General features: G+C 46.0%; 1 protein-coding gene across 1 annotated transcript; it reads right to left on the bottom strand.

The window, feature by feature from the left end:
- Window positions 1–25,169: 25,169 nt before the first annotated feature.
- On the bottom strand, window positions 25,170–71,072 carry PLPP3 (phospholipid phosphatase 3). Its single transcript, XM_062003482.1, has 6 exons — window positions 70,318–71,072; window positions 45,358–45,515; window positions 40,338–40,621; window positions 39,525–39,582; window positions 31,575–31,751; window positions 25,170–26,841 (listed from the first exon to the last, which is right to left on the bottom strand). Exons 1-6 carry the CDS (start codon window positions 70,454–70,456, stop codon window positions 26,716–26,718), a joined length of 942 nt encoding a protein of 313 aa, XP_061859466.1. The 5' UTR covers window positions 70,457–71,072; the 3' UTR covers window positions 25,170–26,715.
- Window positions 71,073–71,757: the final 685 nt, after the last annotated feature.

The following is a 71,757-nucleotide window of genomic DNA, read 5'->3' as shown; positions in this document are numbered from 1 at the left end:
GCTCCACTGATGCCTTCCAAAAATAAAGGCAGCTGCTCCCCAGCATGGCCCAAACGATGCAAGACCTGAAAGGCTCCAGTACCTCCTGCACAGCTGCTGGCTCTGTCGAACATGTCTCTGCTGCTGAGGAGAGACCAAAGGCAAGGGGAAAGGCACACACTCTCTGTATCCCAGGGACAGCCCAAGGACAGCCATTCTTAGTGTGCCCAGGAACACCTCATGCTTTGGGGCACCTCTGGCCAGATTTCCTCAGGCAATAGGGACTTGGGGTTGGCCACCCCCAAGCCGCCTTCCCTTTGCAGACCTTTCTGCACTGAGGAATAACATTGCAGGGTTTGTTTGTTGGAGGTAATGATTTGAATGGCTCAGATGCATTTTTTATATGTACAGGCACCATTGTGCCCCATTGCACTGGTGCACAGACTGCACCCATGAGGCAGGGTTTTGAGGCTACTGGGACTATTGTGGATTTCTGTTCATGATACCTTATAAACCCCTCCCCAAGGAGCCCTCCAGCCCCTCCAGCTCACCATTCTCACAGACTGCTTGAGTTCATTAGCCCTGCTAAAGCAAGGTCGGAGCTGATTGCAAAAGGGAAAAATGTGTAACGCAGGCAGGGAAACAGGCAACATGAGCACAGATCTGGTCAGGGGTGGTCACTTCCTCCATTTGTATGAGGATTCAGGAAGTCCATTACAAAGTGCTCCATCACTGTCACTTAATTCCAGATTGGTTACAAAAGATTAATAGTTCAACTCCTTCTACCTCCTACCAGAGTGTTTCAGAGGGTGCTGTTATCAGCCTCTCTGTGTGTGACAGGTAGAGTTTCCCAGGACTTTGAGGATCTTACTTTTACTCTCTAATACTTTAATAATATGAACCAAATCATCATGAGAGCCATTAGTGTTCTTCTAGGTGTGTTGATGGAGGAAACATATGGTAGAAACAGCAGATGACCAGCTTCATGTCTTTGGGGGCCAGGAATGAGTCTGTGATGCCTACAAGTGACCTGACTGTACTGCCTGGAGCAGGGAGCCTCTTTTTATTGGGTTGTTCCTCGGACTGGTGTTACTGTCCAGGCACACCCACACCAGATAACTCTGGGATGCAGCACCTGGGTGACAAACAAGGTCACTACATACTGCATTTCAAGTCTTTGGCCCCAACCCTGTGGTCCTGAGGAATTCAATCTTATCTTCACATAATTTACTGCATCTTTTTTTGCTTTTTTCTTAATCTTTTTGCAAGTAACCTGACTTTGATGTGAATTAGCTTGGAGTAGGGAAGTCATATGAATGACCACAAGCCTGAGTGTTCATGCTTCCACTACCTATGTAGATAGCCTCAAGCATCAGGTAGCCTGGTGTTATTAGCCAGGCATCTTGTTACTATTTAAAAGACATCTCAGCATTTCCTCCACTTTTCCCCAGGACCATCATGTACTGCATGTGGCTACCCACTATGTAAAATCTGGAGGGATTTGTGTGGGATGTTGGTTCATAGAGGGGAAGCAGTGCAGATTCAAATTGTTCAGCCTCATCTGAACTGTGTTTGGGGCAGTTATACCTCATAGAGGGGGGACTTTCTACCATAAATTTGTCCCTGAAAATGGGATATTGGGAAGAGAAGGACTGTGAATGAGTTCAAATCACATGAAAACAGGGAATTCTGGTCCTTGAAAACATCTTTACTTTTCTATCAGTGTTTCTTAAATGCAAAGATTGGCAATAGAAATGTTCCACTTTGCTCTCTTCTAAACGTTCACGTTTCAGACCTGGTTTGTTAATGCTTCAGGTTCAAAAATTAACTTTAATCAAAGGAAAAGGTTACCCAAAAAAGATTACATAGTCCCCAAATGAAGTAAAAAAAAATCTCACATTATGCCAAACTTTTCAGATTGATCTATTAATGAAAACTTCCAGCATTGTTTCTTCCATGTCAGTGCTAAAAGAAGTAAGCTGTGATCACTGGGCTAGACACAAAGTAGTATTCTCCCCCCACCAATGATCAGTGGACTGTAAGAAGGAGAAAAAGCATAAGCTGGGAAGAAATATTATCAGTACCATGCCTAATATTGCTGCTATAGTAACTGCTGGTCCTTTGTGGTAAAGGTGATAGTATTTCCTTGGCCTAGAGTTTAGTGGCATGGACTTACTTCTATCTTTCCCTTCAGGGCTCGTCTGACTGGGAATGTCATTATACCTGGTGGCTCTTTTTGCTTGGTGTTGTTGGCTCCTGCATAGGGCAGCAAACAGATAATGAAAATTAAAAAGGTCAGAGATCTGGGACAATGAAATGTCAGACCAAAGATCTTGGACACAAATGAGCAGGTTGTTCTGATCAACCCTCTTTGAGAGATTATCTGCCGAAAGACTTGGGTGCTTCTGTACCTTGTAGCTCACACATAATAATTTATGGAAGTTGTCCATCATTTTTCATTGTCAGAATCATATACAGGGTCTTAGTTCACTGGTGAATCTGGACTTTGTGGTCATTGCAAATGCAAGGATAAGCCTCACACTTTAACAGAAGAAAACCATAGTCCTAGAGCCCTTTTTTCCCCCCACGTGCTTCTTTAGTGCTGGCCCTTAGTTCACCGCCGGCCAAAAAAAAACCCCACAAAGCTTTTTTTCTTTCTTCTTCCAGAGATTCTTATTCCACTAAGGATGTATTATTATTATTTTAAACTTAATGGGAATTTAATCAGAAAGGAGTGACGCAGCGACTAGTCACCAGCTGAGCTCTGCAGAGCTCTGACGGATGGAGGCCAAGCCCCAGGCCAGGCTGCCAGAGCTCTCTTTTTGCTTTGGAAATCATTCCTGCTGCCTTTCATGGATAGGTCCATGATTGTGGCAGCTGATTACAGTAACAGGGGAATGAAACCCCTTCACCTGCTGTGGCTGTGGCTCAGCTTCCCTCCCCACTAAGTGCTATCTTTGCTGGTAACAGCCTGCAAAAGACTTAAAAAGGCAGCAGATGTTTTCTTTAATGGGGGTGGGGGGGAGGAGGAGGAAAGAGAATCGGTGACAGGCCATGAAGAAGAAAGCTGGGATGAAAAACTGAAACAGTCCCATCTGCTTTTATCCCCCATTAGCTGACTTGGTAAATAAGGGTGGTGCAGACTGGTTTATCTGGGAGGGATGCTATGCTGAGAACTAGCTGGAGGTGTCCACTGAGTACTTCTCACTGAGTCTGAGAACTTCCAAAACAACAAAAAAACAACCCAGATTAAAAAACAAAACCAAGAAAGAGCAAGGAAAGTCCCAAAATTTGACCCCAAACTAAACTCAGACCCATTTGGTGCCTCACTAATATCAGCCTAATTTTCTATCCTGTTCTCATGTCTCTGAGTTCAGGCTGAGATTTTGTTTTAAATGTCTCTGAAATTTGCAGTTGTTCAGGTCAAGGGTTTTACTTTGGCACTCACTTAACTATTCCTGGCTGTTCCTATGCCACGGGAGGTCTGAGACTATTTCCAGGTTTATCAGCAACATTTCTTCTGAGCACTGCTCCTCTAACCCTGCATTTTTGTGTGCATTGCTGATAACCCATGTCTGAAACAATGGTGTCACTGTGTGCTTGGCTGAGATCCACCTGGAGGTAAAACAAAAAAGTACATGCCAGAGTGGTCCATTTTGCCAGCTCTATTCCCACCAAGGAGGCTTCTGAGCTAATGAAGACATCCAGAAGTAACAAAGCAAATCCTCAGTGAAATCCCAGGGAGCTTCAGACCCAGAGCTCTGTAACAGCAATTATTTTGTTGAGCATTTCTCTTCTCCTCCTATCTTCTGCACTTCTTAGGGGGTCTCTTTTAAGCAGCAGTTGAACTCTATTTCTTCTCCCCCATCCCCATCAACATCTCTGAAGACTGTTTCCTTCTTTGAGTTTGACACTCTCAAGCCAGCGGCAACATCAAAGAAACCTGCAGAGCTTCCTGAGAGGGGAGGGGAGGGGAGGAGAGGTAGGATGCCAGAGTTGCTGTGGTATGGTACAAAAGTTGGAAAGTTTTGTCAATCCAGCTAGAAGAAACTGTAGACATGTACAGCTAGTAAAGGCACAAACCTCCACTTCCAACAAATCTGCAGCTTGTGGGACTCTGTTAGAAGACACACGGATCATGGCTTTTTTTAAAACAGAAAACAAGGATGTGGTCTATTTGTTCTTGTGCAGAAGAAGAAACTTGATGTGGAGAAAACCCACCTGGCTTTCCATTTTTAGGGCACTTTTCCATTCATAGGAAAGACTGTGGGCAATTGTGTAACTCCATAAAAGCCGTTTTATTTCCTCTTGATTAGAAAAAAGAAGTTATATGTGGGATTTGCAACTGTTCTGAGGACAAAGTGTGTGACAAGAATGAATGACTCCTTTTCATTAATATGTATAGCTTTTAGCTAAGCTTTTAGTGGAAAAACTGTTCTAAAGAAGCCTAAATGTGACTTGAAGTCTAGATGCTCTGCTAACTTGGCAAATACCTGAGGATGAAGTATGGAGAAGAGCTAAACTATAAAGTAGCCTGTATTTTAACAGCCTGTTTCTCCATTAAGCATTTTTAGACATCAATATAACAAATTGTCCTGTATTGTATGTTACATGTCTGTGTGCTGTAAAAACATTAAGGCTTTTGTCAGCTTGCTGCTTTAACCCTTAAAAGATGTTACTGATGGCTCCTGCTCAAGGAAAGTCCTTGTCCTCTGCCTTTTGTTAGAAAGCTGCTGTTGATTTTATGGCTCTGCAGCCACATCTCATTTGTTTTCACCCTCAAGAAGATCCAGATACTGATGGTGATTTTACTACAGTTGCTGTTGTTATTTGCTTGTGAGCTACTCTGTGGACCAGGATGCTCTCAGATAAAGAAATACAGAAATGCCAAGCAAAAAAGCACCAAAAAGTTTTGGAATTTCATCCTCAGCAGGGCAAGTTCTACAAGGCAGGAACACCCCTGAGAAACGGTGGCTAAAACAAATGTGTTCACCATTAGTTGTATGCCTGTCCTTGGGCTCCTCCACATGAAGCAGTGAAGTCAACTCTAACCATGGCAGCTGAAGGTGTAGAAGTATAGGTGTACATGGGATGAGTCTGTGTGCTGTTAAGAGGGAGAAGTAGAGTTTTAAGATTTGTGCAAGGGCAAAGTCCAGATAGGCCTCTCTCTGCTTGCAAGGGTTGGTTGCTCTGGCCAGACTCTGAACCTCCTCACCAGGATTTTTGGCCACCATCTTCACTTCTTCCTGCTTTGTTCTGGGGTTGGGTGACTCCCTGCATGTCCTGGCTGACCTGGGAAGCACCAATGGCCCCGCCAGCAGCTCCCACTCACACAGTATTCACGTTGTTCTGGTTACTTCCTGCACGTGTGACCTCAAGATAACCACCGTCCACTCTCTCTGTGGGTATGGCCTCTTGAGCAGGTTCCCACCAGGCAAGGACAGGCACTGAGCAGTGTTTAATGGTCCATGTCTTCACCTTAATCAACAATAATTGCAAGTCAGCTCTCTTCAGGTTCACACAAAATCTCCACATGTATGTTCTCAAGAGGACAAGCAAGAAGGAAAATGAAGTAGCATTTTGAGGAAACGATGCAACGAGTGCATCTCAGCTGCATTTTTAACTAGTCTTTTAAGAAAGAGAAATGTGATGCTCCGTTCATCAGGTGGACTCTGAGTCCTCCCCAAAAATGCTCCCTGGATGTTAGTTGAAAAAACTGTTGAGGCAAACTGAATTACTCCCAGACTGATGCCAGGCTTTTAACATGAGGGGCAGCAGCTGCAAGACTAACCTGGAAATAACTAAGATGTGCTTGACCAGCTTGTGGAAGGTGTTTGTGAGCAGCTGGTGACTGAGCCCTGTGACTTAGGTGGTCCCTTCCAGCCCTAAGATGCCTGGGAATGGCCTCGGCTCTCTCCCAAGCCCATCAGCACTAATGTATTTGCATTCCTTGCCATGGTATGTGAAGCAGCTTCTCTAGAGCCAGCAGGTTTTATACCTGGAAGTCCCAAAAGCGACTCCCACACAACTCTGAAGAATTCACCTAAGCGTGGAGATGTGATAGAGGTAGCAAGGTCTGCAAACTCTGCCACTTGGTTGCTCAGTGGGAGAAACTCAGTGCCACAGCACATCAACAGCTTACATCCCCCTCTCCCCTACCCTTTTTTTTCAGTGTTTTACTCCTGAACACATGGAAATCTCTCATCTGCTGGGGAACATTTAGCAGAAGAGTAAACAGGTCCTCCTCTCTCTCTCTTTGTGTTCAAACATGGGAGTTCACATCCTCTGCCTCTTCCTCTCCGCTGCTGGCCCCCTGGAAGAGCAGAAGCACACCCCAGGGACAGCACAACAAACAAGGCTGAAGGGGCGGTGAGGTGAGAACAAAGAACCCTTCAGCCCTGTGAAAAACTTGGCCTGGAAAAAGGAGTCAATCCCAGACAGACCCAGTACAGGGACTAAAAAAACACCAGGAAAAGATAACGAGGCTTCAGTGCTCTTCTCCTGCATGTCTTAGGCTTCATGCCTACATGGGTTTCCATATATATATTTCCAGAAGGGAAATATGAGCCTAGTTCATAAAAATTACAGGCTTGCTTTTGAGTTTAACCTCTACCCTTTTAACAGCAGCCTAAACCTGGGAACTGCTTTGTGCAGGGCAAATTGCTCCTCTGGCCCAATTTGGGTTTGAAAGGAGTAAGCAATTCAAGGTTTTCTCACTTATCTGCTATCTGCTTTTGTCTCCAAGGATCCCAAGGAAATGCAAGAGCTTTGCAAAGAGCTTCAGGACTTGCTGTGATTGCATTGTTCCCATCTTGGCATCCATACACTAGCTCCTCTCCCTCTGCCCTTTACACTCCCAGTACCAAGAGCCTTGTACCCACCTCTGCTACTTATCCTTGCAGCTACCTCTTGTGGTTTCCCTTCTAACCACCTCTTTTAGCTATTTCTTGTAACTACCTCTTGTACTTACTTTTGTAACTACTGCCTGTAGTTATTTCGTGTAACTACGTTTGGCTGCTCTTGCACCTGCAGCTCTTGCTGCCTGTACACACAGCTCCCATGTGATGCTCATGATAAATACATCCATGTCTAACTGCCTAAATCATGCAGTGTAAATCAGTGGAAGGTATTTGTCTAATATAGCTATTAGCTATATAGTATAGCTATTAGATATATATGTGCATATATATGGATTTTAATGGTGCTGCTGCTTCTTAAATCTGGGATAGGCTCTAATATATAAATAAGTATATGTATCTCTGTGTGTACATATACCAGATAAACACCTAACCCACTCATATATACTGTATGGTTTTAGCATGTAGACATACATAGTAGCAGACAGGAATGCAACCCAAAAAGAACTGCCTTTGTAGTACCATTGAATGTCCCAGGAGAGGCATGAATCGGAGGAGGTGGGCAGGGAGCTGATGTAAAGTGCTGCCCCTAGGGATGTCCTTCTGATGTCAGGGGCAAACAACTGCTCCTGTCAGAAGGGAAAGTGAGAGACTGTGGTTAGGTATGGCCTATTGGCCTCTTGTCCTGAGGAAAAACATTGCCAAATTGAGTGATTTTTTTTTTCATAGCTGAGGTGATGGTAAGGACATCAAGGTAAGAGGATTCAAATTTCTCATTGGCATTTAATGGGGTAATGTAAATCAACACCATATCATGCCTGGGATGGGAGCTCCCCAGGAGCTCTGCTTTGCTACCACTCATGAGAGTTTACCCTAGGCTTCAGGAGAGATGACACCATTAAAATCCAATTAAATCCTTAACTGAAAGAAACCGGGTATTGTAATATTGATCCTTGCCTTTCTCTCAGGCAAAACTCCTGCTGGGAGCACCCAAAGGTTTGCCCAGTCTTGTATTACTGCACCAGAGTGCCTGGCAACAGAAGAATCAAACCAGGCAGTAGCATAAACGTGAGTTTTCTTCCCCTGAATCTTTCATTTCAGTTTGCATGATTCATTGAACGATTCCATTGGAGCCTGTAAATAACTTCCCCACCTCCCCTCCATTATTACCCTAATAATTCTCCTGAGATTGAAGATGTGTTTATTTTGACTCAGAGATTGTAAAACCACAGGGATAAAACAAGTTTAGGCTGCCAGTACTTAATTTCTTGTTCTTTCACTGAAACTCAGAATAACTTCTGTTTCCTGCCGAAGAAGGAAACGGTGTTTTCCTTGACTTATGTAAATATGACTTCCCCACACATACATTTTCCCACTGCTGGAAACAGGCAGGAATCTTCCCAGTGCCTGAAGTCTGCAGTCTGTGTATAAGATTTTTCCCTCCACCCAGTTCACCTCAGGCTGGCTTGAAGGGGTTGGACTTTCCCTAGATGGTAGGGGTTTGCAGAGGCTCAGCAGAGCAAGAGGAGGTACCCACCAGCTCTCACCAAGGGACTGCCTACTGACCAGAGGGCTCTGACTTCATTTTGACCTCAAGGCAATGCTCCTCTGTGTTCTTTCTTTTTTTTCTGTGATTTCAGTCACTTGGCCATAGCATATAATCAAGACTTCCCTTACTGAGAGGAGCTGCAGCAAGAACAGAGGGAGTAAAATACAGGCTAGCTGTGTAATGGGAGCGTGTGAATGTGGGATGTGAAATGCAAAGGGGAAGACAGGGAGGCAGAGATGCAGTATGAAAGTGGTGCTGGCATTGGGAGCTATTTCTCTGGCATGTATATAATCATATGATAATATGCACTTGGGAGGACGTGGTAGAGCATTTCAAACAAAGGAAACAGCCAGTGCCTGGAGCTCCTCTGCATATTTATTACATTAACACAATGATATAGAGAACTAGAAGAGAGGCAGAGGCTGGTGTTATGAGTGGGTGAGTGTCAATGCTACTGCATGTAGCACTGCTGGGAACGTGCCTGGCTCAGGCTTGTGTGGAGGCTGGAATTTGGAGAGGATGTCAGGGAATTATTGAGGGTTCCTGAACCACACCTAAAAAAAATGGCATTTGAAAACCTGCCTGAGGTGAGCATCTCAGAATTTTGACCCACTGAGCTTGCCAAAGAGGATGGTCCCTGCAGCAAGGGAAAGGGGTTGCTGATGGCAAATCACTCTTTCACTGAGCCAGCAGAAATTATGCCAGGGCTGGAAGCTCAACCCACGTAAGATCAGGCTGAATGGGAGGTGGAAATGTTAAACCATTTCTAGTCCTGACCCTTTCTAATGCACAACTGTAAAGACTGCTGAGGGAAGCAAGATGCTTCTGGGGCATTTAAGCTGGAGTTTTTTCTCAAAGACATGCTGTAATGCAATCAGGGAATTACAGGCTTGATGCAAAGATTATAAAATTTAATTATCTAGCTTCTGTTATGCAAGAGGCCAGGAGAGATAACATTCCTGCCAGGTCTTTAATCAATGATGTGCCAGTTTGCAAAAGCCCTGAATGATCTGGGGCTCCCTCAGTTTTTAGGGGTCTTGCTGCAGGAAACCTGACTTTTAGAGGGGAGGTACCCACTGCTACTGGGAAATCCACCATCTTCCAAGTTTTCTCCATCTATCTGACCCAGAAATGAGGCCACTGAAAACTGCTGTTCAGTTTTGGAAATAGTGTTCCCATCATTGCACCGACAAATGAACTACAGATCTAGAAATCTTAAATCCCTAGAAACCCCTAATCCCCTACCTGTTGCATAAAGATCACTAGTTTCTTATAGCTTGGCTTTCATACAAAGAATTCCCAGAGTGCTGTCTCCATAAATGAATCTTTTCACTTGAGGAAGACATCTATCTGCTTCCCTACCAGGGCTATTTCTCTTCTCACTACATCCCCAGCTATTTTACAGGCTTTTACCTATATATCTTCTTTCTTTCTTTTCTTTCTATTACTGCTGAGGAGATGGCAATTCCCTGTAACAATATAATCCTATATAATTTATCATGGTCTGTTTCACTAATGCAATGGAGTCCCTGTTAGCTAGAAAAAAATAATAAGTTTGCAGGCAGGAAAAATCAGTGTAAGCCATATAGTTCTTGCACATAAGAGCTGAGGGGGAAAAGCTCTCCTGCTGCTGATAATCAGTGCAATGTACCGCTGCTGTGGTCTACTCATAACCCTTGCAAGGAGGTTTTAATTCCTAAAGTCTTGCACAAACAAAAGGGTTGCAGAGAGAGACACTGGGGTGGGGGGAGAGGAGCAGTGACCTTTGCAAGTGAACTCGCAAGGAAACAACAACGTGCCTCAGCCTTAGCCTGATGTTTTAAATTGTTTTTCCTCAGAATGAAGTTAGCTGTTAGAAACCCAGGAGCACTGGCTGTCAGTCACTGGCCAGGTCCTGCCTGCTTTGCCATCCCAGGGTTTAATCCCAGATGAGGCCAAGTCACACACAGATTTTAGGCATGGCGATTGAGTCTGGCTCCTCATTTCTCTGGACTGTATTGCTGGCTGGTCAGCAGCTTGAGATCACTCAGTAGCCCAGAAAATGTAAAGAAGTGGCCAAGGAGATGAGCAGATTTTACTGCTGGAGTCAACCTCACCTACACTCTGGGCCTGGCATCCTCAGGCAGTGCACTGATTCTTTACAGAATCTCCTTTGTTCTACAGATTAAAGCATCCAGAGGAATAACAATGAGAACTGAGGCCCATTATCCCATAGAGATTATGTATATTACATATCTTTTATAATGCAAGCAGTATTATGATGACCACTTTTCTTTTATGGCAGTGATCCATGGAAAGATAATTTTAAAAGCCTAATGATACCCCAATTTCTCAGTGTCTCCTCCAGCTTCTTCCTCTTTTGCCTTTTGCTCAAGAAATATTCAATACTGTGGTGGGCTGAGGCTTCAGTCTGGGGATTGTTTTCCTATCATTTTGCTTTTGCCATCTTCTAAAAAGCCTTTTATTTTCCCTTTGCTCTCTTTTGTCTAGGCTGCTTGTCGCCAGCCCTATTGCTCAATGTTCTTCCACCTCTGCAGCACAAACTGCTGTCAGCTGCCATCGTTATTCAGTGAGATCCTGCACTTCTGAGGGCAAACGAGTAACACCTTGGAGTTGCCTCCGAGCTTTTCCCCATCAGCTCCCTGTCTGTGCTGAGAACACTCCCACTTCAGTCCTCTCTGGAGCTCCTCGGGGTAAGATTGCAAGAGCCAGGGAAAGACACATGGTTCCCATTACACGCAGAGCCCTGGTGACAAGAGATCTTACAAAATAGCACTTGGTGGAAAGGGGCCGCAGGTGGGGGAGGGACTTGCTTGTTAGAGGGGCAGATTCACAGAGGGGAACCTCATTATTAATAAGGGAACAGAGAGAGGGGAATAGAAAAAAAAAAAAGAGTTGCAGTGGTTCACTTCAGCTGAAACAAAGCAAAATAATTAGCTTTATAAAATGCTCTGCTGAGCTGGCCGGGTCTGGGGATATGTCGTTTATGGCATTTACTCAAACGTATGCTAGATCATAGGAAGAAACAAATGAAAAACCCTTCCACCCAACACCTCTGTTTATATAAATGACTTGTTTTAACCCAGGAGTCATTCTCAGTGCTGCTCTCACACACCGCTGTCCTCTTCCCTCACCCCACTTGGAAGCATTCCCTTGTTTCCAGGGTTGTGTTACAATCCCATTTGTTTCTCACTATAAAACCAGCACATTACGTGGCTCTTCCCATCCTTGCTGTTACAATATAGTATGCAATTCTGCATTTGCTTATGACACACCATGATCCAAGTAATATAAATATCATGGCTGATCTGGTGTTAATCATCTCGGTCCTGCCTGATGGGAGGGCAATTGAAACTACACCAGCTCTGCAGGTTATTCATAGCATCAGATCACTAATTCTTACCGGAATACATTCTCATTTGAATGACATGTTTATTGGAACTTCTTTTGCAGTCAAAGAGAGTTATTGTGGGCATGGGCTAAATGCATTCAGCCATTATATTCTGCAAGCCGCAGTTAAATGCCAGACTAGGGTTGAACTGGATTTGAACAGCCTATCTATAAAATAATCTCCTTCATGTGTCACCAAAACAGGCTGGCTGAAGAGTCTACAGGCTACCAGCTTAATACATTAATCTAATACATTAGCTCTTAGCCTAATATTAAAACAACAATAATTGTCAGAGGTACAAATGTTGCGGCCAAGCCGAGAACACTTGGAAAACACAGCCCTCAAAGGAACGGCTCATCAGCCAAGAGAAATAAATTACCTTCAGCTCCCAGCGCGCCAGCTGCTGTATCTAAATCAGCTTAAACGTAGGGATGTCTGCAGGCTGGTTTTATCTCCTTGGAAGCAGAGGAAGGTTTGAGACACCCCTAGTTGGCAGGCAGCTAGCTGCAAGGGGGGCAGCTTCACTTTTTGAAGCATCCTCTGGGGATGGGAATCACCTGCGAGGTCACACATCCTCTGGGGATGGCAATCACCTGTGAGGTCAGAAAGCCTTCTCCTTCCAGACCTGCTGGTCTTATCTCCCAGGGAAATATGTCTTCTCTTCCATTTTCTCTCTCCATTTCAGATTCTCAAGTACTTGGTGGGTGCTTTGCAGTGTGCTCTCCTGTTCAGGCACTGGCTCCTAGAGCAGCTGCTGGTACTCCCATCCCAGCTCCTGAGCCACCCACCAAGGTCAGCCATGAGGATATTCATTTGGGCAGCAGAGTCAATGCAAAGATCCTTTCCTTTGCTGGTTTTTATAGCCTAAACATGTGCTGTCACGGAGGACTGGTATTTAGATGGGCTCCATCAGAAAAAGAGACTCTCGACACTTTCCCGCAGTGATGGTTTTATTAGGCACATTAGCACCTCCATGCCGGATCCTCCTTCACTGAGGGCGAGCAGCCCCGCTCGGGATGGGTTTTAATTCCTCTCTCTGCCCTTGGGAGCTGTGTAAAACAGAAAACAACACACATTTCAGGTTTGCTTGGGACGTGAAACTTGGCAAGTCTTGCACAAAACTCGGTGGAGACACAAATCTGTCCAGGGAGCTGCCAACAAACTCAGACCTGGCCCCCCAAATAATCGCTGTTACGCCTCGCAATAAAATGCTCTGTTGCTTCTGCAGGACACGAGGGGGTTTAGCCTCCAGTTCAGGGTTTTGTTGTGAGTTTGTGAGCCTGCAACCGTTTGCCTTGCCGTAGGCCAGCTGCTCTGTGAGGGCAGAAAAGCAAATCAAACCAGTGCAAAGCACTGAGCTCAACAGAGCTGAACATTTGGCTTTTGTTGGCCTCTCCTCGAATGCAAAATTGAGTGAATAACAATCAAAAATTAAAGTTCCAAGGTGTACCTTTGCCTTTAGAAAAAGCCACGATGCCAGTCTTTCTTTTGCCCCTAATTTGCAAACTCCTCTTTTCTTAGGGAATATGCCTGTTCTAGTGAAGAAGGCCAAGACAATAACAGTAATAAAAGCTTTCATGGAGTTCATCAACTATTAAATGAAGTGTAGACTTCCAAAATTATGAGAAATAGCTGCTTTCCATCTTTGAGATCTGAGTTGTTTGCTGACACCAAAACGTGAATCAAAAACTGAAATAACTCTCACTGAGTTATTTTTGCTGAAACTTTGCACAACTACAGGCAAAAGCCCAAAGCATTGCTAAATGCAAAACACAAATGATTTGATGCATTATAAACAATTCCAGCTCAAGTACTGAAGGACTGCTCAGAAAGAATTAAGAGGTGGCTTTTTGCTTGGGTTTTTGTTTTTCAAAACATCACTATTTCTTATTAAAAAAAAATTAAAATTACAGTTTTTCCCAGACCACAGTTTTGGAATGAAATTGGAGGCTGATTAAAAGTGGCATGAAGTGAAAATGTGCAATTGAATAATGCAATATTAATGTCTTTCTTAAGAGCATAAGACAGACTTTTCTAGAGGCTTGTCTTTTTGGGGTTTACTCTTTTGTTTTTCAGCACTCTCTTGTTAGAGGGAATGACAGCAGAAAGAATCTGTGCAAGGCTTAAATAGAGCAGGAAATTTCCCACATGAGGATAGGCAGAAAAATTTGCTGAGGCATCAAAACTGAGCCCCACTTGCCTGGGAAGTGGATGTGAGACCAACACCTTTCAAAGCTTTCAGATGGGAAGACAGCTCGTGTCTTGTCCCACAACTGGTCACAATCCAGGCATTTTAAACACTTTTTGGAGAAATAGTTAAAGCAGGAGTTTGCCAACATGCAAGGTGGCTAGCTGCTGTGTATATTGGCTGGATGAACCCTATGTTTGTGAGCAGCTTAGATCACACTGGTGAGACCATGACCAGAAGCTCATCAGTGATGGAGAAATTTGGCCATATCAAAGCCATTGAAGGCCTTTGTGGCTAAATACACACATTTTTGGACCACAAAGTACCTTATGATATCAAGAAGCTCTTCGCTGGGAGAGCTTTGTTCCCGTGAAATGTTTCTTTTTGAAGGAAACAAAGAAAAAATGAAAACCAAAGCAGAAGTAGTTAATCTAAAACTTACCAGATGTCTTCTCTCCATTAGATTTTGGGCAATCTCATGCTACTAATTTTGGGAGAGGAGTCCAGTAGCTATGGCTTCTCTTTTGAATAAGGTCCCACAGGGCTCCTAATTCCTGCCACCCTCCTCATTTGACCCCTAGTTTGGGACAAACATGGTCTTTACCTTCCCTGTACCTCGTTTTCTCTGCTGGTAATAATGGGAAGTGATGATTGCTGCCTGCTTTGATGATGTCTCCTGTGATCTGTCAATGAAAAATGCAGTGTAAATGCAAGGAATGTAATTATTATTATCACCAGAGACGCTGCCTGGTGACCTCAGAGCTGGTTTATAGATTCATAATTGGTTTAGATCACAATGGCAATGAGGCAACATGTTTAAACATGGCATTGCATCCTCACTATACCAAATCCAGTCTCGGGGGACAGTAAACATTGCCAGCATGGTTAACCCCTGTTTCAAGACACTGGGATATCTTTGCCTTTGATAATCTTCTGAGCTCCATCTGCCCCGGTGATGCTGGGATTTGGAAATTCCCAGTCGATACTCGTTCTGTCATACAAGTCAGGTTAGTTTTCAGCCTGTGTTTTGCTACAATGAATTGTGTGCAGCCCTCAGGAATGAGAACCAAATACTACTTGGCATTTACAGAGAGTATTTGATTTCAGAAAGAGCCTTTGTGTATAGCAGGATCACACAGCAATGAAGAGTCCCTTCCAGCCTGAAAACCAGCTGCTATCTCATATTGTATAATCACTTTATGCTGCCCTGAAAACAGAGGGTGAGGATTTGAACACTGCATCCTGTTAAAATTACAGGAGAATCCTCTATAGACTGAAAGCCATTTTCCAAATGGGACTTTGGCCGTAATTATAGGTCAAACAACTCCTCTGAAGTAAAAAGTCCCTTTATTTAAGGACGTGACACAGCATTGCTGTAGTGGCTTTGCTTTTCAGCAGGTTGTTTTTTTCCTGCCTCTCCTGTATTAAGCTAATCTGTCCAGAAGGAGAAAACAACACGACCATGGGGAGGTCTAAGTAAAGAGCAGTTGGGAAGCCACTTCCTCCATCAACAGGTTATTCCATAATTATCCTTTCCCAGGCTCTCTCCACCTTCCCCTGCAGCCTGTAGCCAGAGTTAGAGCCAAGATCCTGGGCAGAGTGGACACACCATCAGGCCCTCTGCTTCCCAGCGTTGTGCAACGCAGTCTCTGTTATCGCTGTCCTGAGGATCTTCCCACAGCTGAGACAAAAGGTCTGGGGTTATTTGTAGGTGTCTGTAATTTGCAGGGTCCTCCCTTAGTTTGCTTTGCTCTTAAATATAGGACTGGGAACTCCTGTGCAGAGTTGTCCCTCATATTGCTTGATGTTTCCTGTGTACTAAGCGTGCTGTCAAAACAAATATTCCCCTTTCCTTGTTTACCATGTTCAGGTCTTTGGCATCATCTCAGACATCAGGCCCGGCTTCCTCCCAGCTCCTTATAATCATGATTGCCCAAATAGGAGCTATTAAAGGCTTTTAGCAGTCCTTTTCCTCCCAAGAAAATGAACCTGATCTCTAGGATGTGACATTCGGCTTCTTTTTGTGAAGGCAGCGGTTAGAAATCTACTCAGCCACTCAGGAATATCGGATTCATCTGTCATTAGCTTCCAGCTCGTCCCCCTGTAGCCAAACTGGCTCCTGCCTGGTTTCCTCAGTAGATATTTAAAGACTATCATAGTATTTATCTCTCCTTCCTTTGCTGTTTGCGTGCTAGATCCTGGAGCTTGTGCTTTCATCGCTTTCCCCCTATTTCAGCAATAGACAGTACTTGCTCCCAAGGTTGGAGTAGAGGAGGAGACCCGTGGACAGCCTGCACATGGCAGGACCGGGTCTGTCACATCCTGCATCTGCCCCCAAGGTCCCATGTAAGGTGGGGCTGAGGTTTCCCACGGGTCCAGCCCACAGATGTGGCCCATGCACTGTTTGTTTCACACCAGAGCACAACCTCTCTTGAGCTCAGGCGGAGGTTTTTTCTCCTTTAGGACCACAGGCTATTCTGGACTCATGAGCTGCAAAGGGACAAACCTGATGATTTATCTACTAAAGCCACATAGGCCTCTCAAACAGCTCCTTAATGTGAACCATGTGCTGTTGAGCCTCAGCAGTCAGTTCTCACTCCAGCTTAGCCCCTGTTTGCTCAAATGCCAAACGTGTTCTGAACACGGAGATTTTTTTTGTAAGGAGAGCAGCATCCTTGGAAATCCTGTTGCTGTAAGGACACTCTCTCTCTGCTGGTACTTATTTTGACTCTAGCATGAGCTGTTTACAGAAGGTGAAGGATGTTTCATGACTTTTATCTAATGCTGGGCTCATGCAGATTAAGCATTGTATGATTTACACTATTTATGGCAGGCAAGATGTAGCAGAGCAGGGGTGCAGTGTGCAGGGCTTGTGCTCAGGACCTGAGGCCCTCACATAAAAGGTTATGTAAATCCCTTAGCCCCAGTTAGCACCAGCTCCTTTTAGTATCTACAGGAGCAGAGAACCTAAATAACCTCAGAGAGCAACACTGAGATTGGCTGAGACCTTTAAGTGCTGGGCACTTGCTGCACAGGAAACCAGAGCTGAGGGACTTGTATGGCTGGAGTCCTATTTATCTCCATCACTTCATTATCATTGGCACATTAACCCCCCCTTTACCTCCCTGCGTTGCTCTAGGGAGAGGAAATGGGTTGTTACAAGAAGTATCACCATCCCCAGAGGTTTTAGCACAGGGATGGCTGCATCACTCCTAGCATCACTTCTAGCTAAGCCCTTAGGAGCCATTAACTCAGGGTGCCTGCACAGCTCAGGGGGAAGGAGATAGGCAACCTCTGCTAAGGAACCCAACTGCCATGTCAGGAGGACAGAGTTTTATGGAGCTCAGGAGCTCAGCTCCAGGCCGACACACTGTGCAAGCAAAGGCACTTGCACGGATGCTGCCTCGGTGAACATGAGCTTAGCTCACCACACTTTTCTACTCCAGCTGTTGAGCTGGCCAAGAGCAAACCTTGCTACTGTGCTTACCTGAAAACAATGAGTCTTCTTTTCCTGCTTGTATCAGGTCTTGAAGCACCAAAGAAAAGAAAAATAAGTTCCTTGAATGCTTTGAGAGTGTAAGTGGTGTTGGAGTCAAGGATGCTGCTTCTTTGCTGTGTCTGCAACTCTGTGGGGCTGCACTGCAGATGGACAAGTAGATTTGCACAAAAATGGTTAACATTTCCTAATGGGGATTGCTTGGAATTTCTTATTCCATGAAAAACATTTAAAAGTCACTGTTTTGACTTTCTGTCTCGATCCAGAAGGAAAATACGCAGTAAAATGTTGGAATTTCTCAAGGGAAGCCCCCAAACTCAAAGCTATCTTGATAAAGCAAGGAATGGTTAGGAGAAACACCAAACATTTTGGGTAACTAGGAATACCAGCAGATCAACTTCCTCTGCATAAGGTTACCTACCTTGGCTGATAGTGTAGATAGGGGGAAATACCATAGGAATGGTCCTTGAGGATACACTTCCCTTCTGACTCCTGATACCCAGCCTGATTTCCTGGAGTACTTAAACCCAACCATGCAAGTTTTTTCTATGGGCAGAGACAGGTGACTGCTTTACAGCTAAACCCATCTCCATGGCCCAAACTCACCCTACTCCTTTCCACCATGGAAATATATGCAAGTATATACAAAATATACAAGTAATTTTGCCTTTCTGTGTTCTTAAGCTCATTTTCTGTTTAGTGAACAAAAACATACAATTTCCCTACAACAAAAAATAGATGACAGCAGCTGATGTGTGGATGTGAACTATTCCAAAAGGTCTCCCCCATTGCAGCAGTGGATGCAGGGATAAGTAGATCTCATTTTTTCCCTCTCTTCTGTATTTAAGCAAAATTAGCTGCTCATAAATATAACCAAATTGGGAAAAAAAGGTCCCGAGGCAAACTGGAAGCTCATTACAGGTCCTGTGCTGGAAATGTTTGTGTTAGGTTTCCATTAAAGCACAATGTGTATTTGGGGAGCATGGCTACAGGCAGCCTGTTCTCTCCCAAACCCTCTGGCTCCTTGCAGAGGTGCCAGCCTGTCGAAGGCTGCACCGCTATGTGCTAATATCTCCTCCCAGAGAGTTCTGGCGGGTGGTTCATTAGCTTAAGCACCAATCCGTGCTGCCTCCTATTTGTTTGGACGGAGACCTGCTCTGCAAGAAAGCTACTTTCCATGCTCTTTCCTCTGAACAGTTACTCCACCTGCTCAGTGCCTAGCCTGGCCCACTTCCTTGGGGAACTGCTCCCTGCCTTGCAAGATAAGACATGCATGGCTTAGTGCCTCCAGTAAACTTGCCTTCTTTATTCAATTCTTCCTGCAAGAGCTCAGATGATAGACAATTGCTTTCCTATTTTAAGTGCCAGTTCAGACAAGGAGCACAGTTATTCAGACACAGTTATTTTAATATTTTGCCCTTACTAAACAAGACTGAAGAGGTAACCCTCTGCCTAGCATCCCTCCCTGTAGCCCTCTGGCCTATTAGCATACAGTGGGTGGAAAGTCTTCTGCAGCCTTTTGTTCAGCTGCTGTCTGTGCAGTTATCCATTATCAACCTGGTGTGCTGCCGTTTGCTCTCAGCAAGGTCAAATCTGCTTTCAGATTTGCTCTGGCTCTACTGATATGTCAGCTGTAGTGCATGAATTTAGCATAGAGGTAATTTCTCGTTCCTCTATAGCTCCTTTGGAAAGCTAAATGATTACAGACAGCTGTGCCCTATGTTCTCCAGCTCATGGTGGCCCAGTTCACTTGCCTGACAGCATCATATCCGATTCATAAAAAGTGTAAAGTGGCTTATCCCCCATCCCTAAGGCTTCCAATTGCTGCCCACTCATCAATGTTGCTTGAGGAAATGCAATTTAGACATTGGCACAGAAGTCATTAACGTTCATTCTGAAAAAAGACCTCTTCTGAGCTAAGGACAACTTCAGGAGAGAGGGTTACCTGTTTTTCAGAAGTACCTTGAGATCTAGCAGATAAGATGCCTGACTGGAGAAGACGGGAAGGAGGGTGAATGCTGTCAAACTGCTGTTCTCCCAGGGCCTGGAAGTTGAAGGGGTTAAGACATGATAAAGAATTTCTCCTCTTGGAGAGCATCAGATTAAATCTGACCTACAAGCAGAAGGTGCTCTTATCTAACTGCTTGTGCAAAGAAAATTGGGTTCCTTCCCCATCAAATTTGTGTCAACTTCCAACCCTTCTTAGATTCCTGAGAAAGAAATCTAAGCAAGCTTTCAGTTTAGAAGCATTATTTCTGAGGAAACCCCAGGAGAAGCTAACTAGAGGATTCAGCTATGGGAAAATGAATTAAGAATAAAAAGCTTTTTTTGGGGTTTTTTTAATATATAAAAGCAGAGAGATATGGGGCATGGGAGCACAGAAGCAGTTAGTAGTGAAAAATGAGGGCTAATGAGCCAGTGGGACAGCTGGCCAAGGGATGTGGTAAACCTGGTACAATTTGGCAGCTTTACATCAAGCCTGGATGTCTTTCTAAAGGACCTGCAGTACTTACATGGCTAAATGTGAAGAGTTGCTGGAAGGTTTCTGAGCGAGGGCTGGAGCATCCTGCTGGCCTCAGCATCCATTCATTTGATTGCAGTTGGTGGTGGTGACTCTTAGAAATGATGAGTTGGAAGGTCTGTGTCTACCCTTCCCCAGGCTCAAACCACATCTATTTGAGAGGATGCTTAGGCTGGCTCTGCTGAAAAGAATTACCTCTCTTGATTGAAGTGGTGTTTTCTCAGCTGCAATCGTCTCATCATTTACAAGTAAAACTTTCATAGACCTTTTTCTAGTTTTTATTGTTTTCCCATGGAAAGAAATACTTTGTAAAGTACAAAAATCAAAGCAAATATCCTTTTTTGTTTTAAAGAAAAGCTTCAATGGGCTTTTTCCCTTTGCCCCCTAAGCCCTAGTTGCTATTTTTCCTTTAATATAAGCAAGGCTTGTATCAGTTAAAATTATACTTGTGCTTACTTGACTTGAGGTAAACAGGACTAATCCTGCTTAAAACTGAACTAAGAATATCTACACAGTTTAATGAAATGGATTAAAATTTTACCTCATATTAAACATTTTTCTTGTCCAGACAAGCCCTGGGAGGCTGCAGCAATGTTATTCCTTTGCCTTCAACATCACTAAAATTTCTTTGAAAATAAGCAAATGATGCACTTGTGCAGAAGGCAGATCCCTTTGAAATGATGGTGCTCACAGGAGATCTGCCTCCCTTCCTTCTTCAGACCAAAAGAAAACCAAAAAAGAGGGTTTCTTTTCCTTTTTTAGATTTTATGTCTTTATTTTATTTTTTAATATTTTCTTTTACTTCTGTGTTCCTTATTAAAACAGCACAACTTATCCTGTTCGATTCATGATGTTTCTCTAGGGGAAAGATCAGCCTAGCAGGAATTAAATGCTCCTTTATTTAATTTATATCTCAGGCTGACCTCAGCTAGCACGGACTCACACCACACACCTGCAAATGGAGATGTCACAGCGTGCCTGGAAAGCCAAGCTTTCCACACCGGTTCCTGTACAAACTAAGCGATGGCCTTGCTACATTTTAGTCATTTTTCAGGTGTTAAAGAGGCACCACTTATTTCAAGCTCTGGTATAACTTTAATCACTTCAAAGACTTCAGGAGCAGGCTGCATTCCCCTCAATTCCCATTTCTCCCATCCGTATATGTGTGCGTACACATATTTTGGTGTTTCAGTGGTTCTCTCTCTCAACTTTCTGCTGACACATGGAAACACTAAAAGGTGTTTTTCCTTAAATAATAGCCCATTGCTCCTGCTGGTCGTGAACCCATAGCATAAAGTGTGATCAAACCCTGCAGAGTTCATGCCTTGAAACACCACGGATGCTGATGCCTCTGCCACCAGCAGTGAATTACCTGGCAGCCTCACGCTTCACGTGTCCCGAAACACAGCACTGAGAGTCACCTGATGAGAGATGATTAAAAAAACACAACAAATGACAAGATGGTTATATTCTGGGCTAAAGACAAAACCAAAATGCTACGTGAGGCTGCAGCACTATATATTAAAAGCAGGGCTGCCTGGGAGCTCCCGGCGTGGTGGCAGTCAGCGGCTCTGGAGCAAGGCAGCAACTTGCCCAACAAGACTTTCGAAGGAAACAGGGAGCTTCTCCTGGTGCCTTCGCTCCCTTCTAGCTACAGATAGGATGGGGCGGGGATTCCTCACAACCAGTCTGATCACTACTACCCCAACACATACATAGGTGTAGTCTGTGCCCCGAGGAAATTATAACTCAAGACAAGCTAACGCAGGCACTCCCGCGCCGGCTGGTGCCAGTGGGGGTGGCGAGCAAAGGCGGTAATTGAAAGTTGTTGGGTTTTGGGGTTTGTTTGTGTGTGTTTTCTTCCCCCTCCCTCCCTCCTCAGCTGAGTCAACAGGAGGTTGTTTTCTACCTCCTGCTTCCTCCAGTGAAGGTGACAGCTTCTGCCCAACCTTGGTGTACTTTGTCAAGGCACCCGGGGAACAGGCATAGGAAAGACTGGAGGAGATGGGCAGTAGCTCGTGTTTGTGAGCAGGGACATGGACCATGCTTACAGAAGCCAGGAGGTGATTCACTTCATTCATAAGCTCTGAACCTCTGATCTGGTCTCCAGAGGTAAACAATCACAAGGTAGGAATCACTTGCCTTTGGGAGGAGAACGATGGATGAAGGCAGAGTATCTGTCAAGAGAAAGGGGAGATGGGGGCAGAAATGCAACTGTTGCAGGAGACAGCTATGCTGCACCCCAGCCATGGATGTGAGCTTGACATGGTGCTGCAGGACCTCAGCCCAAGATGTCCTTTGGCTCCAGGGCTGAATGCTAGCTTTATCTTACAAGCAGTTGGGTGAAAAGTTTGGACACTCAAAACACAGCAGGCTCGGAACATGAGAAAAACAGGTCTCTGCTTGCTGGATGAATCTCCTCCCTCCCCCTCCCTTGATTGAGAACTTCATATCCGAAAATCATTGAGCAGAAGCACAACAGCTTCAGCCTCTGAAGGCTGCCAAGCATTCTTGCTGAGTGAAGCTTTTTAGGTACACTGAAACAGGGCCGAACCTGGGGCTTGCGTAAACCTTTCTTACCTTAGAACAAAAGACCTGCTCCTGTTGCAGTCAGGTGCACACACAACTCTCTGCCTGTGAAAAACACGTTGAACCTGTCTCTGTGTTAAAAAAAAAAAAAAAAAGAAAAAAGAAAAAAGACAGGTTTGACAAGAAGAGCCCCTTGTGCAAAAAGGATCTTCCAGCCAGGCCCCAGCCCAGCATCAAAGGCAGACGCTGCACTGGGTGCTCCGCAGACTTCGATTAGCATCGGCATGAGCAGAGCCCACATTTTGCAGCACACCAGCCACAACCAGCATCCAGCCTTAGGCTTCAGCAACACACCTTGTTGGCATGAATGCACCTGTGTGTGTGTGTGTGTTCATGCCTCATCCTCACTGGGAGAGCAATAGAGAGCTGCAGCGTGTGGAGCTGCATGCAAACTTCCAGCCCCAAAGTGTCCCGGCTGTTCAGCATCCCTGCTGGTGTGCAGGGGTGCACAAAGGACTGAATACCATAGTGCTGCAAGGGGCAAGCTCCAGTTGCACATGCAGATGCTGCCCAGGGACCACCTGCAGAAGTGGTTGCCTTGGCACATCCCAGCATTTGTATGGCTTTGGGGTTTTTTTTTTTCATTTCACTCATTTCTTTCACTTCCTTCCTGCCCCACAGGAAGTGATGGCAATAGGCCCCATGCTCACAGCACCTACACCTCAGCTGCTTTGGCTTCCACTTCTCTGTGGGGTTTCACATAAAGGCTCATTTAGCATCAGTGCTCATTCCTCCTGTGGAACCGAAACATTTACGCTTGGCTAACATAGAAAGGTCTCTGTGGACCATGCCAGCACGTGTCACCTTCTCCCACTCATAACTCCAGCAATTAACACTCCCTTTTACCTGTTTCCCAAGCAGCAGGAGGGTTGAGCCCTGGCAAAGCTGTACCTCCAGGCACAGGGTGCCATGCAAAGCTGCCCTTACCCTCCCAGCCTCAGGGCAGCCAGAAATAAGACTCAGTGCTGCTGATGCTCAGGCCCACACTATAACATTCAAGCCTGCTGCCTTCCACAAATTTACCCATGGCCTTTTCTCCCTTTTCCCAACCTGACCCACATATCCTGAGTGATGTCCTACGATGCACCAGTCCTGCAGCCACTGGCTCTGCCCTGGCTCTTATCACCTCCTGTGTCATTTCCCCTTCTGACACTTCTCCAAGCCCTCCTCTTTCACCCAGACATCTGTATTCCTGTTTTCTTCAAAGTAGTTGGGGGTTAAGATGCAAAACAGTTCCCAGCCTAGCATTTGCTGTGCCCGAGCCAGCCCCACACATGAAAGAGTCCACAGGGTCGAGCTCCTGTCAGGCACAGGCAGATGTAGCAGCTTCCTCCTTCCACCCAGAGTACTTAGACCAGGCAGCGTATTTTAGAGATAACTCTCATAGCCATTTGCCTGAAACTAAAGTCTCACTTCTACAAGACCCAACCCCCAAACAGTTTCAAATCACACATGGCATCACGAAAACTCCCTTCACATCCAGGACAGGTGCGGGTTTACCAAGTTTTTCCACACGTAATAAAATATTACTACCAATTAGAATAATAATAGCAAGTGCTAGCTGAATTCTGCTTGCTTAATTTCCACCTGCTCTTCAGTTGCAGTTTGATGTGGTATTCGCTTCCTGTCATGCATTCTTGCAAATTATCTCTGTGCCACGTTATCTTGACGATGCGGTTCACCCAAGGAGTGGCCGAAACACTTCTCTGACTGTGTGTCACTGCCCAGAAGTTCATTTGCTTCTGAAGGAGGAGGAAAGAAGAAAATTAAGAACAAAAAAATCCACCCAAATCCAGGCTCCGTTGTGACTGTGTGCTGTGCACATGTGCCTCGCTGAGCACATGTTTTTGTGGGCTGCTTTTTAAAATTTCTTTTCCTCTTCCACCCACATCTTTGCAACCCAGTGAGCTGCAGGTTTCTTGTTTAGCTGCAAAGTGTCTGTTTTTTGTGGAAAAGGCATTGGTGCAGAGCACAGTTGGGAGTTCTCCGAGGCAAGGGCTGTCTGGCACACCCAGCAGCTGGGCCGTGGCTCTTCAGATTCTATTTCATTCTAACAATATTTCTTTACAGCTTCTATTATTGCTAAAGACAAAGAGATGCCCTCAAAGAAAAGAGATTTGATCAAAGACTTGACATAGCCAAGAGCAGCTCAATACAAACCCACGAGTTTCCCTATCACACCCTCCCCAGCCAGGACCCGGTGGGACCTTCTCATATACCCATCAGAAGCAGCATCAGGTCCCCTTTTTATCCAGATGTCCTCATTTAACATTAAAAACATAAAATCCCCAAAACTCACCTCCAATCCTTTGGCTGGGCAAGGACTCTATCTCTCTGGCACGGGCAGGTCAACGCAAAAGGCAGAATACAACTTGCTCAAGGATGTTTAGTCATGTTATGAGCTTTTATTTAAAAAGCACATTTATACAGCAATAATTTCGCAGATACAAACTTCAATTTTGTATTCTACAAAAGTCTTTGAATATTCTTCTCTTTACAAAATGGAACATTACAAAAATACAGACAATTTAATATGATTTTTTTATACAAATGTCTCTAATTGTAGTTATTTTCATTAAAATATTACTACCACAGAACTACAATATTTTAGTCGACTATAAAAACAAAAAAAAATTAATCCAATGCTTTTTTAAGCAGCAAAATGTAAATAACACAGGTCAGGACACAGTTTATAGTCATAGTGGATATATCTAAAATTGTTTCAGAAATAATATTTTACATAGTTAATTTTTAAGGTTTTTATACATTATTTATATAATATTTATATATATATATAAAAAAATCATAGCTTGCTATAGTTGAAATGATAGGACGGATTCTGTGAGAAGGATGTGCAAATGGCTGTTCTGCATGCTTGGCGGGATCCCTTTGCAAATGCTCTGTGAAAGGGCTGCAAACCAAGAGCCTGTGGCTTCTGGGCAAAGAAAAAGAAAAGAACTAAAAAAAAAATAACCCAAGAATAATCACGCTGGATCTCGGGCATGACTGCTTTGCCACCGGTGGCACTGAGCGGAGCACAGGACCTGGTACCTGCTGTGGTGCACACCAAGGTGTCCAAGGGAGGAGGAAAAAGAGGATTGGGGGTAGGATGCACAAACCAACTGACACCCAGGTTAGGACGTGCTGCCCAGCAGCTTGTCCAAAAACTGCAGAATAAAAGTGTCCCCAGGACTCAGCCCTGAGGTTGTAGTGCGAATGCATCTTCATCTGAGCCGCCGCTATCCTCTCGTGAGCTGCCAGCTCCCGTGGGCGCGCACAAGATCTGCTGGGATTTCTTTTAGGGGAGCGTGGGAGAGTGAGGGAGATGGCCAGGAAGCGGAGGATGGTCTTTGGAGGAAGGGTCATTTGTGGGTGCTGGGGGTTTAGGCAGGATAAGCCCTCACCAGGGAGCAAGTGGAGAGGAAATGTGGTTTCTCTGTGCAGAGGATGGAGTTATCCAGCCTCGCTGCACATCTCAGGACTGCTTGTTAGAGGCGTGTAGTGTGAACAGAGACCTTTCGGAGGCCTTTGACTGGGCAAGCTTCTTCTAAACTAAGTCACAGTATGGAAGAGAGGAGGCAAAAATAAAATAGTCTCAAAAAGAGAAAAAAAAAAGCAACTCTTACAAACCAACCCCAGATCTTGACTCAGTGCTGTTCCTCATATATAGTGCTAATCAATTTAGTCATGAGTTGTCTTTTTTTTTCCCCTCGCAGGCATTGGAAATCTTCATAGTGAAAAAAACCCACTAAGACGGCCAGCTTTCCAAAAATCCCTTAGTGTTCATTAGGCCATGAACAATTTGGCGTTCACTACAACATGAACACTCAAACCAATTGCACATCCAGAACGCCGGCACCTCTCTGTTTGTGTTCTTTTTGTTTCTTTCTGCTTGTTTTTCCTCTTTCTCACTGTCGCTTTTGACTCGGTTGACCACCACCCCTTTCATCCAAATGTCACAAGTTGAAAAGACCACAGAGTAAGACTTTACTGGTCGGGCAAGAAAGTCTCTCCCTACATTCTACTGTCTGATGAGATTTGAGAGCAGCAGGTAGTTGCTGTCAGCAGTCTTTTTTTTTTTCTCTTTTGCAAAAAACAAAAATACTTTAAAATAAAATACAACACCCATCTGACTTCTCAAAGGTCTACACCATGTTGTGATGATTATTCCGCTCAATGATGTCCACAGGTGAAAGGATCTCCTTCCGGATAGGGGGTGGAGGCAGGCAAGTCTTTGTCTTGGGCTTGAAGAGATCTGAGACGTAAAACACCTGTAGGAAATAAGTGGAAAAGGCAAACTTTAGCCACGCTGGGTGACGCTTTGCTCAAAAATGTTGTTTACAGAATATGTACACATCATTAAGCTGCAAAAATAGCCCTCTTTGTGCTGTTAAATGCCTTCCCATAACACTGATGGCTGCGAAACTCCAAGCGCCTGCTACCACCTTTCTGTACAACATAGAAAAAGGCTCAGACAACACTTGCAAAACAGCACAGAACAATTTCATTTCTCCTTGTCTAATCACTGAGTGCAATACCCAAATGTGTGCTGAGTGGGTTGAAAAGCCAGGAAACAGATAGGCGGCCCACACTCCAGTAAAACAACAAAGGTCTCCAAAGGGCCGGCCTGACTCACGGCGAGTGGTTTTAGGGATGGAGTCAGCGTAAAACAGTCCCTTCAGCCAGACATCAGGTAGGCAATTAAAAGGTTTTGAATCAAATCTGTGTTAAAAGTTATCAGCAATGAGTCAGCAGTGAGCGATGCTCTCTTGACGCCCCACCAAGTCAGTCTTGAGGAGCTACTCTCAAACTCCTTCTTCCTAAATATCCTGTGATGTAACCCCTTCTCCCGGATGTGAAAAAGCCAGTGCTTGGCAATTTTGGGAGGTAGCAACACAATAAGGAACAAAGTGCTGGGAGGAAACTTCCACATCCTCTCTTGGCAGCCTCTGCACAAAGCTTATCGGTCCTGCAGGACCGGGGCACTTTCTCCCTTGCCAAACCTCAGCCCCGTGCCAGATGGGAAAAGACTCAGACAGCACAGATCCTCTGGACAGGGTGAAAAAACAGTCAGGACTCATCATTTTGTTACCTGGCACCAAAGCTTTAAACTTTGGTCCTGCTGCCAATGGTTTCTGCCAACCCAAATTTGCCAGCTCATCTCAGCTATCCTGAAATGGTAATAATTCAGACTGAGCTGTGGGTTTGCTGAGCTGAAGCCCCAGGAGGCGCAGCACATGGTTGTAGGAATTAACAGCAAGTTTGGGTTTTCTCCCCCAAATACTGGAATGCAACATTTAAGCAACAAGAAAAAACAGTGAGGGGGGGAAAAAAGAAATCTCCAAGGTGCTCAATGGAATAATATTAGATTAGAACATCCAGTATGAGTAACACAGGGAGGGAGTGAAGCTTCTACCCCTCTGTATCTCCACATTTTCTAGCTACCCAGAGCCCTATGCTGCAGGTCTAGTCGTCCTTGGAATCAACTTTTGCAAGTCCCTATCAGTAGGGGCAGATAAGGAGCTGAAATGAACAGACAGCAAGCCTGCTATAAATGGTAATTCACTCCAACAATTACAACAGGGATGCTGGAGGCTGAGCTGATGTTGCTCAGCCTTTATTACTTTGTCAAAAACCAAGGAAGAGGCTGATACATAAACCAGCTCTTTTTTTTCAGGGCACGTGCTAGTTCCTGGCTCCCCAGTTGTATGACAGAGCAAATAGTTATTCCCAGGGCATCCAAGTGGCAGAGTTTGCACCTTTGGTTAAATAACAGGATCTATGTTGAACTGCTCTGGCATTGTTCTGGTTTTTTTGGTTGTTAATAACTGTAAAACCCCTGTTCTGCTGGCTGGGTGCATTTCTGTTACCATCTTGCTCCCTGGCCCACCTCAGAGAGCTGGATTCAATCAAAAAGATGTCCAACTTCTGCACCAAGATAGCCATGACAAATCAATTTATGGAAGGAGATTGCTGAGTGCAAGAAGCACATGGGTATTACACCAAGTCTGGTCCTTATTTTGGACAGGAATGAGTTATGGTGGAGTGTCATCCTGACTATTTTAGCTTTTACTGTGCTGCTCGCTGCTTTTCAAGGTTTAAGTCAGAGACTGGTTAAGGGGTTTCATTTCTCTTTAAATGTACTTCGCTTTTACCATGGCTGGAGGTTACATAAACACTCATAGGAATCATGAAATGTGATCTTTGGGGGTTAAAACTGTGTGTTAAATCCTCCTGATGCTTGAACTGTTTAACATAGAAAAAAAAAAAGGACTAATAAATGTGCAAAGTCTTTCACTTGGATTAGCCCCATTTCCTGTAGAAGGTGCTCTCCACCCATAAAGAAAACTTGAGGACAGAAGACGGAGCATGTATTATACAAAGTCAGCCAATACCTTACATTGCCACTTAACAATTCCTCTTCCTTTTCATTATAGTGAAGAAATCTTTAACCACATTCAGAAAGGTTAAAACAACTCATCTACACTCACCAGAGCAACAACAGGAGCTTGTCCTTCTGACACCTCCCCTTTTCATAGAATCATTTCAGTTGGAAAAGACCTTTAAGATCAAGTCTGACCACTTTTCTCTCTCTATCAGATGAGACACAAGCTATATGACCCTTAGGAAGCTGCCTATAACACACATAAAAACTATTTCCATTTAAAGAAAATCCTCATCTGATCTCACCCTGGATCTGAGTCTGAATGTTTCATCAGCTGGAAGAGCTTGATGCTAATGTCTTCTGCTTGTTATTTCAGGCACGGAAGGACAAACGTGGCTGCTGCAGCACAACCTGGATTTAAGCTCTGGCAGCCCTTGGAAGTGAAACCCACAATTGGTTTCTACTGAAAATTACAGCCTGATAACTGTGGTATTTTGACAGCCCTTGAGTATCATCAGAGAGGACTCCTGATGGCTTTGCTGGGGGAAGGGGTATCTGGGAGCACCTAGGGTGTGTTGGAGGTGAGGAGCCTCCAGGTCCCTCCCTCTGCTTCAGAGCATGCTGTGCATGAGAGCTCGCTCCCAGAGCTGGGCAAGGACTCCCAGAGCTGGGCAAGGACTCCCAGGACATCTCGGTAATTGTTCTGAAATACCCCAAATTTTAGCAAGAAAGCTGCTAAACTCTACATTTAATGCAAAATTGGGGTGACTTGATGATCTCAAAGATCTTTTTCAACTGAAATGATTCTATGATTCTGTGACTCTTCTGCTTATCCCTTTCTGCCACCTCCCAAAGCCGAAAAAGGAGGAAAACCTGTCAGCCTCTCCTAGGCAACGGCTCACGCTGGCAAAGGTGGGTTTGGGAGAACAAGAACATCCTGATGGTATTTGGAAGATGATGAAACGGGACAAGGGCTGGGTTTAAACCCTTCCCAAGTCCTGAACTGCCACCTGAAACATCCCCAACCACCAACCCCAGCCTGTCTGTGAAACTCAAGGCAGCTGCTTCCTATGTCGGTTTACCTCGACACAGGAAAAGCAGCCCAGCAGTGTCACAGCCTCCCTTCCCAGCACAGCTTCCAGCTGCCAGAGAGCCGGCAGGGATGGCCAATCCTGCTGCTTCTCCTGGCCAGGAAGCATCCGGAAGCCTGTCCCGCGCATCCGGAGATCTATTGTCTTTCTGAAACCACTGCTGGGATCCAGGGATGGATGGCCTGGTCCCTACTCCTTCTATATATTGCTGATATCTCACCTCTCAAGCAGAAAGGCACACAGAGAGATAAATATCCTCTTGCAGAACTGCCTAGAAACGTGCACTTGGTGTCTCAATAAACCCACACAATACCAGTTTGATCACCTGGATTGAGACAAGCTGCTTCATTGCTCCCTGTATGGTCCAGGGGCTTTTTTCCCCAGGGCTGCCAGCACTGCCATCAATTGACTACACTGAGTGCTGTGATAGGAAAAGATTTACCAGGATTTGGAGAAACACCCTGATGGTATTAGAGTGAAGGACAGAGGACCTGTAGTGCTGTTAGCATGAGCAGGCCTTACAGCAGCAGGATGTGTCTCTGCACACAAACACTTGCCTGGTTTCTCCCTTGCAATTTCTCTGCCCCACGTGGGACTTTGGCATCAGGCAATGGCAAAACCCAACAGCTACTACTCAGAGAGTTAATAATGCTTCATAAAACTTCCAGACAATGACATTTTTGTCTTCGCTTTAGAATATCATCAGTGACTGGAAAGTACATAAATAACCTATTCTCTCTCCTTGCAAAATATAACATTAGTGAACTTCATTCCTTGCCTCTAGGGCTGCTTTACTTTTAGATCAGCTTAAAAAAAAAACAAACCCAAAACAATCCAGAAGAAAGCAATAAGCTGTTCAAATCTTGCTATCAGGAGTTAATAGAGGCACAGGAACAACTGTAATCCCCAGTCCCTTTGTTTCTGTGGGAGGTAGCCACTGGACCCAGTGCCCCCCACCCTGCCTCTAGTTTCAACATCTACATGTGTCACTTTGAATTACAGGGCTGTGCAATCAGGTCACTCTTTGGAAAGAAAATTGCATGAGAACAAGCCTGGTAGCTGGAGACAAGGGGGCACAGCTTTTGTTTGACATTTTCTCACGAGCCCTTTCCCTATGTTGAAGGCACCCCGGCAAACAAGGCAGTGACACCAGCTCCTGCTCCCAGGGGATGGCTTCTGGGTGAACTGAGCAGGGAACTGCCATAATCTCAACCCCCCTTGGATCCTGGTGGAAAGCTCTGCATAGGAGCTGGTGCTCCTTATCGAGAGCAGCTCGAGGAGCAAGTGCTGCTGGCTGAGAGGGAAGTACTCTTCCTCCTCTGAGGTGCCTAGGTAAAGGGCTCTTCACCCAAGAGCTCAAGGTTGGTGGGGAATACCCTTAAATCCCCACATTCAGCACTTTTTGCTGGATATGCAGGTTGTTTGGTGGGATTGCTTCACCCCTCCAGCATGGCAACATTGTTTGCTTGTAGGGAGGGCCCTCTCTAGCACCTTGGCCACCATTCCCAGCACAGGTTGCCATACTCACCACGCAGTAAGCCACCAAGGCTCCCTGGGCAAAGCCGGCCAGAACGTCGGTGGGGTGATGCTTGTGGTCCGACACACGGGACAGACCGGTGTAAAACGCCATCATGATGAGGGTGAACTGGAGGAGGGGGCGTAGCAGGCGGGCTCCCTTCCATGTGAATCTGGCCTGCAGATAAAACTGGAGAGAAGAGAGGAAAACAGAAAAGGTTGAGTTCATTGGAGGGCAGCAAAGGAGATACTGTGCTAAGGATGTGCACACATAGCAGCAAGTACTCTGTGGGGCTGACTGCGAGGCACTTGCACACCAGTGGCTCAAGACTGGTGGAGCTGTCAAATGAGGATGCTCTTTGCAAATGTCTGGCCTCCATTATGCAGAAGGGAATGGAGCTGGAGGGATTTTAACCCATGAAGGAGATGTGGGTAGAGGTAGATGGGTACACGCTTCTCTTGGTAAATCAGGGTTGGGGTTTAAGACCCTCCGCATCTCAACTCACACTTAGGATCACAGCATCATTTCAGTTGGAAAATACCTTTAAGATCATCAAGTCTAACCACTCATCTCAGACTGCCAAGCCCACCACTGAACCACAGCCCTCAGCTATGCACCTTTTGAATATCTCCAGTGATGGGGACTCCAGCACCTCCCCAGGCAGCCCGAGACAGTTAACAACCCTGTCAGTGAAAAAGAGAGCCCCAGCCTTCACACAGCATCCCATCATCTGAGGAAGGAAATTCCTCCCTGCTGCTATTTAGTGTGTGACAGAAGCAAGGTCCAAATTTGTGGCACATAAGCCTCACAGCACCTCTCAGATACCATAGCTCCAGAATCACCCCCAAAGATTTCCAGACAGGGGAAACTACTGATGACATGGATGCAAAATGCAATCTTCCAGCATTGCCATCATGTCCCCCAGGGTTTGCAGGGGCACGGGGTGCAGCCACCCCATGGGAAAAGCAAGATCCTGGCTTGACCCAAAAAGATGAAGCTGATGTGACGTCAAATAGACATTGTCCCCCTCCCTGTGAGTATCTTGGGCCTGTTTCCGTTCTGGCCATGGGCATGGCCAGTTCCTGTGGGAACCGGGAAGCCGGGCGGGAAGAGAGGACAGGAAAACGGCAACACGCTGCCCAGGGATGAGTGGGGCCGGCACGGCACGGGGAGGGAGGGAGGGGGGCTGTGGGAAGGGGAGGGGGGCTGTGGGAAGGGGAGGGGGGATGCCACTGTGGCCTTCGGGCCTGTGGCGCAGAGAGGCCCCTGATGGCTCAGAGAGTGGGAAAAGTGCCTGGCAAAAGCTGCTCAGCTCTTCCAGCTCAGACTTGCTGCAGGTATGTTCTGCCTGTTCCTAAATGAAGTACTGGAAGCCAGACCCAGCGTGCTTCATGGGACTCTGCAACATCAGAGGGCTGGAAAGGGGTTTAATGCTCATTTACGATCCCTTTTACATACCCAGAGCAGTTTACACTGCCTTGATAATAAAAGGGAAAGAAGCGCTCGTTGGGTTCCCTGAAACCACAAACAGCTTAATGACAGCATTTACCTATAAAAGCAGAATTAATTGGAAAGCTGATAAGGGGAAAGCATAATTTTGACCAATTTAGTATGTTTGGCTGTTGCATAAACATTGTATTTAGCCCTTTTTGAAGGGAACACACACTGGGCTCTTTGGAGGAAATGAAACATCATGTCATTTGAAAGGAGCAGATGCTCCAAATTACCCAAATTGTTAGCCAATTAACATGGAAGAGAGCAGTACCAAAACAGCTCAATGCTGGCTAATGCACATTATGATTCTGGGCAATATATCTGCAAAGCAGCCCAAGCGTGGGAACAGAGCCACATCACCACGGCACACACCTCACACCATGCAACGGGACAGTTCCAGCTCTGGATCCCTGCAGCAAATTAGGTGCTTCTCTAGTTTGTGATGATAATTTCTACACTCAGGAGAAAGCTGTGTCAACAACCAACATATTAAAGTAGCAAAACCCCATCCTGCAGTCACCTGCAGTGATTTAACAGCAGGCACTTCACCCTGCAAGCAAAGATCTATGTGGTTCATCAGCAGGAAACTGCAGTTTTAGCTTGCAATGGCTGAATTTTCATTGCCATATCAACAAATTTTCATTTTCATTTCATATTTGTGCACCTAGTGTTGTGCCACCAAGAATAAGCTGTGCAGGTAGGATATTCCTGTGAAATATTCAGGGGAGGTAGGGATAGTGCAAGCTGAGGGCCTTGATATTTTTAAATACAGCTTCTCAGTGTAGAGACAATGTCCCTTGGAAAAAACAGTATTAGTGTAGTGTTTTTAAAGGACAGAAAAGGATATAAAAATATACTTCTATTACCACAGTTTAGTCTTAGAGTTCTTTTCAGATTACAGAGTCTCAGCCCAGCCCAGACGAACATGCAAAACTCAGGTTCCAGTATGTTGTTGCAGAGCAAAATTAGCTCTGAGGATTATATCTTACAAACTATTAATCTCAGTTCTACCAGGAAGACTTGAAACCTAACATACCATTTTAGTCTTGAGGCTCTGTTATGTCAAACTCCTTAAGAAAGAAACTTGCTGCTGGATAATCTCACATTTGTCCCTTTTGCACAGCCTAGACACTCCCTCAAAGAATTCAATCCCACAAACTGGGACTAAATAGGTCATCTATAGGTGAGGAAGCAAGGTATCAATTTAAAATTAGGAATAAAAAGTTAACCCTGAGGTTGAACACACAATAAAGCAGACACAATAGAGCCACTAAAAACTAAAGGTGTTTGTATATGGACTTGCTCCCTCCAAAGCACAGCTCTGAACCATGTGCCTGATCTGCACACTTTAGCCCTGGAAAAGATGTGCAAAGGCCCCAGCAGCCAACTCACAGACCTTGAGAGGAGTAAAGCCCACCTGAATAAATGCATCTTGCACATTCTACTATCAGTGTGAGGATCTCAGCCCAGCAACCTTTACTGCATCAATAAAAGACCTAGGAAAATGGCTTTTTAGTTCTCCATTCTTAAAGAAAAATGAAAAGGAAAGAAAGAGGATAACAGCAGTTTTCATATTCCACAGGCATATATATTATGAGCCTGCAGGACATCAAAAACTGTGCTCAAAACCCAGAGTGCTGAGGATCCCCTATGTAGTTTAGAGACAAGCCTTGGGGTGCTCCAAACTTTTCCTCTGCCCTCAGAAAGACAAACCCAGTTAACAAGAGAAGGCTAAAAAGCAAAATGGGGGCTTGGAGGCTGAAAGGATCAGAATTTCCTTAAAACAGGAATTAGTGCTATTGCTAAGAAATGGGACATTCCTACCAATTTATCTGAAAACCTGCTTTTAAAGGTTTTTTTTCTAAAACCTGGGAACAAATCTGAAGTGCTACCTGCTGAGGCCTGTCAGATTTGGATGGAAACATGGGGCTGGATGGAGTCCTTCCTGGGAAGGGATGGAGAAGCAAGACCACAACGTGTTATTTCCACCACAGACCATCACAGGGCAGCATCAACAGTAGCAAGAGTGGATGGAGTGAACTGAGATCACAGAAGGCAGGAGTTATTTGGAGCTCCCATCCACTGTCTCGTGGCAGAGGCTGAGTTACCACAAAGCAGATGGCTTGAAGGACGTCACATTGCTCCTCTGCCAGGGGACTTCCACAGTGGTGGTGGGGACAGCCCGTGGCCACACACCATCCCCGAGCAAACCCATCGAGGAGCAAGCTGGCAGGGGACGTGGGCTAAAAGCATCACCCCCAGCTTCCCACACAGAAATCCCATCCTGTTCACACTCTCCTCACCACAAGGCTGGACTTCTCTTAGTCACAGCTAAAGTTTCCTTCTGGGAAATGTCTGGTCTTGTTTCTGTCTGACCTGAAGTTACCTCTGTCTCCAGCCCCATCTGCAAACAGAGCAGTATCCAACGTAGAACTGGGAACAAAACCCCTCAAACCCGAACTCAACCCGGTGTAACGCGCCATCCTGGCTGGGTAAAGCCAATTGGGGGAAGGAGAACTGTAGAATTTGGGTTTTGGCATCGAGATGACCAGGGGACAAAGACAAGAGAAGGACAAAGACCTTCCAGGACCAAAAGGATGTGTTGTTTGCCACATCTCTGCTTCTGTACAGCAGTCTCTCACACCATCAGTTCAGCAACGCAGTTGGTGACCCAGTGATGGCTCAGCCCTGGCCTCTCATTGAATTCCAGCTTATTTCACTTCCTTAGGTCACCACTAAATTGGCTCCAGGTTCATAACTACCACAGAGTTTCCTTTGCATGGGCACATCATTGCTCAGCAGCATGAGGGCACTGGGACTTCCTCTACCCTCCAGCAAGAAACCCCAGTGCAAAGCTTCATGCTCACTCAGACACACAAAAGCAGCAACACCTCTACTCTTCCATATTATAATCTTCCATGTATCAATCTTCCATATACAGTAGCACACACTAAACCCCACTCTGATCTGAACTCTTGAACCTCATCCACCAACAGCTAAATACACAAGCTGCCCTGTTTTACTCCCCATTTATCCAGAATCAGAGGGACGTTAATTTAGCTTTGGTGACTAAGTTTTTCTGCATCCTCTGTGATGTTTCAGGCAACTTTGTGTGGTTAAAAAAAAAATATAATCAGCACTATGGTCTCAGGTGCTTGAGAGGAGTGAAAAGGTCCCACTGCTCTCTGCAAAGACTCCCCACTTGCAGTGTGGGTCAGGTCCAGAGGGCTGTGTGGGATGAGCGGTTCCATACCTCCTCTTTCCTTGGCCTGCTATAAATATGTATTACAGGCTCGCTCAGCCAAGAAGTAACAAAGCAAGGAAAATTAAGACAAAGAGGATTACCCAAGCGTAATTTCCCCCTTTAAATTTTTTATACAAAGGCCCAGTGTTAATTGAGGATTCTTGGTGACAAGAAGGCTGCGAGAAACTTAGCCCTGAAGTCTCAGCATTGAGAACTAAATCCCAGGAGATTTTGCAGTGTTGCAAGCGCCTTTCCCTGAGACTTTTGCCCCAGAGCCCTCTAGGATTTCACATCTCTCTGCTTATTCCCACTGGGAGCCCCTGGCCAAACTGCTTCTCTTTGTTGGATACCGCAGGGCATTGCTGCTGTGTTGGGTGATGAGGAAGCCGTGGCCACTCACCCACTGGCCACCAAAGCCCCTGGGTAAATCCAGCCCCATGGGATCTGTGGGAACTCAGGTATCTTTTAATAGACCAACTAAAACTCTCTGGCACCCATCTCCATCAGGTGAGGCAAACTTGAAAACATTATAATTCAGAATAGGCTCTAAGAGTGAAGCCAGGGAACAGCAGGAAAGACGGGAAGTGACTTATCCTTGAAATATGAAGTATTATTCAATAGGGAAAGCACTCAAGACATAGCTGATCAGCCAAGCCTCTGCAGCACATGCTCAGCCCCACTACTGCCCTCGCTCTGCAAAGGCTCCCAGCAAATTCCCAGAACCCAAAGCACCAGTAGCAACCTGCCGTGGCACAGCTTTCACTTCCCAGGAACCAGAGAGCAACCATTTCATTTGGACTGAGACAATTCCCTGATCAAACCCAGCAAATCCACCTCCTGCAGGTGTTGGCACAGTGGTTGCCACATTTCTAACCAGGCTTTCAAAACTCCACTTGTTCATTGAGCTGGGCAAGACAACAGGGTTTATTTTGCATTAAATAAAATTCCTCTGGGTTATTATAACTTTTTTTAAACAGTAAAAACTATCAGCATCTCCAACAAGACATATTTTCTGCCTCTTTTTTTGTAAGAGATTTCTCCTTCTGACTGTTAGTAGCCAGGCTGCTGGAGTGATGGAGAGCAGGGTGCTGCCAGACAAGCTAGAATCATGGAATCATTTAGGTTGGAAAAGACCCTTAAGTTCAGTTTCCTTGTCTCCGATATGCACTCTGTCACACTGTATTGTCTCAAGTTGCCGCCTTCTCTCTTCAGTTTATGATTGAACACTTAGTGTAGTTTTCCCCATGATCTTTTAAGGCACAAGGCAACTGAACAGCTGGTCAGACAGAGCTATGAACTGTATCCCAGTTTGGGGACAAGGGAAAAATAAAATCACTCTTAAGGAACTGGGCATCAAAACTCCTCCATAGAGAGTGATAAGTGGAGCAACCTGTTGTCCTGGATCAGGGGGCAGAGGCTGGTAGCTTGAGTGCTCCCATATAGGGACAGGGAAGAGCAGCAATGAGAGATCAGAGGCAGCTCTCTGCTCTGAAGCTTTGTGTAGGAGCTAAATACTGCTTTTGAAGCCTGATGCAAACTTAGAAACAAAATCAGGCAGCAGGCATCAGTGGAAAATGAGCTATACACTCTGCAGTTCTGGGGTCTCCAGTGCACACCCTGTTACCAGCATTCTTCTTTGCTTCTCGCCTGCTCCATAACTGATGGGTTTTCAGAAAAATACAGAAAAAAGTCTGATGAAGAAACCCAGTCTGCCCAGTGTCCTGTGGAAGCAGGGTCAAGCCCTGGGACTTCGGGCAGCCACTGCCAAAATGAGAGGGGTGGAAATGCAGGGAGAGGGCACAGCCCGGAGGGGACAGCCCTCCCAGTTTGTCCCTGGCCCTGAAGGATGCTGCAGGGCATGATCCTGTGAAAAAGGTAAATTGCCGGGCTTGGCTTCCAAAAAGGTCTGGGAGCAGCATCTCTTAAAAAAAATACCTGGAAGGACAATCCCAATCTTGCTGAGTATTTGGAGAGAAACCACAACTGACTTAATAGGGACTGGCAGTCCTTGCTGTTTCTGGATGAAAGAATCTCAGGGCTGACTTATCTGCCTGCCTGTAGATCTCCTTGGAAATACATGAATGCTGGTGTAAGGGATGGCTTCCAAACTCAGCTGGGAAAGTTTTGCCATAGCAGTGAGAGAGGGCTAAACCTCCTGTGAAGCATCAACGGGGCAGCTCTGCATTGTAATGTGGCTGTGAGGAAATGGTCAAAGAGTTACTGAAGAAACTCAAAGGATTTCCAGGAACAAAAAAATAAAGTAGCGGGGTAACGAAGATAGAATTTAATGCACCATCTCCAACAGCCTGGAAAGCTTAGTCAGTAAATTACAGAACTTGCTCACAGGGAGGTGGGATCCAGGACTGACAAGGCAGGACAGAGCAGCAGTTGCTTATCTTTTCAGAGAGTAAAGTAAAGGGATGGAGGGAAGCACTGCTCATAGATAAAAGCTCATGTTTAATGTTTCTATCAGTCACGCTGTTTCTTTGCTCGCTAGTCTGAGCTTAGAGGAGTGGGGGAAGTGGGACATGAAGCTTGACAGGCATCCAAAACCTTGTTCCTAATGTTTTAAAAATTAAATAATCATTACAAAAGATAAAACCAAACACAGATCCTCACAAAACACTGGCTGTGGGTCCAGCCCCTGGGGGTGCGGGCAGCGTGGCTCCCGCAGCCCTGGCAGGAAGCACCTTGGCAGCTGCCCCGGCCCCAGCCCTGGAGCAGGAAGGGTAGAGCCATTTCTCACTGACAAAGGAAAACAAGTCACAGCCCTCTACTCCGGATCCAGGCAGGCAGAAGCTGCTCCACCTGCTCCGCTGCCACATTTGGGAACCAGCCTTCACCCCTCAACAGAGTCGTGGCGGCACATCTTCCTCCTCCGTCAATGCATGAGTTTGGCTCACCCCAAACTCTCCCCAATGGAAACCACAACGTGGGGTGAACAAAACTGCATAATTCATCCACGGATTTAGTAGGATTTGGATTTAATTGCAGTCTTCGCTATATCCCCAAGCTGCACAGCTCAGCTTTCACCCCAGGAGTCTTCATCCCAAACAACACCCCAGGGGCTGAGAGTGGATCTTTCCAGCACCAGCCTCCTTTTTACAACCAACACCCCATCTCCAACACTGATCGTGCCATTATTGCTACTGAATGTGGGTGAATGCCTCAGGAAAGCGGGACAGGGGATAAAGCAAGTCTTAAGCAAGGCTGAGGTTACTTACCACCAAGTACAGCATGGTGTAGAGGGAGAAGGACGCGTGCCCGGAGAAGAAGGATTTCCTGCAAAACAAAGCAGGTGCTAAGAACCAGCCACTACAACCCTTCAGTCTCATAATTTCACAAGGCCTAGGGGTGACTTGCCTGCTGTTCCCCAGAGGACGCCAAAAGAGAGGCACCCACAACCCCCAGTCCTTCAGGTTCTAAACCCTCCGCTATCCGCCCCGCAGGCTCCCGAGGCAGAGAGCGAACGGATGGACAGGATGCTCGCATTGTTTGGCCCTTCCTGGTCTACTCGTGGGACAACAGTTATTTCCAGGAGTGCCTGACAACTCATCGTCTCGCCTCAAATCACCAGGAAGCCAGTAAAGGAATGACGAGTGAGCAACTTCTCCAAGGCAATGAAATGCAGCATGTGGAACACGCCCCTGGAACCTTCCAAACTGAGCACCTGATGGATTTGAGAATGAGCTCGGAGGGGAAGCACCAGCTGCATAGAGCCTCCATGGAGGAGGAACTCTCTGCTCCACCGCACCAGACAGCTCGAGCCACTCACCACGAGCTCAGCTCTTATGGTGAGCTCCCACATTAAACAACCACTCTGGGAAACGATCATGTAGGAGTAAAGAGAAAGGAAAAGAAATACTATTCAGCCAAGTCCTGCAATTCCCAAGGGAAACTGCCTGCTGCTGGCAGACAGAGCCATGGCCCTCGCAGAGAAAGCATCACTTGCATTATCTATTGCTGGCAGAGAAACCTCTAAGCGAGGCACCACCATGGTGGTGATGACCCATCGCTTTGCTGCCACGAGCTCTCACCTGGCTTCCTGGACCTTGCTGTCACTTCCCCTGCAGGTGTAGTTTTGGATGTAAACTCCCTTCGCACAGTTGATGGTGGAGAAATCCAAATCACAAACTTCCAGGAAATGGGGCCGCAAGCGCCCGACGGACACTTTGGCAATGTCTGTGAAGGACTGGCTGATGGCACAGCCAAAAACGAAGCAGCCCACCTGCTTGTACAGTGCGGCCACGTAGGGGTTCTGGATAAAGGAACGCGACTTCTCCTTCAGGTAGTGAATGCGGTAGAGCTCTCCCGTTATAATCTGGTGGGAGGAAGGCAACAGATCGGTTAGAGAGCAGGAAAGACGTTTTGCAAAACCAGCAATGGGTGACAAACGTGGGGCTGAAACAGCTCCTTGGGCTCTGAGCACCTCAAACCAGGAATCTGCTTCCACAAGGAGGAAGCAGAGCCCATAGCCCAGTGTCTCTCCTCTTTGCTCTCAAGAAGAGGCTACAGTGCTTGAAATGCTACGTATGGAAAAATTTTGTAAGCAAGAAGAAAGCAAGCTAGATTTTGGTTTAGCAAGCTGGTATACCTTTACAGAAATGAAACACCATCCCAGGTCTACAGCAGCATAGTGAGAGTGGGGGGAAAAAAAGGGTTTAACATAAACCAGATAAAGAATCAGTATGTGTTTGGAAAGGAAAGGCCAGATCCACTACCCTCATATCAAACTGATTTTGAAGGAAAACAAACCACCAACCACAGAACCTGCTTATCTTCCTTTTACATTCAGCAAGCCCCAAACTTTTCAGATCGTGGCTCAGAATTTGCTGCTGCAGGACCCAGTTCAAGCTGTTCAAAGCCTGTGTAAACGCCAGCTCTTTCTGGATATTTCAAGGGGTCTTGCCATTGTGTTGCAGCAATTCATACATATCTTGTGATGGAGGTGCTGAGGTTTGACAGTATTGCCATAAATCAGGGAGCAGAGGATTCAGCTTCTCATAATCTTGGTTCTTAAAAGGAGAGTTAATGAAAAAACAGGCTGTGAAATGAAGTCCAAATGTCTCACCTCTCCCAAAGAGGCAAAGGCTTAAATTATTCTCGTCACGTTACACACCTAGGTTTTGAGCTCCAGATTTACAGCTTTAGGATTTTATTCATTACTTTAAATGTTTTTATACCTGAGTAATAAATCGAGGAAGGTTTGTTTTCTTTTTTTGGCCGCCTCCTTGTCCCTGGCCCTTCTCTAGTCACAAGGACCACGATAGGTAAAATTAACTGTCAGAAAAAATCGCTTCACGTTAATCCCTTTCTGGAGCAGCCAGCAATATTCCTCCTGGCATGGCAGCCTGCCAGCATGAGACAAGGCTCCCCTGCCTACCTTTTTTAAAAGCTTGGCACAACCTTTGGAAACTAATAAACTGGAAAAGTATGGCAATTAGACTAAGAGGAGATGAAGCTCTATCGTTGTTTGAACTCTGTTGTACCGTGGCTTGAAAAAACAAAAGGTTGACCTAAGGCAGCTGAACCTGCAGCTGAGCAGGCTTTATCAAAGACAGATAAAACTGTAATAATAAAAAATAAAGGCCAAGTTAAGAGCGTTCTGCTACCATGCACAGAAACATTTTGGGTGGCTGCACCATCACCTGGGGTTTACATGTCACTGCTGAGACCTACTCCTGGAAACCTGATCATAACCAAGAGTTGTCTGGGAAGCTGCAGCTCACTGGCTCCAGAGTTGTTTTAATCTCCACAGACTCCAAAGTTCACCTCCACTTTGGACTGCTTTCCAGGACAAGCTGGCAGCCAGGAAATCCACCGGCATGAGAACTGGAGAGGGAGGTTGGATCATCTCCTGCTACACCGGCAGAAGGCAACTCCAGGTTACCCTGGATGGACATGAAGGCTCCTGCACCAGGGCACAGCCACTGCCTGCAGCCTCTCAAAAACTCACAAGAAGGGGAACTACAAGGCTCAAAACTCGTGGCTTTTTCAGAGGGGAGATGAGACAAATTAAGGATGACATCTGACACCAGCGGATGTGCCACTGCTCCAAACTCACAAACAGATCCACGTAAACCCGAGGCTCTTGGCCTGGGAAAGGCATGTGACCATTTTGAACAGTGACCAACAAAAGCTTGGGGATTAATATTTTTCTTGCCCCGTTGGTGGTCTGGGTAATTGCACACATGTAGCAGATTGTAAATTGGAGACTTCATTCCCTCACTAACATGCTGCTGAGCAGCCATGAACCTTCCCCGCTTAGTTAAAGTCATGGCTCAATCTTAATGAGAAGCTAAAAATTGGGTAAACTTGTTTTTTTGGCAGTGCTATCCCAGATAAAGCAGGATGCTGAAAAACTAATGCAGCCCAGATGTGCACGAACTGGAAGGATACACTGAAAAGAAAACAAGTCTTAAAGATATTACACTCTTGTTATGCCTTGCACTTCTGGCAAGTCATCTGCATGGGCCACGCGCCCTACTTATGCTATGGGCACAGCCTCCAGGGCACTGCCACACACATTTAAGAAAGATGGTCACTAGAGAGAAGCCAATATAAAACTTTTCTGTCCATGAATGCCTTTTGCAAGCTTTTGGTTGTTATGCTCATTTTTCCATGATTATAAGGTATTGCCAGGATTGCAATTAGCCTGCAATTACTTTTAAAGCTTTCCTAATCACTTATGTCTCTAGTGTAACATTCTCTGTGTCTAATCACATTGAAGCATATATCTAATGACATTGAAGCATATCCCCTTCAACTGTAAAACAATCAGCTAATCCAGTTATGTAAAACTTTTATCATCTAGGAGATTAATTTTCCTTAGGTATTTTTTCATAGGCTTTCAAGTGTGTGGGGGACATGGGGCACCACAGCAGTGGTACCTGTATGAGGCTTAGGCAGAGAAAATCACCTTCCCTTGACCACCTCAGGGACCATCAACATGCTTCTGGGCCAATCAAATTAACCATCTTCCAGCAAGAAGAGCAGTCGGGAGAGATGTGAGAGTGCACAAGCCCAGAGGCATGAGCCTCGCCAGGGTCATCTGCGTGGAAACTTGCCTGAAGTCAATAAATATATAGGTATTAAAACCAAATGCATATCCTCTCACATCCTGATGGAAGGAAAGGTCTTCGCCTTGGCCGTTTACTTAACAAGCACCCTGGGTGTCCTCAAGCCATTTAAAACATGACCTGGACCTTTTACCCTGGGGCTAGACTGCCCATGACGCCACGTAAAAGCCAGGCCATGAAATGCTGGCTGCATCACTGAAATGCCAGCTCCCTGGAAGTCCTCACAACCCCTGTCCTGCCTTCCAAAGGCAAACGTTGTGAGCGAAAGGAGCAGAGTCAGTGCTTTGTGGATTTGGAAGGAATTCCTATTATGCTACAGTAATTCTGGTATCTGGGTTACATCTGAAGAGAAAAAAAGGAGGTCAGGCTGACTTGAATTTTCCATGCACGCTGCCACAGCAAAGAAATCTGTTGCTTCAGTTCCTCGTTAGCCCTTTGTATCACTCAACAGCAACTAACTGAGCTTTTGAATTTACCTTATTAAGTTACATTTGTTGTGGGCACAGCGAAACCATGGCAGAAACATCGAATTCTTTGGGGATTTTCTTTCTCTTTTAATTGACTTGGCTATTTCGTGGTAGAAAGTTGATGGATTACATAGGCAGTTGATTGTGTTTCCAGTTTCTGTTCCAACTCCTGTATGTGCTGCCGTCTCGTTACTGATCAGAAGCACAGCCCTCGTGGAGCCAGCGTGCTGATAGCTCAGGCAGTAATGCGAAAATGAGAGGCTTTTTCATTTTGTTTTTATGGCTTTTCCACACTCAGGGGTAATTCACCTGCAGGGCAAAATTCTGCTGTGTTTATAGATTTGGGGGCCTGGCAACTTTTGGGCTTGTTTTGAGGAAGGAGGGGGTGTAGGAACAAAGCAGTTTTGGGGATCTACTTTGCTAAGTGAGTATATGTGGTCAGGAAATGATGGAGATATTCACAGCATGAAGCAACAAGGTGGAGGATGGGGTATTAGCAAAGCAGGCACCGTGCCATGCTAAAATACCTATTGCCCGTGACATTGCTCCTATGAGGAAAGATGAAAGCCAAAAGGGCAACAAGTGCTCCTGACCTCTCTCCATCTCCATCCCTCCCAGCTGAAGGGCTGAGAGGAAGGCAACATCTCTGGGAAAGCACCTGAGCTGTGCTGCAAGCAGGTGAGAAGACAAATGAGGTACTTTTCATAGGGAAATTTCATCTTCAGTTGGAAGTGTTTATCCAACAACCAGGAGGCAGCTCTTGCCTTCTGCCGCACCAGCAGTTACATGCCAGCATAAGGAGGCTCAGCTCCATGGATGCTTTTTGGCTGGCATGTAAAGCTCTCGCTGTGCAATCTTTTCATAGCACAGCTCTAGGAAAGCTAGCAGGTAAAGAGAAAGGAGGAAGCACTGGGAAAGTGGTGCATTAACTATTTTTTACAGTGAAGGCTCTGGAAATACGCTCCTCGTAAAAGGTTTTAATTGTCTAAAATGGTTGCTATACACACACCAAAAAAATCTAATACTAACCTATGCAACTTTTCCAGGCAGTGTTTAGCTGAAAAGAGGTAGCCTTTCTTTTTTCTTTTGAAAAAAAAAAAAAAAACAACCCCAAAACAAGCCCTCATAAATTAGGCAAATACCAAGAGTTATTTGAATAGGGACAAACCATGCCAAGTCCTTACTGACACTCAAGTCTTGTTGCTTCTACTCTGAACTACTACTGGAGGGTGAAAAAGCACTTGTGGAGCTCACAGACTTGCCCAAACAGCTTTGGACCTGTTTATGGGCTTCAAGAGTAATCTCGTTCCTCTCATTACAAGCTTTCATTTGCAAATGTTGACTGCTCCACAAATAATCCCAGAGGAGATGTGCACCTTGGACACAGCAGCAACACCGTGTTAAACTCCCAGTGTCGAAGGGATATTTGATGCCATCAGTTAAAAGAGGTGACAAAAAACCATTGAGGATGCCCAAGGGACAGAAGAGGTGGTTTTGGAGGTCGTACTTACGGCGAGGATGGCAATGAGGATGCCCGCAGCACACAGCACTGCGTCGTTGATTGTTTCCATCGACTTCAGCGGGTACCGGATGCTGTCATCGTCGCAGTAGAAGCCCCGCTGGTAGGGCTGGATTGTGCTCGTTTCAATGATAAGAAAGGGCAACCCAGCTAGAAAAAAAACCAACCACCAAACTCATCAGTAATAGAGGCAAACACAAGCAACTCCCCAATAAAGAACCCAGCTAGAAAAACCCTTGCAAACCACACAGCACTGTCCCCGATGCTTCCCTTTCCCTATTGCTATCTTTGCAAAAGGAATAGCGTTGGGATTTGTTTTTCCAAGTTGCTCTTGTGGGGAAAAAGCATCTCCTCTGTTATAGTTATCAGATGTCTGCACTGCCTGGTTTCAGTTAAGACTTGTGCATTGCAAATATTAACTTACGGGAATGTACCCCTAAAGCAATCCCTCTGCAAAAAGCCATGAAAACAAATCTGGCACTTTTCTCCAGGGAAGGCCTGATGCTCTGCTGAGCTCCCCATGGCAGGGCAGCCCTGAGCTGTGCAAACAAACACTGGAGGATCAAGTAACAGCACAGCTTCTCCTACCTGGTCAGTCCAGCCACACTCCATCTCCATTACTTTTATGCTTTTGAAGCCTTCCTTGGCTCCCTCCTCTCCATATTTACAGGGTACATATGTGTTTGTACCTACTAATGCCATAAGATGACATGCTTTGAGCAGCTGTGAGACATCCATCCTAGACCCATCCATGCAAGCGGAATCTGAGCATGCACCAGATCAGCCCATTCACAAGAGCTGCTGAACTCCCACCAGAGCCCATTCACACTAAAATCACATGAAATCTGTTTTTAAACACTGTGAATCCTCTGTGCAGGAGACCTGCATCTGCACAACTCAGCTGGACCTCTACACCAGCCACAGAACAGATCTGCTCAAAAACACGAGCTGAGTTAGCATACACACTATGGAAGAGGCATCTCAAAATTGCTGCAGAACTGTAACTCCATATTCTTCTGAGTCTTTCAGAGAAATAGAGCATTGCCTCAAACCTGGAAGGAGAGCCCCAGGGTACTTCCCAGCCATGACAGTGCCTTGGACAGAGCATCCTCCTTCTCTTCACCTTAGCCTTCCCCATCTGTTTTTGTTGTTAAGCCCATCACTGAGAGGAGTAGTCCATCCCTACCAAAACAAGCCCCAAACTCCCCGAAACCTGTGTGCAGAGTAAATCACAAACCATAAAGTACAGGAAACCCTCCTCCTACTTGCAGAACGAAACCCAGGTGAGGGGAAAACAAATGCACCGTGGTTCAGGCTGTCCTCAGGCCAAGACAACAGGTCTCATGCCCAGATCCTACAGAAAGCACACTGGGGAACATTTGTCAACCACTAACTTGCTTAAGTATCTGTCAGTTTGTTTACACAGCTAGAAGTCTAAGACATCAGAGAGTTTTTCCTCCTAAAATAAAGAAAACCCCAACTCAAAAACAAAGTGCTGTTGGGTTTGACCTAAATTTGTGCACACTACATTTGTGGTGATCATGACCTGCTGGGTGTGATTAGCAAGGGCACTATCCAGGTTGTCAGAAAGTGTCATCCAAACGCTGTCTCCCATCTCCGTGTGAACCACTTGCTGTATTTCACTTTGCACAACCTGTTTGGCTTCTTTTCCATACATGCAAATAGGTTTGCCTAATCCAGGATTATTAGGGGGTTTTCTTAGTCTTAAGAAAAAGGAAAGTGTCCATCATCTTAAGATTCTGTGATTATACCCAACCACACACAGGCATGAGGAACCCAAGAGCGGATAGGGTCATGGCTGAGGATCCCTTTCAGATCCTCACTAAAACCTCTGCAAATGCATTAATTGCACTTGCTGGGCCCCACGGTGCTTGGTAAGGCAAGACAAGTTTCCACCATACATGTGAACAAGTGATGAAAGGTTTCAGAACCACCTGCCTAGCTCCTGTTTGGTAAACAAAATCGGACATCTCGTGTGAATCCAGTTGATCTTCATTCCACTATTTAACTGTTTTGATGCCTAGCCAGCTTGGCCCCAAAATGCACCTCTGATGCCAGCAATCTGATATTAATAGGCCACTTAAAAAATCCTTAAGCTTCCCAATGAAAAATTGCAGGAGAAGAACTAACGTCACTCGTCGAGATCCAATTTCACATACACTTGAAGCAGCAGCAGAACAGTTGAACTCGGGGAGCAGACATGCCACAGTTACGTGGCTTATTGTTATTTCTCCAGTTCCTCTTGTTAATAGCTTTCACATGACAGGTCTGTAAAACACATGTTCCCACAGACAATAAAATACATCTGAAAGCTAAACTGGGCTTAAAAAAAATGTTTAAAAAAAAGACAATAGTGCTCCTATATATTATGTGAACCCAGGAATAATACAGATTTGTTTTCCCCTCCATTCAGTGAACAGCATGGGGTAGTATTTCCGCCACTCAATTATGTGTACGCTTGCCACAGCTATAATCAGAGCATAACTGACCTACATGCTGTACATTTTCTTAAAGTGCACACAGGCAGAGTTTAGAAAATCCCAACTTTTTTTCCTCCTACAAACTTGTGGTTTAGTGGGATATTGCCAATCAAGTCTTGACATTTTTCCAGCAAAACAGTAACCTCAGATTCCCTTTTTTTTTAATTCCCTTCCCCCTTTTTTTTTGAACATGAGAAACAAACACACTCTCCATAGCTGAATGGATATTACTTAGAAGACATAACATGCCTTTGATTTTGAGGGCTGGGTGAGAGGGTGTATTTCAGACATAATTACCCAAGGAAGAGAAGACCCCAACCCATGGCAAATGGTAAATTATCCTCCAGACGGCTCTTCTTCCGTGAGGTTATTTCTTGGAGGATGGATTGTCTAAGTGACTAGGTCACCACCCACTACTTTTTTGGCAAGGGGGTTCCAGCACAGAGAAGCCTGTAGAAGTGCCAAAAGGCAGCCAGAGAATGGGTTTTGCAGAAAAACACTACAGAAGGAAGTCTAGAAGAAGACAGAAAATGAAACGCAGGGAAAGATGCCTCTGGGATCTCTACACAAAACACAACAGAGACATTATTCATACTAGAAGATCTGCCGGAGGCAAAGGTATCCAGAAGTGGGGCTAGAGCCCACACATCTTGGAAACAGAAGTGTAAGGTTGTACCATGAGGATGGTTCATCTTGTCTCATCACTACTTCTGCCTCAGTCTACCTCTCTGATTCAGTGTTTTAACAGGAAACTCAGATTGTGCATCCCAGGCTCGCAGCAATTTGCATCTATAAATTCAACAGATGGACCCCTTAACGCCGACAAGTTTTCAGCCTCCACCACTTCCCATCCCTACCCACAGTGCAGAACTCTTGAAAATATGAGAGGTATAGGTCATAAGACAGTAACATTTGGTGACTGGCGCTGAAGTGAGTGATGGGCCCTACACGGGAGGCACAAAACTACACTGATTTTGAGGGATGGTCACTCCACCTCAAAAATAGTCCTGTTTGGCTGTTTTGTCTATGGCTGCAACTCACCAACCTGTACAGACCTACTGAGAAATCTTGAGTAAGGCTGTAGAAGGGCCTCACATCCTCCTTTATACTGCTATCTCCCATGCTGAGAAATTACACAGCATACATAAATTACACAGTGGACCACACTCTAAGGCATAGAGACAACCCTGGAGCATCCATACAGGATAGTGCAAGCCAAAAAGTGCTGTTATCCCCACCTCACAGACAGAAGAAACTAAAGCACAGAACAAAGAGATTTGCTTATTCAAATGCAAAAAAGAAGGTAAATGGAGCTCAGATTACCTTCTGAATTGTGACTTACTTCACAAGGTGAAGGAAAGGGTTTTTTCCCCCTATATAAAGGGGATTTTTTTGCTTCAGCGACAGAACAAGGAAATTCCAAGCACCTGCTTTTGGGAGATCCAACACGGCTCTAAACCATGAGCAAAATAGAAATCTCTTGGGGACTGATCCTGCCCCATCCAAATGGGCTCAGTACTGCTCTGAGCAGCACAGAGCAGGTGTGGACACTAACAAATTGTGAGGCACCGCAGGATGCCATGGGGCTGGACAGTGAAAAATGATGTTGCTTTTCTTGGGAGAAAGGCCAAGTGACTTGATGACCTCTAACTGCTGGTGTCCTGTGCTAAGATATTTCAGTGCAGGGTTTAAATTTATTTGTCTTTCCATTTCATAAAGCCAATCAAGGTTTGAAATCTAGCACCAAGGAAAAAAATATTCTTTTGTCTGGTCAACATCTTTATTAAGAGGCAATTAATGAGCAATAATCCTGGGAAGGCTAGCAGCAAGAAAGCTAAAACCCCATCACCAAGCCTAAACAAAAACCTTCATGTACTCCCTGACCAGATTGAAATGTGCATAAAATCAAAGGCAGAAGAAAGGGCTCTCTGTTGGGCACAGCATTGAGAATCTCAGGGTCTGCAAAGTTACCGCTTGTGTGGATTTAATGGGGGGCAAAAACAAAAAGGAGATCGAGTTTTCATTGGCTACTCATTGGAAAAGCCACAGAGGGAGAGGGAGGGGAAGAGAAGTTTCTGCAGTGACCCACCCATGTAGCTCATCTTCTCAGCCCAACCTTCACCTTTGCACTAAATTAAACACCATTGTGGTCTCTTGCTCTTTTGTTAGGTTTTTTTTAAATGTTTGGTTTTCATGGAGGTTGGGCTTTTTCCACTAAATCTTTCTTCTTTCAGCCCTGCAGGTCAGTGGGATGTTGCTGGCTATCTCAACAAAGCAATGGTAATTTCTAACAAGCACTCTGTGATGTGTTTGGCTGCCAGTGTCCAGGCCCTGGGCGTGTTTTTAAGGTTTCGGTAGATTAGACATCTAGCTTAATAAGTGAAAAAGATCATTAAGCAATTTAGCAGGGCTGAGCGGGGTATCTAATTCCTCAGTCAAGTCATATTTAGGTACCTACAAGGAAGGGGTTTTCTATTTGAAGTGCTTAGTGGCTGATCTTGAGTACATATAAACCTTATTTAGTTTAGAATATTTGTACATATTTTAAAAGCATAAAAACTAGATAAGCCCATGGTAGGCTTTGTTTGGGGCTTTAGAAGATGGCTTCTCCAACTTTAGAGAAGAATTGCAGCACTGCACTGCCTTGCAGCCTTGGCAGCTGCTGCAAGAGTGAACTACTCTTGAAGCCTGTTGACCTTTTTTATATACATACACGCACATGCTCACACAGAGATATAAAATTCAATAACACAAAGAACAGAAGTATTTCCACATTTCCATCACATCAGGCATATGCTGCCAATCACAATAGGGCCTGATTCTGCACCAGCACCAACAAAACGGGTGGTCAAAGGAGCAGTAGGAGCTGGGCCAACCAAAAAATAATCTGGAGGGACCTGAGCCACAGCCCAGTGGGAGCCAAAAGGATTCCACTGCAGACCATTGGGCCTTTACATTGGGATTTTTAAAGGTCTTGAAAGTGCTGCTGAATTTTCTGTTCCAAATCATTTCTAACTGAATCTGGATCCTTGAGGCCCATATTTTCACAGCAGACAACTAGGCTGACATCAGAAATGCAGAGTGACATCAACTCTGTTACTTTATTACCTGCTCGGTGTTAACTGTTCTTCTGGACTGCTGGAACGAAGGTGAAGACTGCTTTGTTCATCTGCCTGTATTTTGGAAACACATCTAATAGCTTTGTTTGCAAAACAGCTTCCCATTCAACTCTATTACAGTTCCACTACTCTCAGCTACACAAGAAACATGAGGATAGAAAATTCTCCAAACACACAAACAAACCCTAGACTTTACTGTAGAACAGGTACCTGCTTTATAGTGCTACAGAACCTATAAACAAAGATCAGCATATGTTGCATTTCTCCAATTTGACCTGTTGCAAATGTCCTAGGACACAATGGGTTGATTTCCACAAAACCTAAGATATTACTTCATTTTGTACTTGCTGCAGTTTAGTATGTAACTCATACTAAACTTTGGGTCTACCTACATCAAATCTGCCTGGTGCTCATCCTCTCAACAGAGTGATACTTTATTTCATTTGGTTATTTATATTTCAGTCAAATCATAGGAACTTCAAATCTCACTATTTTTAGGTCTCCCAGCTACTACTGAGCCCAAGAGATCTCCTAGTGGGCTGATTCATTTTAACTTAGATAACTGTATTTTCTGAGTTCTTACTTTTAGAGTTTTTTTGTTTATTTTTTAATAAGAACTGTTTATTCATGGGCACTGGGCAAAACACCTGCAGAGGTAGCTGAGTGGCCTCTAAAAGGCAATAGTTGAGACAGGAATGACAAGTATCTCTACCTGCTACCCAAACCCATCATCCAGAGATATACCCATCCTTTGCAGTAAACACAGCCCTGTGCAACCTGAAGCATGCTCTTTGACCCAACAATCTTGGGAGAATACTGTTATAGAAAGGCTCTTGGTCACAGGTACTTTAAACCAAATGTCAATTTCTTCTCATGCAATGTAAATTCCTCTGGATTCAAAACCTTGGTAGAAACAACTTCCTCATGCAGCTGGAGCACAATGCACCAGCCCCATGTTTCAAGTGCTCTTGATTAACAGCACTGGTGCCCTTGGTTTTGCTGGGAGAAATAATGCTTTTAGAGAGTACTGTTACCTATTTCCAGAGGTAAACACCACACACAAAGGAAGAAAGAAGAGAAGAGAATTCTAAGTTATTCCTCCTGGGAGTTTGGCATAAGCTGATGTATTAAAAGAGCTTTATATTAAAGTGCACATACATATTTTAATACCTTTAAAAAATGCATTCATAAGAACAAAAGGTCTTATCCAAGCCACAATACCTAGATGCAAATAAAATTCTGCACTTGTGGGATAAAATAGATTTAAGCCAGACTGGCTGACTAGCAAAAGTTGGAAAAGGTGAATATGAAAGACATTATCAACTGGAATCCAGAGCCAGCTCCACTTAAACATCATGGAAACAAAGCCATCATTTCACATGGTCTACAGCAAAGGAATAAAACAAGATATGCCATGAAAACCACTATGCATTGCCATCTTTAGAGGCACCTGTACAGATTGCAGTGCTTTGGAAGGCCTTGCAGATACAACAAGTCTGATCTAGGATGACCCAGCTTGGATAGAGGGAGGAAGAGAAATAATTAAAAATATGTCTGTAAACTCTGATAGCAAACAGATTGTGTGAAAAATACACTGCAGCAACTATTATGTTTTCAATTGCAAACAAAGCAAACACAGTTTACTCTGCCGGTCAATGGGGTTTGGGACATGTCCCAGCTCACCACAGCTGCCCTGGGCAGCCTGGGCCGGGGCTCCCTCACCTCAACACCAAAGAAGCTTTTTCTCATGTTCCTGTGGAACTTCCTGTGTTCCAGCTTGTGCCTGTTACTCCTTGTCCTGTCACTGTGTGTTACAGAAAAAAAGACTGGCCTCATCCTCTCAACACCCACCCTTTAGGTATTTAGAAGCATTGATAAGGGCCCTCTCAGTCTTCTCCAGACTAAATAGACCCAGTTCTCACAGCCTTTCCTTGTCAGAGAGATGCTCAAGTCCTCAAATGATCTTCGTAGCTCTCCTGTGGACTCTCTCCAGTAGGTCCATGTCTCTAGCTGGGGAGCCCAGAACCAGACACAGGACTCTAGACGAGGCCTCACCGGGGCAGAGCAGAGGGGTATCAGAACCTCCTTTGACCTGCTGGCCATACTCTTCTTGATGCATCCCAGAACACCATTGGCCTTGGCCATGAGGGCACATTGCTGGCTCATGGTTAGTTTACTATCAACCAGCACTCCCAGGTCCCTCTCCTGGAGCTGCTCTCCAGCAGGTCACCTGTCCCGGTGCATGAGGTTGTTCCTCCTCAGGTACAGGACTCTGAACTTGTCCTTGTTGAACCTCATGAGGTTCCTCTCTGTCCAACTCTCAAGCCTATAAGAAATCTATGAGCTTCCTTTTAAACCAAGGTAAGGGTGACCACAGCTGCTGCTCCCCTTCATCCCCAACATCCCACTGGCACATATGGTCTGTGTAAACCCTAACATTTCTCCATATGAAAACAAACCTGCTTCACTCTATCAACCTTTATTAGATAGCAGAGACTCCTTATCTCAGCCTACTGCCCCCAAACACCAGCATGTATAAGCCCTGGCTCCTCCTTGCACAGCCATACCAAGCCCTAACAAGGAGGAGTGGAAATATAAAACTGCAGCCAACACAATGCAGCAGACAAAATTCTTTCACTGATTTTTAAATCAATAAAAGATGTATGGCTTTTGAAGCCAAAATAAAGCTGGTTCACCTGGTCAACATTAGGTCCCTTAAAAAAATAATTCATCTGCTAAATTTCTGAAGCTTCCTTCTCAGAGCATCCAAGCCAGCCACTGCAGCAGTAATTAAACACGTTTTTGGGAGCCACTGCCCCTGTGCAGGAGGAGGCAGAGCCTGCATCTGCAGGACCAAAGCCTGCCACGAGTAGCTTTCTGACCCAGTTCTGTCAATGTACCTATTGTAAATGCAAAATCCTTCTTTGGATCTGAAGTAGCAGCCACCTGCACAAATAAGGCCGGGTTATAACTCTGTAACCCAAGACAAGCACTGAAAGCTTAAAAAGTTTGTAGTCCAAAAGGCACTTCTGACCTCTTCCTTAAAAGTTCACTAATCACTTTTAATTCATAATTTATTTCCTCTTAATATACTTGCTTTATAGAATATCCCCCTGCCCCCCCCTCTTCTTTTTTCTGGAAGTTCCCCAGGAGAAAATGGTATTACACAAGTCCCTTGATTAACTGGAAATGAAACTTTTCCCCCTCGGTAGTCAAGATTTGGTAGAGTTTCCAGAATATAATGCCTGGTGCAGTGCAGAAAGGCAAAAAAACCCCATGAGCACAGGTGGAATTGATCCAAAGGCCCTTCAGGTGATAGGGGTTTGATCTCAGTGGTCCCTAGAGCAGAGGTCAGTAAGGCTTTGCCTATTCACCGATGGGTTAGAAAGGTGTAATATTAATCTCTTTTCTCTCTCCTCTGTATTTTGACTGCAGTTACTGCACAGAGGTGCAGCCCAACTAGAATAATACATGGCAGAACTGAGATTGCACTTGTACCTAAGTAGTATTAGACAAAAAAGAATATAACATTCACATTACTAATCAAAACAGCTTTTTGTATGAAAGGGAGGAGACACATTGCAGGAGAAAGCAGAGGCGCAACTTCCACTCCCTTGGTCGTGTTGCCACCTCGCTGCCCACAGAAGTTTGAGTTACTTTGGTGGCAAGCAGCCAGGAATGGGCACATCCACCTTGTCCCCTCCAGCGTCACAACCGCCCCTTTCCCACGCACAACCCAAACCTCCCCTGACAGACAGGTGACATTCTGTAGCCCCACTGCCTCAGGGGACAGTGTGAGTCAGGCCTCATCCAAAGGGCACAGTCAACAGCCAAGTCTCCATTCACACTGACTCAAGGGACACACCGTGTACCGTGGGGTTTTTTGAAAACCAAGAATGGATAACTCCCAGTGTCCCTTTCCAGACCCCCCTGGAACAACACCGTGCCCTGCTGTCAAGGAATGTGTGAATAAATTGGGGAAAAAAGGTTAAAGAAGCCCAAGTGAATAGCAGTCCCTTTTTCTTTATTGCAGTTAATTTTGACAAAGGCTCCTCTGTTTCTCCTTTACCCCCCCCCTCCCCTTTTTTTTTCATGAAGGGCTTCATGCCAAGTTGCATTATTACTCTTCTCCATGGCACTGCCATGAAACCTGCCTGGTATGTTTGCCTGAAAATTGCAAGTTTTCATAGAAATTGTTTTTATCTCAACAACTCTTTGTCACCCCAGACATGAGAAGGAGAAGAGCTTGGGCTCAACTTTGATCCCAGCAAAAAAGCAACTGCAGAAAAGCACCACAACCTTCCAAATCCAGCATCAAGAAAGCTTCCCCTCCCCAAGGAGGCAGAAACCCTTGAAACTCCCTTTTACTGCCTTCCCTTCTAACACCGATGCCACCCCAAGCACATTATGCTGCACCCCACTTTGCACAGACTCCATTTTCACCACTCTGAGGCTTGGGAAAAAGGCCCATGCCATCAGTGGGGTTGTTTGGAAGAAGTTTTTTAAAATGGAAATAGTTTCTTTTCTTGCAGCCCATCGTGGCAACCAGAGCCTGCTGGCTCCTGTCAGTGAGGCAGGAGCTCAGCAGCTCGGAGGGGGTGTCCTCTGTTTCCAGCCTATTTACTGCTCTGTTGAGAAAGGCGCCTATGGATGCTCCAGTTCTCAGATAGGAGTTTGGAGGGACTCAGTTATTCAACAAACCAACCCTTTCTAAACGCTGTCAAAGGAGTGATTTGATGCCTTTCAGTGCTTACTATACAAAACGCTGAAAGACCAGCGGACTTCAAAAGCCACAGAAGCGGAGCTGGAGTTTGGCAGGAGTTCATTAGCTGCCTGTGTCCTTCTGTGTGTGGCTTGTAATTACATGCAGACCTGATGCCAAATCCTCATCTACCGAAGGGTACCAATTAATGTGCTGCTGGATGATTCACAGGTAGCTAACGCTGAGATTTATACAACCAGCATGCCAAATATCCCGTGCTTTTTTATTATACTGGCCTTTTCTCCCTTCCCCTCTTTTCCAGTGGTTGCACAAGGGAGGCTTTGGCAGCAAAACTGGGATTGTCCAGCTTATTCCCAGGCCACACACTGGTGGGCCCAATCCTGATGTCACCGTGCAGCAGCACCTGTAGAGACACCAGAACCCCTCGGGGCATGGGCCAATGCCTTCTGTATTTTCCCTTTGTATAAAGCAAATTTTTCTGCTTCAAAGAGAAAAACTCTAACACTGAAGTATGATTTGGGCTCCATATTTGCTATTCCTGCTGCTTCTACCCTCTTAGTCCTATAGGTATTACCCAGTAACAATGGGAGCTGTAAGAGCAGCTGGAGAAGTTAAGGAAGCAGGTATCTAAAAAGGATAATTAATTTTTGGGAGGGAAAATGTATACAGCTGCATCTCCTGCAGGAAGTTATAACAATTATTAGATCCTCAGACTCCCACTCCCTAGAAAAACCCTCTTCTCTTACTTGAGATCTGTATCCCTTTGCAGCCAGCTGGCTCCCAATGGAGCCCTTGGCAATTAAAACCTCGGGAAGTCAAACACAACAGGACAGAAGCAACCCTTTTGTTTTCCTTCTTTTTCACTCTTGTCCTGTGTTTGATCCCCAAACAGATTTCTCAAGCTACAGGGAAACCATGGGCCCAGTGGAGCATCTTGGCACTGACTTGGAGCAGATCTCCAAGCACACTGGTTTGCCACCACTTTTAGTTTTCCCCAGGGACAACAGGAGACCCGGCCCTTATTTCCTCCTTCTGCTTTCCAGAAGCCAAGGTAAGCCCACAGAACTTCTCCTCTCCCCAGTCTGCAGTTCCTCAGTGGCCTACTGTCTCCAGAGCCACCATGAAACAAGTGGCACATGAGATGGGTGTGATTTCAGAGGTACTGAGGGTTGGATGCTCCTGGGCAGAAACAGGACGGATACAGGGGCCACAAGAGGAAGTTTGCAGAAACAGTCAGCTTTGGTGTAACGCTGCTCCAAGTGTATCAGCTACAGGACAACTATGTACTCAAAAATCATGCTTTTGATGCATTATGGATGTATGTATAATACCCAGAGACTCTCATGACAAGTAACTTGATAACTTCTGCTCTTCTACCTTCACCTTTGTCACACAGCTTCCCCCAACAGCCAGTTTCTGTGTTATTTCTCCTGACAGTTTTTCAGCATGCAGACACTCACGTCTCCCACTCTCCCTTCCAGACATCCCCACCCTCCATATATTTTCCTCTTTTCGTAGAAGAAGAGGTTTCTCCAGCACACTCCTTGCTCCCATACCATCACCAAACACCTTCAGCCCTGTGGGATAACTCAGCGTCAGAAGGGCTGCGAGCACAACTCAACTCTTGCACCACTTTATCCTTCTAATAAACCTTTCACAGCAGTTGACATGATACAGGTCTTGTCCAGCCATGAAAGCTTTTTTGCTTATCAGCAGAATTTTTAATCAACTAGAAGGGAAAACATGGCCTGACATTTTATTGCTTCCTTGTGCTTTGCTTTTAGATCTTTCGGTTTTCTCCAATTTGTACTCTTGCTAATCTCTTTAACTGGGGATTGGTGGAAAGCCTCAAGTCTTTCATGCCCAGCAGCTTCCCAGGGATAATTTGAAGGCAGGGCAAGCAGAGGAGTGCGGAGGCAGCAGGGGTGGGAGAGGGCCCATAGTGGAGTGGGAGAAGAAGGCACCAGGCACCAAGGTCTCACACTCACTGCAGGTTCAGGGACATGGTTTTATCCTGGCCACAATTACAAAACAACAAACAACGTCTGTGGGGAAGGGTCATAAGAAGTTCAGCTTTCCTCTATTAAAACCATCTGGTGCCTATAAAAAAACCCAACTGGTTGGTTGGGATGGTTGGTAGCACCTCCTCCCTGCTCAGCTCTTCCTGGTACTTCCAGAGGTTGGTAGCACTGGGAGATGCCACCATACAGGGTGAGGGTGCTGTGGGAACAGGGGGCCTGGCACCCTTCTTCTGTGAAGAAAGTGCCCCAACATCCATCTCAGTTCACGTCTCCTTATCTGAGCCAGACCCTCCTTTATGAGGAGCCTCAGCAACACAGGCTCCTGCCAGAGTGCTTTTGGTGAGCCTGTGAGCGAGCTGTGCTTTCTGAGCAAAATAAAATGTCCCTGGGACGTTGGTGTGGGACCCAGCAAAGAGTTTCTCCAGGTCACAGACACCGATGGGTCCCCCCCCAGCATCAACAGCGAGAGGTATCTCCAAACCTGTGGGGACGGTGGGGCAGGGGATGGGAACCTTCAGTAAAAAAAAAGCCTAAACCTCTCCTTTGTTTCCGACAGAAATAAATGGGGGGGGGGGGGAGAGAAGAGCATTTACAGCCAGTTCCCCAGCCTGTAACACAAAACCACGCTGTGCTGGGAAACCTTACACCACGCGGCATCCAGCTCATGTACTCCCGCTCCCCTCGCCGCCTCCCGGATGCTTCCCCAAGCCCAAACTGCCCTTGAGAGAAGCCAAGCCTCAGCCTCTGCTGAAAAGCCTCTTTGTTTGGATTCCCTTTCCAAATCAGCGTATCCTGAGATTGAACTCCCTCCCACCCCTCTGCAGGGCTTTTTAATGTTCAGTTGCCTTTGGCAGCAGCCAGATTTGCCAGCAGGTTTGTGGTCTTCTAATAGTGTTCAAAACTTTGGTGCTGGGGCACGTACGGTGCTAGGAACTTTCTTCAGGTTAAAGGAGAGAGAGGAAGGGAAGAAAAAGAAGAAAGTATTGCAGAATTACTTCAAACGATCCTTTAATCGTGAGTTGTGACCAGAGGAGCTAAGTTCTCCTTAATTAAACAATAGCTTTAATCAGCCTTCAAGTGGCCTACATTAAGGTAGGCCAGTGAGCTGGAGAGCTAACTTTTTTACCCTCTCAAACTGGAGTAATTGAAAGAACACTAGACAAGGCATCAGAGAAACCCAGGCACAGCATCTGGCCCATACATACATCACCAGGAGTGTTCAACTCCAACTGCTGCCAGGAGCTTCCCATGCAACCTCAAGTCCATCACTCGCTGCACCCAGAAATCAAATGCATATTCCCATGCTGCCCACTCCATCTGCAGCTCAGGGGCTCAAGCATGCTACATCCACACAGTCCCTGGGGGTCTGCAAGCCCAAAATACTGTCACAAAGGGCAGGAGCTACAGTACTCCCAAAGCCAGGACTTCTGGTCTAGCACAGACCCACCCAAGACCCACAGAGAGTACCAAGGCAAGAATGTCAGTTACCACTTGGAGGGAAACACAGCAATTTGGCAACAAAGGACTGTTAATGGGAACAGCAGACCCACACCTCACCCCGAAACCAAAGGGAAAAAAATCAACCCTCTTCTCTGAAACCAGCCTCAGGCCCAGGACTTGAAGCAATTTCATTAGGGAAAAGATGTTTTCCACTTGCAATTGGCTTTTTAATTGACCTCAGCTATGTATCTCTCTGTGAAAGCAAAACACTGAGCATTTAAGCAGGTGGATTTTCAGACTGTGGACCCAACCCTGTATTCATAGTGCAATACCCACTTTTGCAGGCAACTTCAGCATGAGCAAAAGCAAAGTCCCTGTCCACAACCCCACAGCATCCCAAACTGTGTCCCACTTGTCTTGCTAATTTAAACAAGACACATCCCTAAACCTTGGAGGAACTCTTAGAGCTTCAGGCTCTGGAAAAAAAATCAACTTCTTTGTGCCTGTGCATGTGGTGATTTATCAAAACAGACTTGCTCAGACTTTTCCATGGGTTTTGCATTTGACAAAGATTCATACCAGCTCAATCAGAAAAAGAAATGCCACAAAACTTCTCCTTTAAGGAAAAAAAACACCAAACAAAAAACAATCAAAACCATCCAACCCTCCCAGCCCAACGCTTTAGAAATGCTTCCACATGCTAATCAGCCTCCTATTCAGCTCCAGACTGAATAGGACTCCAACAATGACAAAGAAATACGCTGAACCTATTCCACATTTCATCCCCTTCACTCAAAATGTTGCTGTTACCTTGGTTTTCAGCGGCTTTGTGGGAGCTGCAGCAGAATGACAGCTGCATGCTAAAGCTGCAGGGATGGTCAAGAAATGAGGAGTGCCAGATGAAAAAAAAATAGCTGTCCCAGATGATGGGAAAAAATACAGGATTACTTGATGAGACAGTTACTGATGCTGGAAACTTTGATAAGAATAAATAAGAAAACCACAAAAGAAAAACCCCAAGGCCTCTACTGAAAACAAAGCTTCTTGTGGCGAGGCAGCAAAGGGAGTTTTCTTTTCTTAGCTTGGCAAGTATGAGGAAGCTAAAGCCCCCTACAAGTCCTTCCCTAGAGAACTGGCCATTTGCATTAAGCATTATCAACTGGCAGGTGTTTTACTGCATCCTTTCCCTGCTACCATCCTTAACCAGAAAACCATCAGCTTTTATTTTGAGAAGAGAGGAGCTAGTTCCCACTGCAATGGGTGATGTGAGGTTGCTTCCCTTTTCTGCAGAACACAGCAGCACAGGAACAGTCACTCAGGGCAGCTTTTACAGGAATGGAGATGGGAAGCTCTGGGACAGGTGCACACATGTCCCAGGGACAGGCTGAAGCCTGAGCCCTGAGTGCACATCGCTGAGGATCTGATTTCAAAAGATACCTTGGGAGGCTGGTGATGGCCTGGCAGAAGCTCTGGAGTTTGAAGCTCCACTAAATTGTTCGGAATTAGAGGTATGTCAGCAGCTCTGAAAGCCCCACTGGGCACCTCAGTGCATCTGTACTGTAAATACTACCTTCAAAGTGTGCCCTCTCTGGGCTCCAGCTCCCTGCCCACGCACAGAGGTGATGCTCCTTCACTCTCCCCATCTACTTAGATCAGAAATTCCCAGAGGCACAAACTTTCCCTGCGACATGCCTGGGCAGCAGGTCTCAAACCCTGGCACAGCACTCCTCTGGGGCTTCGGCAGGGAGAAACAGCTCCCCTAAAGAAGCAAGTGCCATCTGATCAGTGATCAAAGAGCAGCTTCAGAAACCTGCTAACACCAAACTGATTCACAGCTATTGACTTCAAAGGAGTTTTTTGCTGCCCGCTGTCAGCTCACTGGCCATACAAAACTTACTCCAGCATCACTCAGAACATAAATGCATCCAGGGTGCATTGCCTAGATCTGCTTATCAGCAGTTTGCCAAGCTATTTTCACCTCTCCCTTTGGAGACTAACACTTTGAAGAGTGGTGGGCTTTGCAGAAAAGCACTGGAAGCCTTCAGAATGCTTGGGGAGCGGGACCAGTTGCCACAGCTGCTGCACCACTACAAAGACCAAAGCCAAGACCTCGCTGTCAACATTGGTGGGAAGGACAACCAGAAGAGCCTTGCAGCCAGGCTTAAAGAAAGGCCCATCACACACCACCCAAAAGTGAGGTCATAAATAACTTGCCAAGTGTCAAGAAGGCAGGAAGCCCAGAGTCCATTTGGCATGTTGGGTTTTCAGACTCAGTGGCTAGACGTTTTGAGGCATGCAGTGATGTCTTGGCTTTGCATAAGCACATGGATAAAGAGCAGTACAATTAATATGTCATTAATAAGGCCACCAAGATGACCACAGAACTAGAATGTCTTTCTTAAGAGGAAAGGCTGCAGGGACTGTTTGGCTTAGAGAAGACTGAGGTGGGACCTCAACAATGCTTATAAATACCTAAAGAGGGGGTGTCAAGAGGATGAGGTGACGCTTTTTTCTGTTGTCTCCAGTAACAGAACACAGGGTAATGGACATAAGCTGGGACACAAAGTTCCACTTTAACACAAGGAGAAAATCCTTTGGTGGTGTGACAAGGGAGCCCTGACCCAGGCTGCCCAGGGAGGGTGTGGAGGCTTCTGCTCAGGAAGTTTCCAAACCCACCTGGGTACATTCCTGTGCCCTCTGAGACAGGGGAGCCTGCTTTAGCACAGGGTTGGGCTGGAGGAGCTCTAGAAGTCCCACACATGCAGGATCAGACACAGGGGCACTGCTGTAAAAGCTTTCAAAAAACTGCCTGTCATTGTCACAAACTTACAGTCAAAACCCGGCAACAGCTAGTGACAGGACATTATGAAGCTTGGTACTTCCTTTGCGAGGCAGCAGGCTACAACCCTGACACTGCTGGGAAAAGAGCTCTCAGAGGGACCATCACTGATTTCAAGAGGGATGGCTGCCCAAAACCACTAACCAGCAACTTTCACTTTTTCTGTTGAAAGTCCCTGCGGAAGAACCACGCTGTTCTCAGCTCCTCCCACCAGCAAAGAGGCTTCAAGAGGTGCAGCCTGCAAACTCACAAAGCGGTGAAGGACAGCTCCATGCTACAGCTACCTTTAGTGTTCAGGGCAAGGTCTGGCTTAGCCAAGAAACGCCAATCCAGCCTCAGTTTGCTGTGTCTCTCAGGCACTGTAGGGCTAGAAAGGTCAACACAGCTTTCATGGGTTTTTTTGGGCAAAGGATGAAAAGTTATGGGAAACTACTAGAGGATTATAAACATTCTCTACTGACTCAGTGTCACCAGCATTGTCAGATCAACTTCATGTGGGCTTTGGATGGCAGCCTCACAGCCTAGCTCTGTAGTTCCTGACTGAGAGCACCATCTGCTCAGAAAAGACAAGGTCATATATGGGCACAAGCTACATGCAATGCTGGGACAACACCACATTGCATAAAGAGCACAGGCATTTTCAGGGCATCAGAAGCTCTGGAGTTAAGTTACATGTTCTGCTTGTAACTTTTACTTGATGGGGAGAGTCAGTTTTCAACCCTCTGTCTTCACAACATCCAATGCATGTGAAAATCAAGCCCACTTACGTGACCAACTTGAAAAGACAGAGTTTATAGGAACTTCTCATCCTTACAAACCCACTCGGACAAACCTAATTTTCAAACTCATTAATACATTGTCTTGGTAACAAACTTTGCTTAAGGCAAGTTTTCCTCTGGTTTGCATCCAAAGCTATATGAACACATGTCAAATTCCCCTTTTTTTTGGCTCCGTTCTGCCTCCTCAGGTCCAACTTGAGGAGCAGCTTCTGTTGATCGTGATCCCACTATTACAACCAAGCCGTCATGTGCAGCTGAGGGACCATGAGGGATTCTTGAGCATAACTTCCCAACAGCTGCTCTAACACAACCCCATACACAGACACCTGATCAGAGCTAAGGAGCTTTCCACCTGCAAGCCAGGGATAGATGGGGTGGCTTTGAAAAGGATACAAATGCCTGTCTAAGGAAGGACGTGGTGATACACAAGGAGATGTAACAGACAGGGCAGCATCTTCCCAACTTCTGGTGAGACCTCCCCAGATCTGAGGTACACACAAAGCCAGACAAAAGGCTGGGCACAAGCAGGACCTCTCGGGGACACAGCCTAACCTAACCATGTTAAAGGGAGGGAAACACAGAGGGAGGCTTTAGCCACTGCTGTGCCAGGGGTCCCACAGCTCTGCCCCACCAGACAGTGAAGAAAGATATAAAATAGAAAGGTTTGGGTTGGAAGGGATCTTAAAGCTCGTCTCATTCCAACCCCCCTGCCATGAGCAAGGGCACCTTCCACTTGTTGCTCCAAGCCCCATCTAACCTGGCCGTCAACACTTCCAGGGATGGGGCAGCCACAGCCTCTGGGAAATCCATCCCAGCACTTCATCACCCTTACAGTAAAGATTTTTTCCCTATATCTAATCCACACTTATCCTGTTTCAGTTAGAAGTCATCACCCCTTGTCCTAGCCCTACATACCCTTGTAAAAAAGTCCCTCTCCGGCTTTCTTGCAGGTCTCTTCAGGGACTGGAAGGCAGCTACAAGGTCTCCCTCAACTGAACAACCTCAACTCTCAGCCTGTCTTCACAGGAAGTCTTCATGAAGTATATTCAGAAAATCGACTTCAGACTTTATAATCACAGAATAAATGCTGTATTAATTCACCTCAATTGAGCCCCATTTTCAAGCCTTTTGGGTATTTTTTTAAATATGAATCATGCCCTACAAAAAAAACAACCAAAACCCAACCCCAACACAAGTGCAGAAGCTAAGGCCCTAAGACAGAACAAAAAGAAAGAAAATATCCATATGAGAGCTGGCATCCTGCTGTGCAGGAGGGAAAGTTGTATGTGGGGGTTCCCCCTGCTGCATCCCCACCCCAAAGGCACAGTCCTCCGAGGATGCACGAGGCTGGTGAAACCGCTGCATGGATGCTGGGAGAGGAGGCTTTGAAGGTTGCTGCCTTTCCCCACGCTGCCTTCAACAGGCAGGCCCTTGTTTGAGGCACAGGCAGACTGGGCAACCACAACGGTCCCTTCTGGATTCCTGGGGATGAAGCAGGAGCATTGTATGACCCAAATGGAGGAGATGGAGTCTGCTCCACCACAGCAAGCTACGGAGCAGAGCTGGGGTTTTTCTTTTCCTCCCCCCACCCTCTTTCAAGTCATTTCAGAGAGATGGAGGAATGCAAACACCCTTTCTATCAGAGAGGCAGGCACTAAAGAGCAGCCCAGCTTTGCAAGACCATGCCCGTGCAGCACAGGTTCCCCAGCTGTGGTATGCAAACCATCCCTGGGTGGTATAGGGAGGCACATGCATCTGGAGGATATACCCTCAGCTTGTATCTAGGCAAACAAAACCAGACCAAGAGCAGCCTAAGAAAGGCATGCATATTAAATTGAGATTTTTAAAGGGTGTAAAAATATCCTGTTTGATCTGGGAGTGATGTTTATATTATTTTCTATGCTCACTACAAACAGGCAATTAAAAAAAAAATGTCATCTACTGTAATTGTGATCCCATCTCCTGCCTGTCTCAGCAGCAGGGACACAGCATTCAAAGCACTTGCAGCCATGAAGCAGTTGCACCTAATTCAGCTTTCCTGAAGACACATCTTCAGGCTGGCCAAATTCCACCAACTCGGGAAAGACAGCAGATTTATACCCCTGAGGACTCACGCTGCCATAGGTACAGCATTTCCTCGTTCTGCAATTAACACTTCAAGTATAATTGTCGCTAATAACCTGCTCTTGATAGGGTTTTTTTGGTTTTCATAAAGCCCATGCAAAAAAAAAGGCCCAACAAAAACAGGCAGGTGTTTTCTAAACACCTCGTCTCTCATCTTTTCTTCCAGTCATCTTTGTATCCTTTGGTCTTTCAAGAGAAGAGTAAAACTAAGGATGGGTATCATGCCTAGATGTTGATTGTTGGTTTTGCTAGAAGCTTCTCAAGACTCAAAAAAGCTCCTTTACTCACAAGTTATGATGGGGTACAACCACACAGCGCGATGCCAAGATGCTATCTCTACAAATCTTCCTTTGCCAAAGCACTTCCAAGACTAGTCATCCCCAAGATGGACCCTACTGCCCCACGGGCAGCTCGCTGCCATCAGGAGACCCTACAGGTGTTAAAATAAGCGATACATAAACATTAACAACCAACTCCCATGTAGGGATACTCAAAACGTGATGATGACTCTCCACCTATGCAGCTCCTCATGTGTGGTATGGATTCAAAATCCCCTCTAAAAATGGAGAAGACAACACCAGAGCACTGGGGCTGGTTTAGTACAGTCAGATCTCATCATCCCTTACCAAAAATAAGAAATGGTTGAGTCAGCAGTTTCTTCCAGATTGTAATGATGTTACCTACATGACAAGTGAGCCCTGCACAGCAGAGCAGTCTTAGAAAAAAAAAACAACAGCCCCAACCCCAAGGCAAAGTTGCTTAGCTCAACAAATTACAAATTCAACTTTACAGCATCCAAATAACTTTAACCTCATCCCTCATCTTCAATTCCTCCCACTCCTTACACTTCAATGACAATCCCAGGCCTGTTTACACTGATTTTCATGACAGAACAACAGGGCCACAGTGGAGCTCAAAGCCTTTTTGCTTCTGAAAGCTGGATGAAGACACAGTTTTCTACACAGAAGAGGGTAGTTAAGAGTAATCTAAACTGTTAGTCCAAATTATGAGATTATTTCCCCACTTACATAAACGTGTCAAGGTCTTGTTAGAGTAAATATTTACTTCCAAAGTTCATTTCAGCATCAAGCTCACTACAGAAAATAAGATGCCAAATTTGTGAGAAAGCTGAAGAGATTCTAAGGTCACAAGAGGCTTATGCATCTGTTGCTTCAAAACCTCCCCAAGGCAGTAAAACTTGTGTTATACAGATTAACTGGGACTGACAGAAGAGAGAAAGTTAAATTAGAGACAGAAAATAAGACACGCAGTAAATTATGTGCAGTTTACACCTCACCAATCTGAACCATATGCTCTCGTAAATGCAGTTTCCACGAGCCTTAGGAAGCAGGTAGGCCAGATTAAGTCCTACCTCATAGCACAAGGAGGACTTTTTGGAAGCCTGTTGTACCTGCACAAATACAAGCTACCAAAGACCCTCATCTGCCCTATTGGCCTTGCCAACACAGCCTTGTCCTTCTCTGAGATTAGCGGAGATAAGCTTGACTTAGCAGCCCATCAGCATAGTACAGGTGTCTGCTTGGGGTTTGCTCAATGAGGAGTTCCTGCCAGGGGAAAATACAGCAGGTCTGAGAGGAGTAAATTTAACCCTAGATGCTACATCTGTGGGGCCAGGTTCTAAAGGGGCAGGAGTTTTTTCCCCACCTGGCCCCTATCTCCCACATAAAGGTGGTGGCTGGTTGCAGCAGCTCTGTGTAATGATGCATCTGAGCAGCAAAACTCCATGGAGCCAGCTAAAGCTGCCTCATGGGACCTGCCCAGCCTGGATCACACCAGTCCCCTCCAGTAAAAACCTCAATGCTCCAGGCAGAAGGTGCAAGAAGTTCCTGGCAAAGGGATGAGGCTGCAATCGGGATGAGGATGATCAGATGAAGGCAAAGTGAGGTCTTCCCATGACACCTTTTAGTTTGTTGCTCAGAGCTCTGTGCTCATTTCCACAATTTGAAGACACTGACTGGCTTTGCAGGGACAACTTCAACCCCCCACCGGGGCTGAGCTCTTCAATCACTTTTTCAGATGTGTTGCAGTGAGACAGGGACTAGGCAGCAGGGACTCTTCCACACCATCAAGCTCGCCTGTGGGCCTAACAATTTCAGGAAGCATCTTCTAATTCTCTAAACAGAGCCCTCCCGAGAGGAGGAAGCAGATGGAGAAAGTTATTTTCCCCCCCTCGGATGACCTGCTTTAATAAATGCACACTCAGTTCTTTTCTGCCTCTCTTACACAGTTAAGAGCCAGCATGAAATTTCTGGGAAGTTCACACCATCAGTGATAAAACCAATGCAAGAACCTAGGGATCTGTCAGTGCCAAGTGCACTCATTAGAGGAGTGGAGTATTCCAAAATATTCAGCTCCCTGACAACCCAACAGAAGCTGGGAATGCAGGAAAAATGGGGGGTCTGGCTCAGTGGATCTTCATGCCATCTACTCCACCACTGATGCTGCTCTGTCAATGGCTCAAAAGCTTTGCTCTCCACATTCACAAGGAACAGAGATAGAAATCTCCCCCTTTTGCATTTACTATCAAGATAACCATTGTACTTAATGATGAAAGACAAAAGTTGATCTTTCTAGACTACTGCCAAATTAAAGCTGAAGGAAGCTCCAGATAGCTCTGCTTTACTTATTCTGGCTTTCTTAGATGACTATGCTAATTGTCTTCTGGGCAATTTGTTTAAATTTGTATGTAAACAAAGAAGGGTTTGTACACATCTACTCCCTCACAGAGAGCTAAGCTGACGTGTATCATATCTGAAGTATTTCAGCCATAGTTTATTCTTTTCATTTTGCCCCCATTAAAAAGAAATTATTCAGGTCAGAATTATGGCAGTACCTGCAGCAGAAGCCAATGTAGCATCAGAGGCCTCTACAAATCAAGTGATCAGTTTTAATATTTCCTAAAGTGAACTTCAAATGAGAAAAAGCCTTCTGTTTCCCTGCTCCTCCAAACATCTTTGGGCAGCCTCTCAAGAGGCATGACTCAGTTTAGCTGCACTGGAGACCATTGGCTATGTGCCTACATGCACCAGCAGCAGACCTCTACTGGGTACCTCCAACTTAAATCAAGTCATTGCACCCAATTCTGCTTTGCAGGATCTTACATGGGACATTTTTTTCTCCCCCTCAAACATGGAAATATCTATCAACTTGTATCTGTCCAGCTTTCTCTTCAGCTAGAGAACCTTTTTCCTCCTTCAGAGTGGTTTTTTGGTTTTTACAAGCTCAGGAAGGAAGAAAATGGGAATAGAGTCCTTGGAACTGCTTTCTTCCTGTAACTGTCTTCCCAAGCAAAGGGCAGAGAGAAGGCGGCAGAGAGAAGAGCAAGCCAAGCCTCCTATGAGTGGGCAGTTGGTTTTCACAGCAGCTCCTACCCAGTCATCATCCACCAGCAGGTCTGATACTACTGGTCTGGGTGTATTTGGAAAGCCCATCCCCAAACACACATCATGAGCTATCCATCATATAATCACCTCCCTTACCACGTTCCCACCCATGCTCTTCACCTGTCGATGATCAACTACATCTCAACTTTCCTTCAGCTGTTGAATTGATGCCTGCTCTTTTAAATGCTCCCAGCACCGAAAGAAAAAACCAAAACAAACCAACTCCAGTGTTTACTTTCCTATTTCCACCTGTAGTAACGTGAAAGCAAAGCAACAATCCCAGATTTTGCTGTATCACATTATTCCCCGCTAACAATACCTTCCAGTGATGCCTGATAAGTTCTGTTTACCCAAACTATCACAAGTAGAATAACACATGTCAACTAACTGCTTTTTCACATAAGACCCTTCGCCCAGAGAAGGGGAAGAAAAACCCATTACCCATTCAAATAGCCCTTACTCATGCCAGGAATGCCTCAAGTTAAAAAAACTTGAGCAAATAAAAGTTGTCAAAAGTTCTGACTCCTAGGAGTTGTTTTACTAAGAATCCAGCCTTCTGTTGAAGTCAGTAAGTCAAGCCAGTTATGTTTCTACTTACACTAGTTTCATATATGGGATACCGAGTGTTTTTATTTTTTCCAGATATAAGAAGATGAAGTTTTCTGCACTGGCCTCTATTCTTGTGAGAATATGAAGAGAAAACCATGCCTCTCTTCTTAATGTATTAGTGCCTCGTAATATACACCAGATGATCAATAAACTACATGAAAATTAAATCAAACTGACAGCCTTTAAAAAATGGACTCTAAGCAGAAACAATTGTTTTAAAGACTGTGGTGTCTGGAGTATTAAACTCACGTGCTGTCGTGTTATTAATCTCTTTGTTGGAAGCCAGTTGATTCCCCCTGCCTGTGTCTGTCAATTAAATATTCAGCGTTGCAGCCACAATTGAACGGTGGATGTTTTGGCATGCAAAATCTTTTTGAGAAGGACTGTTGACAGTTCCCTTACATGCCATCCCCCTTCCAAAAGCCAAGCAAGTTAGCAAACTGAGACCTCTGCCAGTGCCTAGGAGATGCCTGAGAGCACTTCAAAGCAATCTTTTAAAGAAATGAGTTTAGCGAGATGCCTACGCTGGGTGCGAGGAGGGGAGAGAGAAGAAAGGGCAGAAGCAGTGGTAAACCCGACACCGTAGCAACCGAGTAACTGGAGCGGCAAAGAGTTTTTGGGGGCTTTGGGGTTTTTTTTTCTTCGTTATTAATTCGTTATTAACAGTACTAGAAGTAATCCCGAGCCGCGCGGCTGGTAGCAGCCGTAGAGCACTACCTCCACCTGGAGCTGGCCCCGGAGGGGTGCGGGGCCCGAGGCAGGGGCAACTCCGGGACGCATCCCCTCACCCCGCAGCGCTCCCTCCCCCCATACACACCCCATCTCCCCCCAGCGCCGGGCCAGGACATGGCAGTGCGGAGGAAAGCGAGCCGATAAATGAATAAAATACTAAGAATACTGCTCAGTAAATGGTGGCGGGGGGTGCCGTGCCCACGTCTCCACGGGGACAGCCGCCCGCCCCGCGCTCCCCGCTCCGGTAGCCCCGCCGGGACGCGCTCCCCGTGGCGGCCCCGGCTGCCCGCTCCCCGCTCCGGCAGCCCCGCCGGGACGCGCTCCCCGCGGCGGCCCCGGCTGCCCGCTCCCCGCTCCGGCAGCCCCGCCGGGACGCGCTCCCCGCGGCGGCCCCGGCTGCCCGCTCCCCGCTCCGGCAGCCCCGCCGGGACGCGCTCCCCGCGGCGGCCCCGGCTGCCCGCTCCCCGCTCCGGCTCCGCTTTTGTTTGGGAAGCGGCGCGGCCGGGGCACGGCCGAGCTCTGCCCGTACTCCCGCCCTTCCTCCGCCAAACTTTCCCGAAGTAGGAGTCCGGGGTGGGGGGGAGCTGAGGGGGGACGACCAGAGCGGAGAGGAGCGGAGGGAAGGGGCGCGGAGCCCCGCAGAGCCCCCGCGGCTGCTCACCCATGACGAGGCAGAGGAAGTCGAGGCAGATGAGCAGGGCTTTCTTGCTGCTGCTCTTGGCCGGGTTGTTGTTCAGCGCCGGGCTGCCCCCATTCTTGCTCTCCGGCGGGATCGCCTTATCGTACTTGTAGCTCTGCATTATCGGGGGCGAGCGCCCGAGCCGAGCCGTGCCGTGCCGAGCCGGGCCGAGGCGAGCCGAGCCGCGCCGATCCGAGCCGGGCCGGGCCACCGGGCTCGCACGCCGTGCGCCGGGGAGGTGCTGCCCGAGCCGCTCCCGGCCTCTCCGGTGGGGCACGGGAGGAGAAAGGCAAGGCGGGTCTTCCAAAAAGCAAACAACAACAACAAAAAAAGCAAAACAAAACCAAAACAAGCACAAAACTACCAGCAAAGGACGGGCGGGAGGGAAGGAGGGAAGCGAGGCAGAAGTTTGCGGGTGTCCCAAGGCGGTGGAAAAGTCCTGGAGGAAAAGCCGGGAGGAGGGATAACAAAAAATAATAATAATAAAAAAATTAAAGTCAACGTATTAGGATCTCAGTACGCGGGGAGAAAAGGTGCGGAGCGAGGAGCCGGCTGCTGCTGCTGCTGACTCCCGAGGGCAGGTGGGCTCCGCGCTCGGCTCCGCGTTGAGCTGCACTACGCTGGGGGCTCCCGCCGCGCCCGTCCCGGCCGCTCTGGGAGCCACCGGCTTCTTTCTGCACTTTTATTTCGCGAGGTCCTTTCCACCCCTTAGGAAAAAAAAAAAAGAGAAAGAAAAAAAAAAAAAGAAGAGGGAAAGAGAAAAAAAAACCTCAGTGACTTCGCCTCGGATGGGATATCCAAGTAAGCACAGCCCCTTTCCTTTCCTGCATCTGACATTTTACATAGATAATTAACTCCACATTTTTTTCCTGAGGGAAGTTAACAAAAAAAAAAAAAAAAAGAAGTCAGGAACTAAAGTTTTTTCGCAGCTCAGAAGGAGGGAGCCTCTAGCGTTCACTGAGCAGAGAGGAGAGCGACGGGGGCAGGGAAACAAGCAGCCCGGGCAAGGCTGGAGGACTCCAGAAAGGTGATAACGGCGTGAGGAGGAGAAAACTAGGAACAAATAACTTTAAATATTTTCTCCTGGTTTTTCATCCTGCCTTCCAGCTCTGCTCTGTGTACTGAGGCAGATGCTTTTCAAGGGGATGAGGTGTGTGGTACCCACAGACCCCGACAGATACTTGGCAGTCCCTGATAGGGCCAGATCCTGCTCTGCCTGCTCGGAACTGAAGGCTTGGCTATGCCAGCCGCCCGCTGGGTACCAACACCAAACTGTGGCAGCTTTACCTCACTGCCAGCAACACCACCTTCATAAAATGAGCATAATGAGAGCGTTTGGTGAGGGATTAGGATGTTGGTTAATCACCCCCTTTGGTGTAATTACAAATCACCAAGGAAGTAAAGGAAAGGTTTCCCAGGAAC

This window comes from Colius striatus, chromosome 10 (genome assembly GCF_028858725.1).
Source record: "Colius striatus isolate bColStr4 chromosome 10, bColStr4.1.hap1, whole genome shotgun sequence".
Lineage (NCBI taxonomy): Eukaryota > Metazoa > Chordata > Aves > Coliiformes > Coliidae > Colius > Colius striatus.
Note: the sequence above shows the minus strand (reverse complement) of the source record. Positions and strands in the feature narration are given on the sequence as shown.

Excerpts from the sequence above, each read along its gene's own strand:
- PLPP3 (XM_062003482.1), bottom strand. The coding sequence starts at position 70,456 with ATGCAGAGCTACAAGTACGATAAGGCGATCCCGCCGGAGAGCAAGAAT. Across the intron at positions 45,516-70,317 it reads CTTCCTCTGCCTCGTCATGG|CTGGGTTGCCCTTTCTTATC; the intron begins GTGAGCAGCCGC and ends TTTTTTTTCTAG. Across the intron at positions 26,842-31,574 it reads CCTTGGTGGCTTACTGCGTG|GTGTTTTACGTCTCAGATCT; the intron begins GTGAGTATGGCA and ends TATTTCCTACAG.